The sequence below is a fragment of the Giraffa tippelskirchi genome, chromosome 12 (assembly GCF_054371585.1).
Source record: "Giraffa tippelskirchi isolate mGirTip1 chromosome 12, T2T-mGirTip1v1.2.pri, whole genome shotgun sequence".
In the NCBI taxonomy this organism is placed as follows: Eukaryota; Metazoa; Chordata; class Mammalia; order Artiodactyla; family Giraffidae; genus Giraffa; species Giraffa tippelskirchi.
The window spans coordinates 1,072,999-1,126,731 of NC_137286.1; the positions used below are offsets into that span (position 1 = coordinate 1,072,999).

General features: G+C 59.6%; 1 protein-coding gene across 3 annotated transcripts; it reads right to left on the reverse strand.

The window, feature by feature from the left end:
- Positions 1–463: 463 nt before the first annotated feature.
- Positions 464–26,637, reverse strand: CEP170B (centrosomal protein 170B). 3 transcript variants are annotated; one of them, XM_081551214.1, is made up of 19 exons: positions 26,230–26,637; positions 22,409–22,540; positions 15,614–15,703; positions 14,421–14,499; positions 13,769–13,827; positions 12,364–12,502; positions 11,689–11,793; positions 11,094–11,570; positions 10,053–10,771; positions 9,803–9,973; positions 9,194–9,284; positions 7,341–9,065; positions 5,927–6,065; positions 3,675–3,834; positions 3,307–3,450; positions 3,125–3,213; positions 2,620–2,713; positions 2,413–2,464; positions 464–2,253 (listed from the first exon to the last, which is right to left on the reverse strand). In XM_081551214.1, the coding sequence occupies exons 2-19, from the start codon at positions 22,523–22,525 to the stop codon at positions 2,018–2,020; spliced, it is 4,686 nt and encodes a 1,561-aa protein (XP_081407340.1). In that variant the 5' UTR covers positions 22,526–22,540; positions 26,230–26,637; the 3' UTR covers positions 464–2,017. The 3 variants fall into 3 exon arrangements, with proteins under 3 accessions (XP_081407340.1, XP_081407339.1, XP_081407341.1); XM_081551213.1 differs by lacking the exon at positions 26,230–26,637 and adding an exon at positions 25,109–25,246 and having other exon boundaries at positions 5,927–6,170; XM_081551215.1 differs by lacking the exons at positions 15,614–15,703; positions 22,409–22,540; positions 26,230–26,637 and adding an exon at positions 14,588–15,492 and having other exon boundaries at positions 5,927–6,170.
- Positions 26,638–53,733: the final 27,096 nt, after the last annotated feature.

The window sequence follows — 53,733 nt, forward strand, 5'->3', positions numbered from 1 at the left end:
TCCCTCTTCCCTCTGGGTCCTCCCCGTAGCAGGAGGTGGGCAAGTATCGCTCCTGGGCGAGAGGTTCAGCAAGTAGGGTCAGAGACCCCTCTGAGCCATAAGGAGGGGGACGGACTGGGAGCAGCAGACGCCCAGCACCCAGGGCCTGCGTCCCTCCTGGGCTCTGTCTGCAGGCAGGGCCCACTGTGAAGGGTGCTCTTGGATGCTGCATCACTGAATGGCTTGAACAAAATAACCTTTTTTCCAGAGCAAACCTCAGACATTTCCCAGCTTTGCTTTCTCACCTAGCTCGCCCTCTGGTGGCAGCGTGTCTGCACTGCAGTGCGCCTGACTTGCGGGTTGAAGTGGCTTTTCCAGACCAGGGAGGGAGACCCCTGGCATGAACCTCCCAGGTTGCAGGGGGCCCCCTCGCTCCCCAAACACCACCGCTGGAGAAATGAGTCCATGGCGACAGACACCGGCATGTTGCCACATGATAGAAGAATGATTTATTAGAACATATTCCATGACAAATCATATAAAATAACCATTTTTTGAAAGACATCCATAAGACCACCTGAGGACAAACGCGCAGAGGTGCCTCCGAGAAGCCAGATAAGTTACCGACCCCAGGGTGAGGCTGGGGGGAGCGGAGCGTGGATTCGTGAACAGAAACACTGCAGCGATCAGCACGGGGGTGCGGGGGGGACGGACGGCCACGGCTTGCTTCCAGGGCACAGCCGTGCGGGCATGCGGGGAGGGAGGGGGCGCCAGGTCTAGCACCTCCTCCGTGCGGACGCAGCAGGCTCGCGGTGGGGCCGGGCGGGGCCCCACTGCATTCACACACGTAAACATCAGGGCGGGCACAGGGCCTGGGCACCGGGCACCACATCAGCGAGACGGAAACAGACGGGCATCGCCCCCGTGGCCCAGACCTGCACCCGCTGGCCTCAGGGACCCCACCCCCAGCAGTCGGCCCTTTCTCGCCATCGACGGCAGTGCAGACCCCAGGATGGTCCAGGCGGGCGGCCCCACGCCCACCCACCACAGCCAGTGGACTCTTTGGCTTAGAGGCTCCAGAAACACGAGCCCCCCAGGAAGGAGGGGCCCTGCTCGGCTGCCTGGCTCGTTCCCAGCTGAGAGGATCCTGAGAAATGAACTGTTCCTGGGGGGGCTGCCCCATCCCCCCACCCCTCACCCCCAGCGCACGGAGGCCTGAGAGGCACCCAGTTAATGCCCACAGTGTCCAGAGGACGGGGAGGGTGCACAGTCCAGGGAGCTTCTGGAAGCCCGGGGTTTTGGCCACTTTGGTCAACTGCCCACCTCACCTCGTGGTTCACCTGAACCCTGGAAGCCCGGGACAGGGACTGCCACCCTCCCTGGACGAGCCTGGGCCTGCCGTGAGTGCAGGCGTGCTCCTGGCGTGCGCGTGACTGTGTGCGTGGCCGCCCGGCCCACACAGAGTCTGGCAGTTGTGTTGGCACCAAAGGCTCAAAGCAGTGGGGTTCCTGCCCCAAATGTCCCCACAGGCTGCACCCCTGCCCGGGTCACTGGCCTCTGCCCAGCCCAGCCCCTACTCTGCCTGCCCCGAGACCCGGGGCATCACGGGGCAGCCCCACCCCCGGCCCTGTGTTTGGCACTGAAAGCCCGCACAGCCCAGCCCCTCCTCCCCGACCTGGTCCTGGCCAGCACAGAGGGACCGGCAGGAAGCACGTGTCCCCCAGCCCACGATGGGGACGGGGCCCTTCCAGGCCGGGGGGGGGCGCAGCTACAATGACACAATGACTCTTTCCTCGAAGCTAAAGACATGACAACAGGAATGGAGGGGCGCTGACACACGGCGGATGCTGGCCCTTGGCGGCGGCCGCAGCGGGGGCTGGACCAGGAGGCCAGCAGGGCGGGGGAGTGGGGGTCCGGGAGCTGAGAAGGGGGCCTGGGCACCCACAGGGTTATGGCACGTATAGGGGTCTTTGCAGTGACCTGTCTGAGCCGGAGGAGGCCACAGCGGCGGGTGGAGTGGGGGGGAAGGCCCTGCTGCCTAGATCAGGAACCTCTCGGCGTCCGGGAGGAAGTCGGGGCGGAAGGGGGGGTCGGGGAGGCCGGGGGTCCCGCAGCTCGTCCGCTGTGGGAAGCTCCGGGGCGGCAGGGCGGAGGAGGGCGAGCACGGGCCCTGGGCGGCCAGCCGGCCTCTCCCGAGCTGGGCCGAGCCCACAGGGCAGCGGTTTCCGGTCAGCAGGTCCAGGTTCCCGCTGGGGTCCACGATGGCATTGATAACTGGGGGGTGGGGAGGGTCAGGCCGCTTGGAGGCTCTGCCCTGCCACCCAGGCCCACCCTCGGGGGTCCTTCCAGCCAGACAGCTGTGGCTGTGGGTCAGGCCTCGCCAAGGCCCCTGTCAGCCCTCCCACCGCCCCCCCAGGTCAGGGCCTCACCCACCTTCCAGCTGTTTCTGCACTCGCCTCAGCTCCTTGAGGATGGAGCTGATCTCCTAGAGGCGGGACAGCAAGGAGGAGGTGGAGCAGGACTGCCCAGCTTCACCTTCCCCAGGGACCAGGGGACGGGGGAGGAGTTGGGGTCCCTGGCTTGGACGACCTCCCCCGGTCTCCCCAGAGCCAAGCGGGCTGGGGGGGGAGGGGCCCTCACCTTGTTGGACGTCTTCAGGATGGGCACCTCGTTCTCAGCGTTGATCCTGGCCTCCAAGTCCTCCCACGCTCGCCCTGAGTTCTGGAAGAGGATCCTGTCCCCGGAGGGGTGGGGGCAGGAGCAGGCAGAGGATGGTGACCGCGGAGCCTGCACGGGCCTTCCCAGGCCACCCTGCCAGCCACGGGGAGGCCCATGCCATCCCCCACTGCACACGAGGGGAAACGGAGGCCCGGAGCAGGACCCGGGCTGGTGGCACCAGTGTGGCATCTCTGCGCCTGACATGGGGAGGGCTGGGGGGAGGGCGGGGCAGGCCGCCCTGGGGGCCCTGCACCCCAGACCAAGGGTCTGCTTGCCAAACCACATGCCTGTGTCTGCAGATGCCCGGCACGGTCCTAGCTCACAGGCGCACGTCTGTACCCATGTCCGGGCCCCAGGCTGGGTGTCCAGCAAGCAGGGATGGCGCCCTGGCGCCTCCCCCAGGGGGTGGGGCCGCGGGACGACTCACTTCATCTTCTCAGCGAGGTGCTCCGTGTTCTCGCGGATGGCCTGGGACAGCTGGGACACCGGGTTCAGCAGGAGGTTATCAAAGATCACCTGCAGAGACCCGGCGTCAGCACGGCGCCCGCACGCCCAGGGAGCCCTGCCCCCCACGCCCCGAGGGTGCTCCCCTGGGTGGGGGGTGCCTGCCTCCTCGCGGTTCCGGGGCCGAGCCTTGTTGGCCAGGGCGTCATCGCAGCGGTCGTTCATGTTCTGGTCCAGGTCCCGAGGGCCCAGGGAGCCGGGCGGCACCTTCTGGAAGTTGAGGCTGGCCTCGGGGATGCGCTGCACCAGCTGCAGAGGAGGGGAGCAGGGGTGTGGCCCACGCCCGCCGCGACGCGGGCAGAACAAACCGCAGCGCCAGCTGCTTGGGGTCCCCGGCCTCCCTTCTCCCATGAAGGCCTGTCCTGGGCCTGGCGATCTCAGGGCACCGAGGGCCCCCACTGAGGGCTCCCAGCCAGGACCCCCGCCCCCTGCCTGCAAGGGGCGTGGAAGGGGCCGCCAAGGGCCAGGCTCACCTCCTCACGGGCAGAGATGGTGGAGGCAGGGGTGCTGGGCACGTTGTTGAGGGAGGGGTGGCGGGCGGGCCCCGGGGAGCTTGGAGAGTCACCGTCCCCAGCCACGTCGTGGATCTCACGGGCCAGGGTGGCCACGTCCTTCACCAGCGTCTGGCTCAGCCTGCCGACGGCGGGAGAGAAGGCGGGTCCCTGCGGGCTCCTCCCAGGCCCGGCCCCATGGTGGGGGATGTTGGGGACAGGTGCCAGGGGGGACGCGGTCCCCCAGGCAGGGGCGGGAGGCCCCACCAGGAGGCGGCCGCTGGGTGAGGGGTGGGGGGCACACAGCCTCCAGCACTAGCAGCCCCAGAGGGACAGGGCCCCGCTGGGCACCTCAGGGAAAGGTGGGCAGAGATACCCCCAGGCCCCGGCCACGTGCCTCCCTCTCCTGTGGCCACCGGGACCACACGGGCCCTGCTCCACAGGACACAGACGCAGGGTCACTGACAAGGGTCAGGGTCAGGCCAACCCACAGAGGCCAGGGACCTCCCCACAGGACAGCGGGGCCAAGCCACAGCCCCTGGCGCCAGCCGAGACCACTCGCCCCCCTCCCCCAAGGAGGGAAAGGCTGGGGGCCTGCTGGGGACCAGCTCCCTGCCCCCGACTGCCCGCGAAGCCCCCAGGCTGGAGCTGCACCTCTGCCCCCCACCCCGGGCACTGCACCAGGCACTGCTCAAGCCCCCGGCCACTCCCCACCATCCCCTCGCCCAGTGGAGGGACTCTGGCCTCTGGTCCCCACAGCCCCCCAACATCTAGGTCACCCCAGAGGCAGGGCCCCAGCACCCACTGAGGACTGGCTCTGCTCAGGACGCCCCCAGCAGACCTCCAGACCCGTCCACTCTCAGCGGCAACTTCAGCCCCTCCTGACAGATGCCAGGCGTGGCTAGACCAAGTGTCCCTGACCAGCCTCTGCCTACACCCCGAGGCACCCCTAAGATAGCGGTCCCCAACTTGACCCTACCCTTCCTATGGCAAAGACACAGAAGTGCCCCCTGCACCCCTATGACCTGCGCCCCTGCCCCTCCGCCTCCTGCGCCCTGCACGCTGGTGCGTTTGGGCTGGCACACGCAGGGAGCCCCCACGGGGCCCCCACGTCCTGTCCTCCCTCCACTCCCTTCCTTGATCCGGGCCGGCTCCCCTCCAGGATGCCACGCCCTGTCCTCTGGGCCGGCCCCTCAGCCGCTGCCCGCATCACTCCCGCATCACTCCGCAGGCAGCTCGCCTCCAACTGCCCTGGAGGCGTCCTGAGCACGCTGTCCCCAGCCCTCTCTTCTTCAGGTCCTCACGCCGCCCACAGCCCGGGTCACCGTCTTCGTGCTGACGACACCAGGCCTCCACCCCCCACACGGGCCACTGTCCTCGGAGCCGCCTGTGCCGGTGCCTCCCCGGCCAAGCTGAGCATCCTGGGCACCGAACGTGCCACTCATCAGCCCAGCTGTTCACCCCTGCCCCTCCTCACGGCCAAAGTCCACTCTCTCCCTCTACCACCTCTGCAGCATCCTCTCAGCACCTGACCGGGAGGCACCTTCCACTGAACGACTGCACGAAGGGACTCACCTTCAATAAGTTTGTGAAGACCTTCCTTGTGCCTGAGGTTCCTCCCCACACCCTTATGGGCAGATCAGCATCCATCCATCCAACCACCCACCACCCACCCATCCATCCAACCACCCACCACCCATCCATCCATCCCTCCATCAATTCAACCGTCCATCTATCATCCATTCATCCAAGCATCCATCCACCCACCCCCTACCCATCCATCCACCCAGTTGTCAACCCTCCATCAATTCACCTGTCTACCCAACCATCATCCATCCATCTAAACATCCACCATTCACCTATCCATCCCTCCATCCATCCACCCAACTGTCAACCCTCCATCAATTCATCCGTCCACCCAACCACCATCCATCCATCTAAACATCCATCTAAACATCTATCTAAACATCCATCATCCACCTCTCCATCCATCCATCCGCCCAACTGTCAACCCTCCATCAATTCACTTATCCACCCATCCATCATCCATTCATCCATCTAACCATAAGTCATCCAACAATTTATGATCTATCCATCCATGCTTCCAAACATCCAGCATCCTCCCATCCATCATCCACCCACCTGACTCCCAGCTACCCACTCACTCGACTGGCATTTCTGAACCCTTTTAGGAACTGAACCCCTAGCCAGTCCCAAGGAGAGGCGCCCCTCACCTGGCAATCTCCGCGATCTCGGCCGTCTGTACAATGAAACCGTATGGATCGGGCTCTTCCTCCTCGTCATCCGTGTCCCGGAGGCCAGGGGCCCGGGGTCGGGCTCGGCCGGAGCCGCCAGCCCGTGGGGTCTGCGTGGCTGTTGAGGCATGGGAGCGTGTGTGTTTGGGGGAGCCGTGGTGGGAGCCGTACTCCTCCTCGGAAGTAGACGTGCAGTCGGAGCCCTGCTGCCGGCGACGCGCGTCTCGGGTGAGTGAGTTGGTTCCAGAAGCAAGAGCAGAACAGAGCAGCCTTCAGCGCCCGCAGCCGCACCCAGGCCTCCGGGCGAAGGCCCGGGGCGGCAGCATGAGCCGAGCTGCAGCGGGCGCCCCTGCACCCAGAAGCCCTTCAGCTGAAGCGTCAGCAGCTGCTGGGCTCCGGGGACCGCCAGACCCCCGCCGGCTCAGAGGTACGTGCCTGGACAGGCAGCCTGGGGCATCCAAGGGCCCTCGTGGAGCAGCCCAGGGTTGCGGCTGGTCAGCAGCGGGCACAGGCCGTATTCTGTCTGGGGGCGGGTCTGTGCCCACCAGATGGGAACCAGTGCCCTTGGCAGCAGAGAAGTGGTGCCCACAGACATCCTAGGTGAGGGTAAACCTCTCCAGGTAGATCAGCCGTGGCCCTGGGCTGGACCGCGCAGGTGGCCTAGCACACCCCTGGTCGGATCCCAAGCTCAGCTGCCGCAGCCCCCCCTTACACCTACCAGGTCATAGGCCCCCCTCCTTGGCCACCCTGGCACTGAGCCCCCGAGGCAGCCACGAACACGCACAGTAACAAGGAGGGCAGGGGTGGCAGGCTCCCGCCAAGCAGGTGTGGCTCCCAGCCCGCAGCCATCCTGGCCCCAACCAGAACCTCAGCACCCTCACCCGGGCCCTCACCCCTCACCCTTGACCAGCCACCGCTGCCTCGGCCCCCAGCAGACCCGCAGGCAGGGAGGGGCTCTAAGTCCGCAGGCGGGTACCAGCGGGGCCAGGGCCGGGCAGTGAGGAAACAGCAAAGCCGATGTCTCCAAGCGGTTCACTCAGGACGGTCGGCCCCTGCGGGGGGGGGGTTCCACCCCGGCAGGAGGCCGCTCCGGGACCACGGTGGCCAGCCCTCCCTGCTGCCCCCGTGGGGTCCGGACCCCAGAAGGGAGTAGGTGGACCTGGCCCTCCGCCTGCGGGCCCCTTCACCCAGGAGACGGGCAGGGTTTCCTGCACACGCAGGATGGCCGGGGCTGAGGGGCGGCAGGAGGCCCACACATCTGCTGATGGGAAGGAGGCTCCTCCAGGGCTAGCACTGGGCCCAACGCCCGCGGCCAGGCTGCCGCACAGGAAGCTGCAGACACACTGCCCACGCTGACCGAGCCCGGGACCCCCCACCTGCTCCCGACACTCACTGGGTGACGAGTACCGGGCACTTCCTGGGCGGGCCCTGCTGAAGGGCTGGCGGGGGACCGCAGCAGCGTTGGCGGCCTTCCTGGCAGTGGGCCGAGCCTCGGCCATCATGGTGGGCTTGCGTCCGGGGCAGTATAGCTCGACGCTGCGGCCGGAGAAGCTGGTGCGGGCGGGGGCTGCCTCCGAGTCGCTGGGCCCCGTGAAGGAGCCGGCCCGCTTCCGGGGCATGGCCAGGATGTCCAGGCGGGACAGCTTCTTGGCCTGCTCAGCTGCCGGCCTCCCCGCTGGCTCTGGGTTGGCCGGGGGCCCCCGTTCGCCATCTGCGGCCTCTGTGTCCGAGGCGTCCCCCAGCCGGGCTCGCCTCAGCCGGGAGGCCCGTGTGGCCCGCGGGGTGGACAGGCTGTTGGAGCGGGTCAGCGCCTGCTGTGCCTTCTGGATGCCGGCTGAGCCTCGGCCTTGCTCCTCCCGGGCAGCGGTGGTTGGCGGTGGTGGGGCCATGGGTTTCCGGCGCGTCCCTGGCCGAGCTGCCCCCGTGGCCGCAGGAGTCTCATGGTCAGAAGTGACCGTGTCTGCGCTGGGCGGGTGCGCAAGGCTGGAGCCGCGTTCCTCGTCGGGCCAGTCCAGGGACCCCCGGGGGCCGTGGCCACGCCGTGCGGCCAGGCGCCTTGCCGGCTCTCCACGGCCCACGTCCACTGGGCCCGGTGGGCGACGCTGCTTCTCTGAGAGCCGCTCGCGGGCGCTACTCAGGCCAACGCCCCCTGGGTCCTGAGCCGCTGGCGGGGATGGCGGCTTCTCCTTCTGTAGCCCCGCAGGCTGGGAGCCGCTTGGGCTGGGCCCGTTCTTGCCACTGAGCAAGCTAACAGTGCTGGCCGTGTCCACGTCAGAGTCCCCGGACAGGGAGTCCTCCGGCGGCCCAGGGGCACTGCCCACCTCCCCCTCGGGCTCCTCCAGGGACTTGGAGAGCAGTTGGGCCTCCAAGGCGGCCAGCGCCGTCTCAGTCTCTTTCAAGATCAGGTGGGTGTCCTGAGAGTGAAGGTCCATGCGTGCAGCCCGAGCCGCGGCCAGGTCCTGCAGGAGGGGGTGGCTGGGGATCTGGGGCAGCTGGCCGGGCGCTGCGGGGCCGCTGGCCGGCTCCTTGGTGAAGCTCTCCTGCCGGATGAACGCCAAGGCCTCCTTGGGGGGGGCCGGGGCAGGGCCCTCGAGCTCCGGGGGCTTCCCCGTCTGCAGCTGGATGACCATCCTCCCGCTGGTGCTGACATACATGCCGTCACGGGCGGGGGCGCTGGGCTGGGCCCGCCCCGGGCCCTCCACCTGTCCTGGAGCCGTGGGGGCCTTCCTGGGGAGGGTCGCCTCGGCAGTCGGGTCACCGATGAAGAAAGAGGTGGGGGCTGGCTCCCCAGGGCCCCTCGGCGAGCGCCGGCCCCTCGTCCACGCCAGGCCCTCCTGGGGGCTCCTGCGTCTTTCCTCCTGGGGGCCCCCGCCAGGCTCAGGGCCCCGCCCACCGTCCGAGCCGCTGGCGTCACTGAGGCTGTCGGGCTCCAGGTCCTCCTGGCCCAAGAGGAGGCCAGCCTGTTCGCCGCCCACCTCCGGCGGCCCGGGACCACTCCTGGCCGCCTCGGGGCCAGCAGGGCTGTCCGCCCTGTCGCTGGGCAGCTGCGGGAGCAGCCGCCGCGGCCGCACAGGCAGGATTCCCTCCAGCTCCACGGCTCTACGCCCGGGGGCGTCCTCTGTGGAGACAAGGGGGGCCAGCTGGAGTGGACGCTGCCCGCAGGCCCCCCGGGCACACAGGGAGCTGGCTCGCTTTCGGCACCAACGCACGCATACCCATCGCCACTGCAACGCTGGAGCCACTTACCTGACAGGCCTGGGTCTGAGTAGCTGTCGGCCAGGCTGGCCCAGCGGGACACCCACTTCTGACCACCGGGGGAGTCTGGTACTGGGAGGCCCTGGGAAGGGACGGCAGAGGGCGTGAGGCGGGGAGAGCCTGCAGCACCGCGGGGACGTCCGGGGGTGACGGGGGCTGAGGCAGCCCAGCCCGACACCAGCTCCCACACCTTCCCCGTGCCTGCCCCCTGTCCCACAGAGAAGCAGCGGGGAGGCCCCGTGTGGCCCCGCCTGGCTCGCAAGACCCTGACCGGACCACTCACATCTCAACCTGGTCCGGTGGCCCGGAGGTCAGCAGGCAGGCTCTGCCGTGTCCCTTAGACTCGGCCAAGCCCTTCCCCGGGGCACACACACCCAGGCACTCAACCTGACTCGACCCCAGGCCTGCCCTGGACCTCGCAGCCCTGCCCCGGGCCTCGCAGCCCTGCCCCGGACCTCGCAGCCCTGGTGGGCCCTGGAATCTGGAGCCTGCAGCTTGGGCAGGACCAGGACCAGTGACCCAGCGACGGGGACCCCAGCCAGGTGCTGCCCTCTCCCTGCCCAGTTCCCCCCCGGGCAGCGGCTGGGCTCAGCCCCACACCTGCAGCTCCACCTGGGGGGTTACCCCCGCGGGCCGGGAGGCAAACTCCTGTAGCAGGGCCATTCGCTGGGCCACCCCGTCTCCGAGCTCGTCTCTGTCCCCCCGGATGACCGGGCGAAAGGTGGCCGAGGATGCTCTGGAGAGTTCAGGAGACTCGAGGACCCCAAAGACCTGCCAGGAGGGACAGGCAGGCCGTGGGTCAGAGCCTATGCCAGGCTGGGCACCCCCCGCCCCCCTCCCAGCACGGCACCTGGTCAATCATCTTGCGGGCCTCCTCCACCTCCTGGTCCTGCGCCTCCGTCTCGATGGTGTAGGTCCCCGCGTCACTGAGGCTGTCGTCCTCCTCCTGCTTGCGGGCCTTCGTCACCTGGGGGTCGGCGGGCGGGGGTGGTGGAGGTGAGGGGGCCGCAGGGCTGGCCCCACGGGGTGTCAGGGGGGCAGGCAGCGTGGGGGGTGCTTTCTCGGGGCCCGGCCGGGCTGCCGGGGAACCGTCCCGCAGACACTGGGCCGCGAAGTCCTGGGCCAAGCGGGAGCGACGCCCCACGCTGCCGAAGGGGCGGGCAGGGGCCCGGGCGGCCGGCGAGGGGCTGCCCAGCCGCTCCTCCGTCTTCTCCCGCTTGAGCGAGCCAGCCCGCTGCGGCCCCAAACTGCTGCCAGTCCCCCGGGCCTGCGCGGGGGCAGCCGGGCGGTCCCTGTCTGCCGGCCCGGGGCCCCGGCGGCGGTCGAGCCTGGGGTCCCCGGGGGGCGTGTGCGTGAAGGACTGGGAGCGCTTCTTTCGGGGCGTGTCCTCGTCGAAGAACTCGATGACGAAAGCCTGCTGGTTGTGCAGCAGCTCCTGCGGGTCCCGCTTGATCTGCCTCTGCAGCCGCGCCTGCTCCCCGCCGGCCTCCGCGGGGACCCCGGGGGCCCCGGCCACCTTGGCCAGCGGGTCCTCCGAGTCGCTCTGGGTGCCATCTTCGTGCTTGTGGCCTGCAGGGGGGACCCAATGGGTGAGACAGAGGGAAAGGCACATAGGATCCCGGCGGTCCCGGAGGCGAACACGGCGCCCCTCACCCACCCGGGAACCCTGTACACGCGGTCCAGAGGGACAGCAAGAACACGTGGGACGGCCCCGCATGGGCAGGCAGCCCCGGGACATGCAGACGCCCCAGGGGGACGAGGCTCCGCATGGGCAGGCAGCCCCAGGACATGCAGACGCCCCAGGGGGACGAGGCTCCACATGGGCAGGCAGCCCCGGGACATGCAGACGCACCGGGGGACGAGGCCCCACGGCCAGGCAGGCGGCGCTCACCCTTCAGGGTACGTGTGTGCACCGGCAGGTCACTCTTGGTGCTGTGCCGGTCGTCGCCGGGGCCGGCCCGGGGCAGCAGGCTCGGGTCATTCTGCACCAGCCAGTCGGCCACCTTGGTCTCCGCGGAGACCACTTCCACGGGCGTGGCCTCCTTGCCTGGGGGCCGCCGCTGGCGCAGGAATTTGGTGACGTGGTCCTTGATCTTCAGCTTGCCAGGGCTGCAGTCGTCAAACTCGATGGTGAAGCAGGCGTGGCTCTGCACGGGGGCCGCCCCGCCCCCGCCGGGCTCCGCGTCCCTGGTGGGCGCCTCGTGCACTGGCGCCTCTGGGGGCCGCGGGGGGGGCACCTCCTTGGTGGGGATCTCGAAGTAGCTGGGCTCCCGCCGGAACGAATAGACCTGAGGCTCCGAGGGGGCCCGGAAGCCGGCCGGTGTCCCTGTGAGATCACCGTCCTGCTGAGCCAGGTCCTTCGGCCGCTCTAGAGCGGGAGAGACATGGGCTCAGGACCACAGGTGGCACCATCAGCTCCGCAGCCCCCTGGCCATCCCCCACGGTCGAGAAGGCACCCCGGATCCAGGCCGCCCTCCAGAACTCACCCGGGCAGGGCTCGTCCTGGCGCCGGTCCTCGGGTGGGGTGCCCCCGTCATCCTCCCCCCACCAGGAGGGCTGCCCATACAAGGGGGTACGGTAGGTGGCTGCCTCTGCAGAGAGAGAGAGTTTGATCCTGGGTCACGCGGCCCCATCGCCAACAGGAGGGGAGACCAGCAGCTGGGGAAGATGCTGGAGTCTGCAGGGGTCCCTGGCAAAGCCTCCCAGCTCCGACCTGCAGCTGCCTGGACCCTCGCCAGCTGCCAACCATCCCAAGACCCATTTCTGCACTCCCAGTGGCGGTGAGAGCCAGTCTGCGGAGCAGCTGTTTCAGGGGAGGCTTGTCCCCGGGGCAGCGCTGTCCTCAGCACCTGGTCCCGGCCCTCTGCCCCTGATGGACCATCCATCAGGCCTGCCCAGGGATGGCCTCTCTCCCAGGCCCTGCTCTGGTTCTGGCCACAGATGAGTGAGTTGGGAGCTGAGGGCCCCTGCAGTCTCATTGGACCACACGGGGGCACAGCAAGTGTTGACAGGGGTGAGTGGACAGGCGTGCCTACAGGGGTGCTGGAAGGCAGGCACACACAGGCGGGGTCGTCGAGGGTGGGGGTCAAAGGCCAGCTCCTGGTGAAGGGTCAGTGCCTGGGTGCTGCACCCTGCCCGGCCCCACAGCACCGCCGTCCTACCTGGCCCTGGTCTCCGGTCCCCACGCTCTGGCCTGGGGGTCGAGGCCTCACAGTAGGGCGCCTGTTCGGGCACAGCCTCAGCCCTCTTGGGTGCGGGGGTCTTGACGCTCACCTGCAACTGGCTGGTGTATTTCTCGTGCTGTGGGCAGCAGCTGGGGTGAGGGGCGGCCCGCCCCGCCCCGCCCCGCCCCGCCCCGCCCCGCCCCGCCCCTCCCTTCCCAGGGCAGCCCCGCCCCCAGGACAGCCCCGCCCCCAGGACAGCCCGCCCCCAGGACAGCCCCGCCCCCAGGACAGCCCTGCCCCCGAGGACAGCCCCGCCCTGCCTGGTCTAGCCCCACAGAGAAGGTCTCCCACACCACCCCCGCAGACGGGCAGACACCTAAGACCTGCCCGGGCCACACAGCTCGACGCTGGGGGTCCACAAGCTTCCAGGAGGGAGTGGGCAGCAGCCGTCAGAGGGAGACCACCACCCACAGGCCCCTCGAGAGAGACGGGTGGGGTCAGCTCCCAGGAGCCGTGGGAGGTGGAGAGCAGTGCCTGCCGGTGCCCGTGGGTGTACACACGTGCCTGCGTCGTGCCTGCGTGTCAGGGTCCCCCCACCTCCAGCTGAGCTCCGTGGTGGTCGGAGCCGAGCTCACTGGGGCCCCTGCCTCTCACTGGCCGTGTGTGTGTGTGTGTGTGTGTGTGTGTGTCTGTGTGTGTGTGTGTGTGTGTGTGTATACACATGCCTGGGTCGTGCCTGGGTCGTGCCTGCGTGCCCGGTCCCCCCCTCCCCAAGCTGAGCTCCGGGCTCACTGGGACCCCTGCCCCTCACTGGCCGTGGGCCTCTGGGCAGGCCACCCACTCTCCCTGCACTGCCCACGGTTCCTTTGGAAACTGGGAGTGAGCCTCCCCCCACTCCTGTCTTGGGGCTCCTGGGTGGGGCTCTGCACAGGGTCCCCTGAGTCCGCTCCTTGACGCCCGCACAGCTGAGCAAGCGGAAAGTGGGGGCTCCACCTGCTGAGACACCCCCCAGCCCCGGCTGACGGAAGTGTGCCCGAGGGCTCCCCCACCCAGGACCTTCCCCAAGGCTGCCCCCTGCCGGCCTCTGGCTTCCCCTCCCTGCCTAACCCCCCCCCCAGGAGAAGGGTCCTCCTGGCGCCCAGGAGGGTGGATCCTCTTCCCGACCCCGCCTCCTGCTGGACCCAGAAACTTCCTCTCAGGCTCCAGCCACGCCCTCCGTCTGTGGCTGCGTCACCAGGGAGGTGGCTATCTCCCGGCTGGCCAGACCAGGCCAGCCGGCAGAGCAGGCCAGACCGGACTGACTCACAGCACCGTAGCCAGCCGGGCTGGGCAGCCAAGAGGCCTGAGGGACGAGCAGCGGGAAGGGGGGGCCAGGGGTGGGGCCGGGCCGCGCAGCACTGACCCTGAGCGCCTCCTCGGGCACGCGGTGCTGCACACGCTCCAGCACATACATGTTGGGATGTGACAGCGCGTTAAGGAGCACGGGCGGCAGCGAGGCGGGCCGGGTCTGCGGACGGCATCCTCCACTCCCAGAAAGGTGGAGGAGGAGGGCAGGCGGGCATGAGGGTGGACACCAGCAGGCTCGCCCCCGCACACCCATCCTGTCCCGGGCTCATGTCCACACTGCAGGGGCCGCCTGCGGGCCGTGCTGGCCCCGGTCATCGCACCCACGTGCTCGAGGGCTGCGGGAACCCCCCACCTCCACCCCCCACACAGCCCAGCAGCCCAGGGGGCCCCGGGGGGCACGCCACACGCGTCCAGCTCCGGCTCCCATCCCAGACCACCCTCAGCCCCGGCCTCCCAAAGCTCCACCGGGGGAGGGCTCAGTGCAGGCACCGAGGGTGGGGGGGCAAGGGACGGGCTGTGCTCCTGCGAACGGGTCCCCGGCTGCCCAAGGAGAGGCACGGCCCCAACCCCCACGTTCTGGGCTCAGAACGTCACTCCTGGGGTCCTGGCTGGGACCAAGGGGCCCCCACCTGCTTGCAGGATAACAGGGCGACGGTAGCCGTGGGGATGGAGGGGGCGGGGAGGAGGATGAGCACCCAGAAGGATATCGTAGCCGAACCGGATGACGTCATTGAGCTTCAGCGTGACGTATCTCTGGTCTGGGATGCGCACGTCATTCACGAAAGTCTGCGGGGAAGCAATGGGGTGCTGAGCCAGGGCACGTGGGGCCGTGAACCACCCGGCCCTCCTGTGCTGCTCGGGGCCGGGCACTGACCTCCAGCACGAGCACAACAGCGTCATGCCCCAGAGGGACCCAGGACAGATGGTTGGAAGGGAGGCCCAGGCGTGGGGTCCACCCAGCGCCCCGGGGCCCTGACAGAGCCCTCCAGCACAGGGCCCGGGACACCCTTGTGAAACGGACACACAGGGCCTCCTGCCAGCCCCAGCGCCCGAGGCCCTTGGGTGGCAGCCCCCAGACTTGGAGGGTGGCCCCGTGCAAGGCTGGTCAGCTTGTGCAGCCCCCTTCAGGCAGGGATGGTTCATCTGACTGGGGGGCCGAGGGAAAAGGGGTCTCAGGGGACAGACTCCAGCAGAGACCAAGACCCCTGGCTGGCGGCACTCAGAGGGGGACTGGGTGGGTGGTACTCAGCAACTGGTGGAGGCCAGGTGGGCCTGAGGGTGCTGTGGGACCCCTAGCTCAGGGTTGGGGGGACAGACTTCATGGCTGGGGGGCGGGGGCAGGGTCCTCCTTGGCTGGAGGGAGGCTGGTGGTTTGCTTTCTTAGTGAAACAGCCTCCAGGGCAGAGAACCAAACACAGAAGGAACAAGACGCCCAGACAGACACTGAAGCCTGCGGAGGGGCCCTCCTGTGCTCCCTGCCAGTCTCTGCCCACCCCCTCACTTGCTCCAGCAGCCAGGAACGTCTTCCTCTTGGTCACCTCTCTGTACCTGCCACTCCCAACTCACAAAAGAGCTGCATACGCCCTTCGGACAGGACACCCAGCATCCATCCATCTTAGGAGCTCATTTTCCAGCCTGCAGGAGGTCCCCAAACCACCCCTGCCCTCCTGAGGGCCTGACTCCCCTCCTCCTAGGGGCCCTGCCCAGAGGGACCCTTCCTAAGGAGGCCATCAGAGCAAGAGGGGATGCTCCTCCTGAAGGATGGCAGGGGGGCAGGACGCGGGGCCAAGGTGAGGGGCGGGGCCAGGGTGCGGGTGGGGCCGGTGGGAAGGGGCGGGGCCACGGTGGAGGGGCGGGGCCGGTGGGAGGGGCGTGGTCAGCACAGAAGCCCCGCACTCACCCCGTTGAGGCTGCCCAGGTCCTTCACCCAGTGCTCGTCCCTGTCCTGGTCGTAGTTGATGACAGCATGCTGCTTGTCCACGCTGCGGGACTGGAGAGGCACGGAGGCCCTCAAGTGGCCCCCCGGGAAGGGGACCCGGGGGAAGTGACCCCACAGGCGGCCTCGCCTCCACCCGCCCCGACCAGATCACACCCCCAACCAAGCCCGGGGCCTCGCAGCATAAAGGTCTCCACACCTCAGTGTGCGCCCCCCAGAAAGCCCATGCGGGCCGGACCCAGCCCGCCCGCCCAGCACCAAGGAGCCTCGGGTTCCTCCCGCCCCAGCCTGCCGCTCTGGGCCCTCCCTCTGTGACCAGTGGGCACCAGCCGGCCAGAGCCCACTGCCCTCCCCGCCACTGCTCCCGGGGGGAGCGTGGGAGGGGCTGGACACCCTCGGATGCTCTGGAACAGGCTGTTCACTCCCAAGGCTGAGGGGGCAGGGGAGGACCGGAGCCCAGAGAGGATCAAAGGGAGGGTGGGGGGGCTCAGGGGAGCCCCCCCCAGCCAGTCCCACAGCGCACACCTCTCAGAGCGGTGGACACACACACACACGCACGCACACTTCTGCTGGCGTGCACCGGGCTCGCACACCCTGAGTGCACATCCTGCTGCCCAGGTGCCACGTGAGCGTGCGTACACGGTGCCCCCGCCCTGGCCACCAGCTCACCAGGACCCTGCCCAGCTCCGTCACATGGTCAAGCTGCAGTCCCTCCACTCGGGCGACAGAGGCAGGGACAAGGTCACAGGGTCACGTTCTGCTTGGTCAGGAAGAGCCAGCACAGGCCGCCCTGCCCGGCCAAGGGGCTGGCGGTCTCAGCACAGAGCATCACCGCCCACCTCGCGGCCACACCTCACTGCCAGAAGCCCCTCAGGTCCAGGGGCAGCTGTATCCTTCCGAGGTCCAGCCCCAGGAGAGACCAGCAGGACAGGCCACCAAGGGATGCTGCCGCTCAGCCCTCCAGGAGTGCCCACGAGACACCCCACGTCCAGAGCACACTCGTGGGGCCCACAGAGCCCACGTGCTCCCTGCTGCCCGGGACAGGACCGCCTGGCCCTGGGGAGGGTGGCCCAGCACCTGAGCCCCTGCATCACCATCCTCCGGGCTTCTCAGGTCTCACGGGTGAGGGCCCAGAGCCCTCCCCCGCCAGCGACCACCACCGCGGAGCCACTTCCTCTCTGAGGCTCTGCCCACCCAGCCCCTCCAGCATCATCCAGAAATGACCAGCTTCCAGGGGAGGCGCCAGCACCCGCCCCCGGGATGGGAGTTCCCAGGGCTGGGCCTCCTCCCTCACCCGGAGAGCACAAGAGGGTGAGGCGGACGTGGGCTCTGGCCCAGCCCTGCCTGCACCCAAGGTCACGCAGCTTGGCCGAGGCACCAAGGCAGGACCTGGAAAGGAAACTGCAGCAGGCGGGCTCGCAGGGGCCACAGCCCTGGGCCTGTCCTGGATGCCGAGGCTGGCGCTGGCTGGTCGGGGCACGACAACACTGCTATGGTGGGGGCCCCGGAGTGGGTTGCTGGGCCCCCACCTCAACCTGCCACGGACCCTCCGTCCCCTGGAAGGACTGGGGGTGCAGGGGTTTCAAGGGTGGCGCAGAGTCCTCGAGGCCGGCTGGGGCCTCCCTGACACAGGGGCCAGCCCAGAGCCGCCTGCCGCAGCGCCCCAGCCCCCACCTGGGGGCTTCCCAGGGAGGACCACCGAGCTTCCCCGGGCTCAGACAGGCGGCGCTGGGGCAGGAGGCTCTGGCTCCCCAAGTAACGAGTCTCAGGTGAGCTGAGTCTGACCTTGAGACCTACTGCCCCACACCCTGGGCCTCGTCTCTGCCCCAGCCCTAACTTTCTCAGCCAAAGTTGGCACCCGTAGCTGGACGGCTCCTGGCTACTCTGGCCGTGGCCTGTGCCCGGACACCGGCACCAGCTCCTCCACTGGACTCCCCGCTGGGCCCCAAGGCAGCCCCTGCCATGACCTGGCCTGGGTGGGGACACCGCCCTCTCCTCCAGACGGCCTAGACAAGGACCAGCAGCAGTGTGCTCAGGCTCGCCCGCCCTCCCCCAGGCAGGTCACTGCCCCCGTGGGAGGCCCCAAGGGTCGGGCACTCCTTAGAGTCTAGAGGGCAGCCGGGAGGACTGGGGCTCACCTCCTCCCACGCCCTCTCCACGTCCAGCCAGCTGCCCAACACCTGGTTGCCACTGAGGGCTGGACTGTGCCCTCCACCTGGCCTGGCATCAGATGCCTCCCAGCACTGTGGGCCTGGGGAGAGGCTGCTGGAGGCTGCACAGTGGGACGTGATGGGACCGGGGGCCTCTGCCCGGCCCGAGGCCCGAGGGGTGGGTGGCACGAGGGCACTCTGCCCCTCAGGCTCGGCCGCCACCTTTGCCGAAGTGTGGCCCCTACAGGGGCTTAGAGACCCACTTTTCTGACCTGAACACCTCTCTTCCCTGTCCAAGCCTCAGAACCCCAACTCCAGGACACTCCCCAGGACACAAGTGCAGCCTGGCCAAACCCAATTTCTCCTCCTCGCCCACATGGCCCTGCAGCCTCCCCCGGGATGGCCGCCAACCAAGACTCCCCAGCTGCTCTGGCCACGCCCCCAGGCCCCCGCCTTCCTGATCAGCACCCCCCAGTCAGCCCACCCACGTCCGAGTCCCAAACCCACAGCCCCTACCTGGCCCTGACCCTGACTCTTCCGTTGACCTTCCCTGGGCTCCCAAAAGCCGAAAGCCTCAGGCCTCCCTAACGTTCCCCTCCTCACCTGCCGGCCAGAACACTGGGCGGGCTCTGGAGGTGCCCTGCCCGCTCTGGGCCTGGGTCCTCTGCCCAGGACCACCCCCTCCCTCGGTCCACCTTCCCCCTCCTGGCAAGATGCCCTGGCCTGCCCATCTCCTGGCTCCTGGGACTTGGCACAGCCCCCCTCATCTGCACCCAGAGCCTGGGCTGCCCCTTCCAGTTCCCAGGCCCCCTCCACTCCAGGCACAGCCCCTGCCACAGCCCCTCTCCAGACAGCACCAGGACCCCCTGGGCCCAGGCAGGGAGGGGCCCCACATCCAGAAGCCCTTCCCCTCCAGGCTGAAGCCCCAGGCCAGGGGCAGCCCCACCCCCACCAAGGCCAGGTGAGAGGCTGGAGGCCCACCCGCAAGGTGGGCAGGGGGCCTGGGACAAAAGACTTAAGAGGACCCAAAGCAGGGGGCGTGGCAAGTGGAGCGGGTGGGTCGCAGACATGCGAAATAGACCAGACACACGGGCCTTTGTGAGAGGACCTAATTGTACTCCCTCTAAAGCGGAATAAAGACGGACTTCCAAAATTCGGGTCTGACGCCCTCCATGGGTGGAAGCTCCACCCGGAATCCAGCAGTGGCCAAAACCCTGGGCTCTGGGCACACCCTGCTGCCAGCTCACACCCAGCGCCACCCAGCTGGGCCACAGCGCCCACAGCCTGCCTGTGTGGGGTGTGTGTGCAGGGGCTCCGGGCGGGGTCTCTGGGTAAGGGTGGGAGCAGATGGAGCCCAGCTGAGACCCTCCCAAAGGAGCAAACGGGCGGAAGCGGAGAGGGCCTCTCGCCACAAGCACACACAGGCTCTCTCTCACACACAGACACGTCCAACATCCATGCATGCGTGCACACATGCACACGTGCACCTACACACCTGTGCGTGCGTACACGTGTGTGCACACGCAGCGACACGCCCTGCACCAGAGCCTGGGCCACAAGCGCAGGACGCACAGCAGGAGGCCTGGGCCCACTCTCATCCCTGCTCAGGCCCAGAGGGGGGCCAGGCTCAGCCCGGGAGCCATGCCCTGAGGAGCGCGGGCGGCCGGCTGGAGAGTCTGGGGGCACGGAGGCCAGGAGGGCAGCACCGCCCCCGGGACACAGCGCCCCCGCCCTGGCCCCCCCTCCGAGGCCTCTGCCTGGATGGCAGCACAGCCTCGGGGCAGCCCCCTGCTCCCCAGCCTTCCCCTCATCGCACGGCCTCCTCCGTCCCCCAAGAGGACCCCCATCTCCAGCAGCACCCCCAGGCTCCTCCTCCTCAGCTCTCAGCATGTCACACCCCCGTCCCAGCCCCGGTGCCACCTTCGGGTCTGTCTCCTGGGGGGTCATCTGGCTCCTCCCATGTGTTTGTGGCCGGCCCAGCCCTGCCATGGGGACCCCGGGCTCCGGCGTGTGGCCAGTGACCCTCAAGTGACAAACGGAGGAATGGACGCAGAGGGCAGGCCTGGGCGTTCCAGGAACACGCAGCTGGAAGAGGGCGAGTGTGGGACGGGCGAGGGCAGCTGAGTGGAGGGGCTGGGACAGGCACGGGGATCCCAGAGAGCCCGGGCCGGCGGGGACAGCTGGGGCCCCACAGAGGCCTGGAGGCCAGGGGGTCGGGGGTGGGAGCGGCACTCAGGGACGCCTGAGGTGAGAGAGGGGGAGAGGGAAGGTCGGGGTCTGCTCTGGACACCCAGCGGGTCAGAGAATAGGGGGTCTGTTCAGCAGCAGCAGGCTGGGGCTGCCTCTGAGACCCCCAGGAGCTGGGGACAGGGCAGCGAGAGTCACCGTGTGCATGAGCGGAGATGGGGACCGAGGCTGCGGGTGTGGACAGGCCTCCGGGGAGAGGCCTCGTGCGCCCAGAGCCCAGGCCGACGGGGAGCCGCGGGGGCCACCAGGCAGGAGCCAGGAGGCTGGGAAACCTGGAGCTGTGCCCGGGGAGAAGCCAAAGGGAATCCCATCCGGGTGGGGGGACTCAGGTCGGGCGCTAGGCAGGGAATCGGGCTGGGCGGTGGGGGGGCTCAGTCCAGGCAGTGGGGGGTGAGGGACTGAGGTCGGGCGGGGGTGTGCCGGTGAGGAACTCCCTAGCAGGGGCTCTGCAGAGGGTCGCGGGTGAAGGGGGCCGGCAGGACCGCACAGCCCAGCAGACAAGGGCGTGGGGCGTCCTGCGCGAAGGGCCGATGGGTGGGCGGGCGGCATTCCCACTTCACTCTCCAGCTACACGACCACCTTGAGCCTCAGTTTCCTTGTGCGATGGAGACACGGCCACAGGACAGCCAAGGGCAGAAACGAGGGTGCACCCAGGCCAGGAGCTGGCCCAGCATGAAGCTGGCCTGCCCCTTCACCCTGCTCAGGGCTCCACCACCAACTGGCCCAGAAACTAGGAGTGGGACCCCAGACTCACTCGGAGTACCCTGCCTGGAGTACCAGGAGCCTCTCCTCCAACCCTGGGGAAAAGAAGCAGGCAGAGTGAGGGCCTGGTGTGGGGATAGAGCCAGGGCAGGGGGAGGGAGGAGCAAGCGTGCTGGCCCCCAGAACCCCAGGTCCCTGCAGGCTCCCATCAGGTGCCACCTCCTACGAGAGGCCCTCCTGGCCACCCCGGGTGGGCCACACACTCGGTCACAGCAGGGAACACACAACCCCCTGCCAGGGGTCAGGGCAAAGGCAGTGACCCCTCCAGATCTCCCACCAACTGAGAGACAACAGGGGTCATGTCACATGCCACCATCAGGGAGCCGCCAGCCACATCCAGGCTTCGTGTCAGCCATCCCCGGAGGCACAGTCTATGGCCTCAGCTTGTTTTATGTGGGCCTGAGAAACAGTCTTTCCATTTTACACAGTCAAAAAAAGAAAAACGAAAAGACTCTTTCAGGACAGGTGAAAATAATATGAAGTTGACATTTCAGCATCCACAGACGAAGTCCGACTGGCGCCCGCTGGACTGTCCACGGCGCTTCGTGACAACAGCAAAGGCGAGGGGCTGTGATGGAGGCATGTGACTCGCAAGGCCTCAACCATGTACCTAGTCCTTTACGGAAAACACCTACCCAGGCCTGCACAGAGCCTTCCAAAGGCGACTTCCAAAGGCAAGATGCAAAGAGAAAAAGGGAGAGGCTACCCTAGATGAGAGATACTGACAAGACCGAACAAGCAAAGGCAGCAAGTCAGGGTCCTGCTGGGTCTGCAGGCAGGCAAATCATTAGAGAAGCCAAGGTGTCTGGACATGGACAGGCTCTGCACTTGCTGCCCAAGTGGACACACGCTTGGCTGGGATCCTCGGCAGCCCAAAGCCCCACGAATCCCAGGGAGTGAGGGGCAGCACACGGCACAGGGTCTCACCCGGCCCCGAGTGGGCCCCTGGTCGGACCAGGCAGTGCGGCCCACCGAGGACACCTCCTGAGAGCCCCACAGTGGGGCCTGTGGAGCCTGGAGGCCGTGGGGACAGGGGCCCAGGCGCCACGCTGGGGAGGGCTCGGGGCTGCAGGGAGCCCGACTCAGTGACAACCATTAGGGTGAGGAAATCCCGTGGACCCTACAGGATCAGGTCTCCGGCCCCCCGCCCTCCCCTCCCTGATCCTAGGAGCCAGACTCGGGAGCCAAGGTCTGCTCAACGCAAGCTAGGGCCGGACAGAAATTCCTGATTGCCCAGTGCCTGGCATCCTGGCACTTCGTGCCCTGCCAGCCTCTCCACCCCCCACCGGGGGCACTGGCCTTCCCCTGGTCAGACCTGGCCCTGCTGCCCCTGATTCCCAGCCCAGCTGGGGCCCCTGGGCGAGGATGTGCACAGATCTGCTCTCAGGCGCCTTCCAAAGGCAGGCTTGACGCCTTCAGAGCCTGACGGCAGCAGCACCTCCCATGAGAAAAGGCCCAGGCCCCTTGCCCTTGAGCACACACCCCCCCCCCCCCCGAGACCCATGGGCCCGCTGTGGGCCCTCCTCCCCGGGGGGCCTGCAGCAAGCAGGGCGGGCTCTTCCTGCCCCCCGCCCCGGCTGGCGCGGGTGCCCACACTCACCTGCAGCATGAGCTCACACTCGTCTCGCCCCACGAAGATGAGCTCTCGGGGGAGCCGGTGGCGGGTGCCACTGCTGCTCACCAGGAACCACGAGGTGACGCTCATCTTGGCGCTCATGAGGCCCGTCCGGCCCTGGGGGTGGGGGGCATCATCAGAGAGGGGCTCCCCTGCCTGGGCCCACACAGAGCCTGCCCTACTGGGCCTCAAGCCCCTTCACAGTGCCACCACCGTGGCCGCTTTCAGGAATGCCGGGCTCCGGGCCAGCCCCTCCCGGACGGTGCCCGTCCTCCACGGACCCCCCCGGGCTAAGGCTCCCCTGTGCTCTCGGCCCACGTGTGTCCTCTTCTCTGTCTGTGCCAGGGGTCAGGCTTGCGGGGCCTCGGCCACACTGCCCATGTGTGGACCCTCATGTGTTCCCGTGACCTGCTCTCAGGGGGGACTCCGCAAGCAGCCTCAGGGCCCCAAGAGGCCAGGTCCGCAGCCCTGGACACAGACTCTGAACAAGAGGCCCTGCCTCCCTCAGCTGGACACTCCAGGCTGGAGACGAGCACCCTGAGCCATCAGTACACTTGCCATGAGAGGGCACCAATGTCTCTGGCAGACACCCCCCCAGGCCAGGCCAGTGCCCAGGAGGGACGTGGTGCTGCGGTGCCTGAGGTCCTGGGGGCAGATGTGGTCGGGGCGGGGTGGGGGCAGCCTGAGGCCCAGGCCGCCTGTGTCCCACCCGTGCCCGTTGCCCAGAGACGTGTCACCAGCTGCACAAGGGCACAGGCACCAAGTGTGAAGATACACCCATGCCACACACGTGTGCACACAGCTTCCAAACACACTCGGAGCACTGCCCACAAGTGCCTGAGCCACGCTCCTGGAGCAGGCATGCGCACGCATGCAGGCGGCATCCTGGGCTCTGCAAGCCGCACACCGTCCCTGCGTCGCGGGGCTTCCTTCCAGCTGGTCGGCGGGCGCCAAGGAGGGCAGCAGCTTGTGCAAAGGTGCCAGTGACACAGAGAAACAGGGGCGGGTGGCAGCGCTGGGGGGAGAGGTCCATCCGAGGCAGGGGTGGGGAAGCAGGCCTGCGAGCCCCTGGGGCTGGGCTCCAGGCAGAGGGAAGGGTCGGGGCCCAGATGCTGGGTCATGCGTGCCTGGGAGTCCAGTGGCTGGTCCAAGAGAGGAGCAGAGGCCCCAGAGGGCCCAGGACTCCCTGTCACCCTGGGTGCTAAGTGTGGGATGAAATGCAGCAGGCCTGTTCCAAAGTCACAGAGGAGCTCAGGACTGGAAGAGCAGATGGCTACACCCAGCTCAGGGTCTGAGCGCGTGTCACACACCTGTGAGGCCAGCCCTGGAGGTCCCAGGTCCCTGACCTGGCTCACCGCATGCAGCGGGAACTAGGTGAGAGGCGAGACACTAACCAGGAAGAGAGAGAAAGGCGCTGGCACCCTGGGGAGCACCCCCAGGCCTCCTCCCTGCAACGCCCACTCCCGGAGCTCTGCCTGAGGCTCCTAAGAACCGGGTCTCAACATCAGGCCCCACCCATCGGTGAAGGCCCAAGTGACCGTGTAATCCATGGCACACCCTGTGCCACCTCGGGCAAGCAGGTGAGAAGACGCATAAAATCCACCCAGAAAACGGCCCCAGCCAGCCAGAGCCCCCTCATCCTGGGATCCCTGCCCTTCCTGAGGGTCCAGCCAGAGGGGCGGGCGCTGGAGGCCGAGGGGGTGGGGACCTCCAAGCCCCTGCAGCCCTGGGAGGGCTCTCTCCAGGGGCCTGCCCGCCCCATCACCACGCTTCCCAGCCCCCACCCCGCCCAGCTCCCGCCCTCTGCCGTCACCTGCTACCAGGTCCCCACCAGCAGCTGGGAACGGAGACCCCACCCAGAGGAGGCCACAGCCTCTGATGGCAAAGGGAGGCCAAACCCCCAGAGCCCGGTGATGCGGCGGTGGCCGAGCAAGGCCGCCCCTGCCACTGCCAGCCCATCCCAAAAAGGCCCAGGCCTGGAGCGGAGGACGCTCCCCAGCAGCCTGCGGCCGGTTCGGAGCTGGGCTGGCCATCGTTGCTAGGAGGGAGAATAATAAACACCCCAAACTTGTCCCCTCGGCCGCCCCAGCCAGAAGGGCCACCCGCCCAGGGGTGCGGGGAGGAGGAGTCGCCCGGGGAAGGGGCTGGGAAGGGCTGGGAGCGGCGGCGGGCGGGCGGCTGGAAGGGGCAGACGGAACCGAGGCCAGGGCCGGGCCGGGAGAGGAGGCAGGGACGGCGGAGAGGCGGCGGCGGCGGGGAAGGGAAATGAGGAGACGGGGAGGAGGAGGAGGAAGGCGGAGGGAGGGACTGCGGAGAGGAGGCCAGGCCGGGAGGCGGCCGGCGGGAGCGCCGGGCCCGGAGGGGGAGGGGGCGGCGCCGTCTCTGAATCAGCGCCCGCCGCGGACGGCCGGGGCCCAGCCGGTGCCTGGGCGGGGACCCCTCTCTCCAGGCCGCGCAGACGCGCGCCCGGCGACCCCTCCCGGCCCGGCGCAGACCGGGGCCGCCTCCGTGGCGGCGGGGACCAGCCCGGCAAGGTGCGTCGGCATCCCCCCCACCTCGCGCTTTTGTCCGGCCCACTGGACCCCGCACCTCGGCCCCCTGCCCGCCGCCCACGCGGCTCCGGAGGCGCGCAGGTGCGCGCGCGGGGAGGCCCGGCCGCCGCGGGCGCAGATCGGCGCTTCTTACCTGCGGTTCAGCCCCGGCTCCCTCCCGGCTCGGCCCCGGCCCTCCCGCCCGGCCGGCCGAGCGCTGGGCGGGGCCGCCGCCTAGGACATGCCCGGCGCGGCCCGCACGCTCGCGGCAGCCCGGCGAGCCCACGAGCGGAGCGGAGCCGGGCCTCGGCGGCGGGTCCCTGACGTCCGCGGGCGCCCCGCCCCGGCCCGCCCCCGGCCCCGCCTCCGCCCCCCGGAAATCCAGGTCGGGGCGGCCCGGGGCGCCAGGTGCGCGCGGACCCCGCGCCCGCGCCCGACCCGCCTCCGGCTCCCGGGCCCGGCCGCCTCGCCCCCCGGCCCCCATGGGCTCCCAGACCCCTCCCCTCCGGCTCTGCGCCCCGCCTCGTCTTGGGAACCCGCCCCTGCGTGCCGGGCGCAACCCGGTGCCCGCAGCCGCCCCGCGTCCTGGCTCCGAGCCCGCGCGCGGTTAACGCTTAACCCAGCTCCATGAGCCCGAAGCTCGAGCCGCACCCCCGGCCCCTCACCTTCGGCCCCGCCCGCCCCAGTGAGGGCTGGAGGGCCAAGGAGGCGGGGACGGGGGGGAGCCCCAGGGGCGCGCCCCGCCCTCGCGAGCCCCCCGCGCCCGACCCCGGGCGTTCTCTTGGAGGGCCGGGGGCCGGCGGGTCGCAGGCGCCTCCTCCGTCCCACCCGGGGCGGGGCGCAGGTTCGGGGAGAGAGTCCCCCCCGGGCCGCTCGCCCGGCGCTGGGCGCTAACACAGAGGTGTCTGGTGTCCCAGGAGCTCCAGGCGGAGAGGGATTAACGCCGGGGGCGCGGGCACGGCGGGGGCAGACGCCGCGCTGGGGTTCGGCCCGCAGGCGTTCTCGCCTTCACGGTCAGGGCAGGTCTGGGCCGAGGGAGCAGGCGCTTGGCCAGAGCGAGGGAAGCCCTGGGAGCTGGGCTTCAGGGCCTGGGCGGCCGCAGCCGCGGAGGGTTCACGGCGCGACCCGGCGCCCCCTGCTCGGCACCCGGAGCTCCTGGGCCCGCCCCGCCCCGCCCCATGGTCTCCGGCCCCGGACAGAGCCAGGCCCTGACCCGGGGGGTCCGCACCCTACGGTTCAGAGGGGAGCGCCACGGCAGCTCTGGGGGAAACGCACCTGCAGAGGGAAGGGCGAGGAGGGTCCCAGCAGAGCGCCCGGCGGTGGGCGGCGCCACCTGTGCCCGGCTCAGCGGAAGAAGGGAGCTCGAACTGCGAGGGTACCTGAGGGGTCAAAGGGGGCAGGGGAGGGACCTGTGGCCGGGTGATCGGGGAGCTTGGGCTTCATCCCAAGGACAGAGCGGCGCCCAGAGAGTGCTGGCTGAGACCTGCTCAGATGAGGGCTTCCCAGAGCTGCGGCTCCCGAAGGGCGAAGGGCGTGGATGAGAGAACAAGACTAGGGGGCGGAGAGGGGGAAAGCGGTCAAGCGTCCAGTCCTAGCCCTGGAAGAGAAGAGGTGCGGCACAGGAGTGGGCTGGGTGTTCCGAGTTTGCCCCCAGACCCTCCTTCCTGCCCCCCTCCCCGCCCTGTGCTCTGGGACAGCATCGGTGACCCCATCCCCCACTCTCCCCTGGCTTCCGGTGAGTTTGGACTCCAGCCCAGAAGTTGGAGAATTTCCCTCATTTCCTCCTGGCTGGGCACACACCTGTCTTTTCTCTGAGGCCCCAGGCCCTGCCCTGAGGCCCTTTCTACCCACTTAGGGCTCTGGGAAAGGTCAGTTTTCATTCCAATCCCGAAGAAAGGCAATGCCGAAGAATGTTCAAACTACCACACAACTGCACTCTTCTCACACTCTAGCAAAGTAATGCTCAAAATTTTCCAAGCCAGGCTTCAACAGTACATGAAGTGTGAACTTCCAGAAGTTCAAGCTGGGTTTAGAAAAGGCAGAAGAACCAGAGATCAAGTTGCCAACATCTGTTGGAACACTGAAAAAGCAAGAGAGTTCCAGAAAAACATCTGCTTCTGCTTTATTGACTATGCCAAAGCCTTTGATTCTGTGGATCACAACAAACTGTGGACAATTCTTCAAGACATGGGACTACCAGACCACCTGACCTGCCTCCTGAGAAATCTGTAAGCAGGTCAAGAAGCAACAGTTAGAACTGGACATGGAACAATGGACTGGTTCCAAATAGGGAAAGGAGTAGGTCAAGGCTGTATATTGTCACCCTGCTTATTTAACAATTGCAGAGTACATCATGTGAAATGCCAGGCTGGATGAAGCACAAGCTGGAATCAAGATTGTTTGGAGAAATATCCATAACCTCAGATATGCAGATGATACCACCCTTATGGCAGAAAAAGAAGAGAAACTAAAGAGCCTCTTGAATGAAAGTGAAAAAGGAGAGCGAAAAAGTGGCTGGAAAATGTTAAAACTCAACATTCAGAAAACTAAGATCATGGCATCCGGTCCCATCACTTCATGGCAAATAGATGGGGAAACAACGGAGACAGTGAGAGACTTTATGGTCTCCAAAATCACTGCAGATGGTGACTGCAGCCATGAAATTAAAAGATTCTGCTCCTTAGAAGAAAAGCTATGACCAACCTAGACTGCATATTAAAAAGCAGAGACGTTGCTTTACTGACAAAGGTCCACATAGTCAAAGCTATGGTTTTTCCAGTAGTCACATATGGATGTGAGAGTTGGACCATAAAGAAGGCTATCACTGAAGAACTGATGCTTTTGAACTGTGCTGTTGGGGAAGACTTGAGAGTCCCTTGGACAACAAGGAGATCCAACCAGTCAATCCTAAAGGAAATCCACCCTGAATATTCATTGGAAGGACTGATGCTGAAGCTCCAATACTTTGGCCACTTGATGCGAAGGGCTGACTCATTGGAAAAGACCCTGATGCTGGAAAAGATTGAAGGCAGGAAGAGAAGGGGACGACAGAGGATGAGATGGTTGGATGGCATCACCAACTCATGGACATGAGTGTGAGCAAGCTCCGGGAGTTGGTGATGGACAAGGAGGCCTGGCGGGCTGCAGTCCATGGGGTCGCAAAGAGTCGGACATGACTGAGCAACTGAACTGAGCTGAGGGCTCTGGGACCAGCCCCTACCTGAGTCTTCACCACCCTGTTGGTTTCACCTCCCCCTTACCCACACCTTGGTAAATGGACCTTTATAAAAGTCCTTTTCTCTCTTTGCATCTTTCTCCTGCCAGAACCCTGATTTCCTCTAAGGTGAGGAAGAGAGGAGGCGAAGAGGACGCCCAGTGGGCACCTGGAGCCCCTGCTGCCACTGGAGCCAGGTGAATGGGCCAGGAGTCAGTGTGTGCAGGGGTCAGCTGCTGAGTTTGACATGGAATGGTGGAGAGACCTAAGGACACTCAGGGGAGCTGTCCAGGAGCATTTGGGATTCAGGACAGAACTGGGGCATCTGGAGGCATCCTAAAGTGTGGGCAGTACCTGGAGCCATAGAGAGAGGGTGGGAAAATCCAAGAGACTAGCCAGGAAGCTGCGGCGAGGGCTGGAAAGGAACCCTGAGGAGGGCGGGGCCGTAGTCTCCCCAAGGTGACCTGTACATTGAATGCGGCCTTAGGAGCTACAGGACTTTTTTTTTCTAATAATTATGTGAACCAATCTTGAAGTCCATGAGACAAATAAATATGCAAGAATAATTAGCCCGAAAGGGCTTGAATAGACATGTCTCCAAAGAAGATACCTAAATGGCTGAACATAGAAAGATGCTCAATACCATTTGTCATTAGGGAGATGCAAATGCACACCAGAAGGAGATACCACTTCACACCTTCTAGGATGACTACTGTTAGAAAACAATAATAATCAGTGTTGGGGAGGACGTCTCTGGAGAATTAGAACCCTATGCCTTGTTGATGGGAATGCAAGATGGCGTTGCTTCTATATAGATAGAACTCCCATACAATCCAGCTATTCCACTTCTGAATATATGCCTGGAAGAGTTGAGAGCAGAGACTCAAATAGGTATTTGTACACCTGTGTTCATAGCAACTTTATTTACAATAGCCCGAAAATGGCTGCATCCCAAATGTCCACCCATGGATGAATGGATAAGCAAAATGTTGTCCATCCATACAATGGAATATTATTCAGCCTTAAAAAGGCACATGGATGAGCTTTGAGGACATTGCACTAAGTGAATAAAGCCAGTCACAAAAAGCAAACTGTTTATGATTCCACTTCTACGAGGTCCCTAGAGTAATCAGATTCTTAGAGACAGAAAGTAGAGTGGTGATTTCTGGGGGTATCGAATGAGGAGTGAATGTTTAATGGAGACAGTTTCAGATGCAGGAAGGAAGGTGAAAAAGTTCAGGAAGTGGATGGTGATGATGGCTGCATGACGACACGAATGTACTTAATGCCCCTGAACTGTACCCTTAAAAATGGTTGCAGTAGTAAAAATAAATAAATAAATTTTTATAGTAAATTTCATGTTTTTTAATGTGTTTTACCACAATTTGTAAAAGTAAAAAAGAAAAAGACTTCCCAAAACAGTAGCCTATATAATTCTAAAAAAAAAGACTCCAGTCCTGCCAGAGGGTAGGACATGTCACAGAACTGACCAGAACCTTCTGTTACAGATGGTTGACTAGACACACAGGTCAGAGGTCTACTTTAGCATTCCATCGTGTGCCTAGTCACTCAGCTGTGTCCGAGTTTTTGATGCCTATTGGACTGTGGCCCGCTAGGCTCCTCTGTCCATGGGATTTCTCCAGGCAAGACTCCTGGAGTGGATGCCATTTCCTTTTCTAGGGGATCTTCCCAGTCCAGGGATCGAACCTGAGTCTCCTGTGTCTCCTGCATTGCAGGTGGGTTCTTTACCTGCTGAACCATCCGGGAACCCCCAGCATATGATTATTTGGCATTTAAAGTCTGCGAGGAAAAGGGTATTCTTTAATAAAGAGTGTTGGAACAACTGAGTGGCCATCAGAAAGAAACAAGACATTGGACTCCTATTTTACTCCAAGATAAATTCCATACGGATCAGAAAGATAAATACCAAAAACAAACCCACAAAACAGTTGAAGAAGCCAAAGGAGACATTTAATAGTCTCACGATGAGGAAGACTGCCCAGCATGACAAAACAGAATTCTTAAATTTTTTTTTTTGATAAATTTAAATCACAAATTGCAAAGTTTTACATAGATATAATGTTTTAAGCCAAAGGGTATGCCACGTGCTGGGAAAAGGTTGTTGCTAACTCATATCCCGACCAGGGGCGGGCTCCCCAGCACAGGGTCCTGCAAGTGAGCGTCTTGCTGGTAAGGTGGGCAAGCAGCCCCGATGCACGCCAAAGGATAGCCGTGTGGCCGCTGGCTGGAAGATGCTTAACTTTGCCCAGAATCAGAGAATTGTAAACCTATATGAACTTCAAACATTGGAGGCTTTGAAGTGGGACAGGACAGGAGTGGTGGGGAGACTCCCCCCTGCTAGTCTGAGGTTGGAGGCGGGGAGACAGTGCCCCTCACCTAACAACAGCCCACAAGCAGCCAGCCCATCTGCTTCCCAGAACCTGTCCTGCAGGAATATTCAAGCATGTGCACACAGCCATCGCTGCTTTGCATCCGAAGGAGAGCTAGAAACAGCTCGGCCTCGGTCCATCAAAGGGCAGCAATGAGGGGCATCGGGCAGCCGTGGACACCATGCAGCGGCACCTGGGCAAGCACTGAACCAGCTCCTCACTGTCCTCAGTGAACCCACAGCCCGCTTGTTCGTCTACATTGTTGGGTCACTGGGCAGCCTCTGCACTCAGGGAGGCCTTGTTTCTACCATTTACCCTTGGTTCTACTTGAATTTTTTAAAGCAGGAAGCGGTATTAACAATGACAAGATGTGCTGCTTTCCTTAGGGGATAGTCAGTGGCTCAGCGGAAAAGAATCTGCCTACAAGGCAGATGGCGCAGGAGACCGGGGTTTGATCCCTGCGGCGGGAAGACCCCCTGGAGGAGGACATGGCAACCCGCTCAGTATTCTTGCCTGGAGAATTCCATGGACAGAGGAGCCTGGTGTGTGGGCTACAGTCTGCAGGGTCACAGAGTCGGACTCAGAGTCAGGAGGGGGAGGGTCCCTGCAGAATGTGGCAGGGGAGCAGTGAGCATGCCCTGTGGACCCCTGGCTCCAGGGCCAAGTAGGGTCTGAGGTGGTCCCTGGGGCCTGAGGTGGAGCCTGCAGACACCCTTGGGGGTGGGACTGGGTCCAGGGGATGCAGAGGAGAGAGAAACGCAGAGACAGAGGCCTCCCCGCCCTTCCCAGCCTCAGGGCCTGCTGCCCTTTGAAGCCTGGACTTGGCAGCTGGGGCAGGGCTGGGCCTAGAAACACCCTCCGGTCAGGGCCCCTCCTGAGCCCCATACCCTGCTCCCTGGGATTTAGGCTGGGGTTCTCTGGCAGAACTCAAGTAACCTGGGCGTCTGCCAGCCCAGCTGCCCTGTCCAAAGTTGGGGTTGGAGACGGGGAGACAGTGCCCCTCACCTAACAACAGCCCACGAGCAGCCAGCCCATCTGCTTCCCAGAACCTGTCCTGCAAGTGGCCGTCCCTTGCATTTGGATGTTCGCACACGGCCGCTCTCGTTTCACAGGCATTTGCCGTGAAATGAGAACGAAGCCTCAGGGCTGCGGTAACTCCTGACCCAGAAGTGACAGCCCCAGCCCCAGGCCCCTTCTGGGAGTCTGTCCGGCCTTGCTGCCTCTGACTGGAGCCAAAGGTCAGCTGCAGCCAGGAGCCGGGCCTTCCTGAGGGGCCGGCGTCCCCCGCCGTGTTCCCTGCCTGTCTGCCCAGACCTGTGTGGACCTGCCCGGCCCGGGGCCAACAAGGACGGCCCGCAGGCCTGGACGCCCAGCTGAGAGTGCGGCAGGGCAGCTGGGTCAGAGGCGGGGAGGCCCCTGGCCTTTCTCCCAGGTCTGCTGGCCCCTGTCCAAGCAGCAGTAATTATCCTAATCACCCCCAGGCGGCAGGAGGGCTGGTCCTAAGGCCTGGCCACAGGGTGTCCCCGGTTTATCATTCAGCCCAGCTGAGACCCCAGCTGAAGGGGCTCCCCTCCACTGCGGTCCTGCTGGGTCTGGCCTGGGAGCAGCAGATGCTGGGTGTGGCAGGCCGGGCATTAGCCCCTGCACCCCTAAACCTGAGGACAGGCGGGAGGGGCTGCTGCTGGCTGGGTCCCCGTGACCCCTGAGCCTCCCTGCTGAAGGGGTGTCTGCCTACACTCCCTGCAGAAGTCACTCCTACAAAAGGAACCCAAGGGTGGGCAGGGCAGTGGCCACGCCCCACCAGATGCCTGCTCCCTCCCCCACCCATCCCCCTCCCCATTCACGCCCTGGCCAAGGGCCATGAGGGCTGCCCTCTTGTGCTCTGGAACAGGGCAGGAGCCAGAAGGCCCGGCTCAGGGAGCCCTGGGTGTCCGCTCGCACCCTCTGGCTGGTGGGCAGAGCCCACCTCTGCTTGGGTCCAGGCTCTCATGCGCCGCCCCCACCCAGCACCCATAATCCTATAGCTCCATCTCGGGGTCCAGGCTCTCATGCGCTCCCACACTCACCCCATAACCTTGCAGATCCATTACCGGCAAGTAGGGTGAGGAAGGGCTGCAGGACTACCTCCTCCTGCCTAGGGTCACCCCAGGAACCCCAGGGGTCGGGAAGGGCTTTGATGTGATCTGCAGTGCTGCCTCAGCCCTCCCGCCTCATTGACTCTTCCTGGAAACCTCCCACCTGGTTCCTGCCAGGAGACCCAGGTGCTTTCAGCCCCCCGTGCAGAGCTCTTGATCTTCCGGAGGATGGGCCAGTGCTGAGAGTGGGCACATGCCCAGTATTTGACAAGTGATGGGACTTCTGCTGTCGGTCAGAGGGTGGGGAAGGGTGCTCCTGGGAATGCTGTACCTCCCATGGAAGAGATGAGGTGAGGTAAGACACTGCCGTCTGCACACTGCCTTTGCTGGCTGAGGATGTGATGCTTGGAGCTGCAGCAGCCATAATGTGACCAAGAGGAGAAGACCAGGAGCTGAGCAGCAAGGCCAGTCCAGATCCCGGTCACTGCTGCTGAACTGGACCCAGAATAAACGTGTTATTCTTTTCTTTTTGCCTGCTCGGCTTGTGGGATTTTAGTTCCCTGACCAGGGATGGAACCCAGGCCCCCTGCGTTGGGAGCACAGAGTCTTAACCATTCAACCCACGTGTTGCAAATAAGAGTTTGCATGCTGCAACTGAAGATCCCCCGTGCAGCAACTAAGACCTAGAACAGCCAAATAAATTGAAAAAAAATTTTTAATCCTTGCCCTAACCAAAGACTTAAATTTTTTTTTTTAACTCTGGACACTTACTTCATTTGTATATTTTAATTCATGCACATGTGCCCTTTGAATAGTTATAAAAGTTTAATTAAAAGTCAACATTTTTGAACTGCATCACATCAGCATCTGTAGACATTGTTACACACCACAGCCTACCTTGGAGTCCTGCATGCACACTGACCATCGCCTGGTGTCTGCTCTGTCTCTGGCAGCACCCACAGCCCCGCCTGCTTGCTACTCCAAGCCCAGATCCTGCGCTTCAGTGTCTGTTGGACCCCAAACACATACACTCTGCAGACTTCTTTCTTCTCATTTGATAGCTCAAACAAGAAAGTATTAAAATGTTCCAAGGCCTTATGGTGTCAAACTGGACCTGAGTCACATAAGCAGAAACCAGAATTCTTTCAAGTAGAGAACAGTGGTTGCAGCCTCCCTGGGGCGTGAAGGACCAGATGAACCAACTCCCAGGTATTCGAGCAAGACACTGCATGCGGCTAGCATGCTGTTTCCTCTCGTGGCAGATGAATGGGCTTCCCAACGATTCTAGAACGGGATTCTGGCTGAGTTGTTGTTTAGTCACTAAGTCATGTACAACTCTTTGCGACCACATGAACTGCAGCACTCCAGGCTTCCCTGTTCCTCACTATCTCCCTGAGTTTGCTCAAACTCATGTCCATTGAGCCGGTGATGCCATCCAACCATCTCATCCTCTGTTGCCCCTTCTCCTCCTGTCCACAGTCTTTCCCAGCATCAGGGTCTTTTCCAATGAGTCAGTTCTTCGCATCAGGTGGCCGATGTATTGGAGCTTCAGCTTCAGCACCAGTCCTTCCAAAGAATATTCAGGGTAGATTTCCTTCAGGATTGACTAGTTGGATCTCCTTGCAGTCCAAGGGACTCTCAAGAGTCTTCTCCAACACCACAGCTCAAAAGCGCCAATTCTTTGGTGCTCAGCCTTCTTTACGGTCCAACTCTCACATCTGCACATGACTACTGGAAAAACCATAGCTTTGACTATACAGACCTTTGTCAGCAAAGTGATGTCTCTGCATTTTAATACACTGTCTAGGTTCATCATAGCTTCCCTTCCAAGGAGCAGTTTTGTGACTGTAGTCATCGTCCACAGTGATTTCGGAAGAAAATAAAATCTGACACTGTTTCTACATTTTCCCCATCTATTTGCCATGAAGTGATGGGACCCAGATGCCATAATCTTAGTTTTTCTAATGTTGAGTTTTAAGTCAGCTTTTTCACTCTCCTCTTTGACCTTCATCAAGAGGCTCTTTAGTTCCTCTGAAGAGGAACTGGCTAAGTTAGGTGTACGATTCCCAGATTCCCACGCAGAGACCACTCACTGGGCGAGTCACACAGGTTTTTTAAGTTTCCTGTGCTTTCCAGCATCAGATTTCATGAGCAGGAAAAAAAAAGAAAAATAAATACTCTATCTTGATGTTTTCTTAATGCGGTTCTTAGTAAAAGAAATGCAACCTGATTTCTCTTATTTTTGTTATAAAATTTAAAACACACACACATAATTTTGACAATTTCTTTTAAAATTTTATTTATTTTATTTATCTGTGGCTGTACTGGATCCTTGCTGCTACTCAGGCTTTTCTCGCTGCGGTGCGAGGGCTTCTCATTTCCGTGGCTGCTTCCGTAGCCGGGCACAGGCTCCAGGGCACTCGGGCCCCAGCAGCTGTGGCATGTGCGCTCAGGCTTTCATAACTCCCTTACTGGGCATTTCTGCTCCCAGGCTCTAGAGCACAGGCTCAGCGGCTGTGGTGCATGGGCTTAACGGTTCCATGGCATGTGGGATCTCACCAGACCAGGAATTGAACCCACGTCTCCTTCATTGGCAGACAGATTCTTTACCACTGAGCCACCTGGGAAGCCCCGATAATTTCTGAATCAATTAAATCATCCAGTAGATTATTCTGACCATATACCAAGCAAATCCATAGCACTCATTATAGTTTATAAGGCCATTTAATTTTTAATCATGCTTCCAACTATGATGAATAGCAAACATCAGACAAAACTTTGCATCAAAAGCAACTTTAAAAGCCACATTTAAAAATACATAGCTGGGGACTCCCGTGGCAGCCTACTGGTTAAGATGGCACACTGCCAATGCAGGGGGCACAGCTTTGATCCCTGGTCAGCGAACTAAGATTGCCACATGATGCATGGTATGGCCAAAAGATGTTTAAAATTACACAGCTGTCTGAAGGCATTGGTGAGCAATCGAGGCAGCCAAGACTTGAAGGGCTGAGGCCCTTTCCAGAGGGGATCACCTTGAGATGAGCCACGTTCTCGGCCACTCTCCCCCTTGGGGAGCCTGTTGATCTGTGGAAGATGCTGTGCCTGGAGGCCAAGGAGAACACAGCACCTCAGTTCTCCACATTCTCACAGGCCTAGGGAGAGAAACGCCGGCATGGGAGCTACCGCCCCACCTACGAGCCTCTTGCCGCCTTGAGGTATTTGCCCATTTCTACACTGTTTGGTAGCTTCCCTGGTGACTCAGAGGGTAAAGCGACTGCCTGCAATGCGGGAGACCTGGGTTTGATCCCTGGGTTTGATCCCTGGGTCTGGAAGATCCCCTGGCAACCCACGCCAGTATTCTTGCCTGGATCCCAGGGACAGAGAAGCCTGGTGGGTTACAGTCCTTGGGGTTGCAAAGAGTCGGACACGACTGAGCAACTTCACTTCAGTTTGTGCTGTTTGGGGTGAAGGACTAAGAAGCCATGTGGAAAATGGCAGTTAAAAGCCTAGAAGGCTAAGCAGAACGTTTAGCAGTCTGGTGGTGCTGGAGAGAGACCAGAGCCCCGGCATGGAGGAGAGGGAGCCGTGGGAAACACCCAGGCCTTCAGCTGAGGCCTCTGCAGTGACTCTCCAGTTAATGAGAGAGGACGTCACCCCCACCCTGGACAGGTCCGACATTCCTCCCCAAACTACAGGGCATGCCAGGGGACAGGGACAAAAGAGAAGGAAGGCAGATGGAATGAAAGAATCTAGAGAAAAAAGAAACAGGGATCTCCCTGGTGGTCCGTGGCTAAGACCCCGTGCTCCAATGCGGAGGGCCTGGGTTCCACCCCTGGCCAGGGAACAAGATGCCACATGCCACAAATTAGAGTTCGCATGCAGCAATGAAGGCCTGGCACAGCTTTTAGAAAAGAAAAGAAACAGACTCACAGGTGATCCAGATATTGGGGCTATCAAGTTGGCTTTTTAAATAATTATTATTAGAACATTCATAACATTATTAGAACATTAGAAACAAATGACAAGATGGAGAATTTTACCAGAGGCCTGGAGTCCATGAAAAAAAATCAGATGGAAATTCTAGAATTAAAAATAACTGAAAGGGCTTCCCTGGTTGTCCAGTGGTTAAGAATCTGCTTTGCAATGCAGGGACACTGGTTCGATCCCTGGTTCAGGAAGATCCTACATGCTGTGGTGCAACTAAGTCCATGGGCCGCAACTACCGAAGCCTTAGCGCCTAGAGCGACCAGGTCCAAAGAGAAGCCAAGAGAAGCCACCACAATCAGAAGCCCACACACTGCAACAAAGACCCAACACAGCCAAAAATAAAATAAATAAAGTGAAAGTCACTGAGTCGTGCCCGACTCTTCGCGACCCCATGGACATATACAGTCCATGGAGTTCTCCAGGCTAGAATACTGGAAGGGGTAGCCTTATCCCTTCTCCAGGGGATCTTCCCAACCCAGGGATCAAACCCAGGTCTCCCAAATTGCAGGTGGATTCTTTACCAGCTGAGCCATAAGGGAAGCCCAAGAATAGGGGATCTTTCTGACCCAGGAATCGACCCGGGGTCTCCTGCATTGCAGGCGTATTCTTTACCAACTGAGCTATTAGGGGAGCTGATAAACAAACAAATAAATAAATCTTTAAAAAAAATAACTGGAAAAGAAAAAAAATAACTGAAATTAAGACAATGACAGATGAGTCTACTAGCTGCGTAGCTTCAGGAGACACATCAGGGAGCTTCTTGCCCCCGGGCTGGAGGGGCCAGCGATTTCCCCAGCACCCCCGCTCCCTCCGCAGACTCCTGTGGGTCTGGGCTCCCACCCGCAGCCCCTCACCACCCCGTTTCTCAGTGTGCCCTCTGGTCCTCATGGGGTCTGCTTCAGGGACACCCCACAGCCCTGGAGTGTCCCCAGCATCACGGCGTAGGGTGGACGGGGCAGGGTGAGAACCCCAGGGTCTGAAGGGCCTGACCAGCAGCAGGGGGCAGTCCCGGGGAGAGGGAGTGCGTGGAGGAGGAGCCCCGGCTCCTGTTTTCTCCAGGACCCCCACTGCCTCCCCTTCTCTGAGGTCCAAGCCCTCTGCCTCCCTTGAAGCCATTCCAAGGACAGCAGCTCACCTCCGGCTCCCAGATCCTGGGGCCTTGGGTAAGCAGATGGCAGGGGCCTGGCCCCCTTCTCCCCTTCTCCTTGACCTGCGCTCTGGCCGCCGTCTCTGCCCCACAGAGGGTGGCGCCCCCAGCACAGACAGGCTCTGCGGGCCCTCAGGTCAAGCAGCCGCCTGAGCCCCTTGGGAGAGCTGCCGGACCAGCCCCCTGCCTCCTTTAAGCTGCGTCTGAGGGGCGGACGCTTTCCCTCTGAGCTTTCTCACGGGCTGTTCCCTCCCCTTCGAGGGCCGTGTCCCCGAGTTTGCCCCCAACTTACCAGCCAGTTCCCCCAGGCCTTGCTGACCAGACCCTCGGGGCACCCCTGCCCTTCCCTCCACTAGCCCACCAGGCGCGCCCCGCGGTCAACCAGCGGGTTCAACCCGGGCGGTGGGCGTGGCCGGGTGAGGAGCGGGTGGGCCCGGGGGCGGGGGGGGGCGGGCCCCGAGAAAAGGCCGGGACCCTGGGGGGGCGGACCCCGAGGAAAGACCGCGCCGGCGGCAGAGGAGGAGAGCCCCGGGGTGGCAGGGCCGGGATCCACGGAGCAGGGAGGGGACCTGGGAGACCCAGACGGGGACGAGGCGCGGAAGCCGACCAGGAAGCGGGCAGACGAGGTTTCCAGCGTGTGCTCTCTCCCCCCGGGAGAAGGTGGGGAACCGGACTACGAGGCTTCCGGCCCACCCAGCCCCTCGTTCGGCGGAGGGACCCCGGGGAGACGGCCCCTCTCCGGATTCTGAGGGGCCAGGCCCGGCAGAGACCCCCGTCTCAGAGCCCACGCGCTTCTCCTTTCCAGCGGCCGCTTCCGCAGGGAAGGGGCTTCTGAAATCGAGCCACGCGGCTCTGCGCTTCAGGGGCCGGGCCTGGGCGGGCCCGCGGTGGACAGTCCGTGTCCGCCGCCCCGAGAGGCCCTGGGGTCACCGCGGGTACGGGGCACCGGAGGCGGCTCGGGAAGCTCCGTGCGGGGCCGCTGGCCGCCGCGTCCCCACCGGACTCGGAGCCCGAGGACCCGATCCCGGGACCTGCGCTCGGTCTGTGCTCCGGGAGGACCCCGGTGTCAAGTACATGAGCGTCCCCTCGCGTCCTGACCCCCAGCCCGACTGAGGAGGAGCCCCGCACGTGGGGAGGGGAGGACGGAGGAGGCCGAGGTGGGGGCCCGCCTGGGTCGACTTCCTTTCCTTTAGGGGAGGGAGGAGCGGTCAAGGGCATCCATGGACAGGGGGCAGGTGCCCAAAATGGGAGCCCCGGCTCCGCAGGAAGGTGGCAGGGAGGCAGGAGGCCTGGGGTCGGGGTGGGGACAGGCGGAGGAGGGAGCCCTCCAGGACTGGGCGCCTGTGTGCTGAGCGCCGGCCCCTGGAGGCCTGCCTCGCCTCGCCCCCACCACGCCCCAGCCCCCCCGCACGCCCCCGAGAACGGCACAGGCTGTCTCTCTTCCAGGTGCGCCCTGCTGGGAAGTCTCTGGTGCCCAGCAGCGGGCCGGCCTGGCCCCCCTGCCCGCCTTGGTGGGCCGGCACCGGGCTTCTCCTTCTCCGCCCCCAGACCTACAAGCTGGGGGCCCGAGCAGTTACTCTCCAGGCTGAGAGGTGCGGTCAGCCAAAGACCCCCTGGCTCCTCAAACCTCCCCCATGAGCAGAAGGGCAGCGGTAGCTGGTGGGGAGCAGCTGGTTTGTCCTGCAGGATGCCCGGCCAGGGGTGAGCAAAGGCGGCTGCGGGCGGGGCTGGGGCGGGGCGGGGGGGGGGGGCTGCAGGGCGGGGCGGGGAGGTGGGGGGGGCAGCAGGGCGTCGGGGGACAGGGGGGTGGAGTCCGGGCTGCAGGAGGAGCAGACCTCTGCCGGTCTCTAGAGACCCGTCTGAGTGGGCTCTATTCCATCCCGCAGGAAAAGGCAGGACCCCCCCACCAGCTGATAACAGATGGTACGGAAAGATAGCCATCCCACTTATGAATATAGATGAGACTGAGAGGATCAGCATAAACAGTGGAAAAGAAGAATGAAAAACTAGTAAAAACCACTGGTGTGAATAAAATAATCTGGTGAATAGGCAGGAAGAGAGAATATGGAATAATCCATCATTTTTTTTTCTATTCCACTAATGAGCTTCTAGAAATGGAGAATCTATTCCATTCCCCACAGTGATGGAAAACAAAACAAAACATTCAAGTACACAAAGAAAGGCACACGACCTATATGAAGAAAGCTGTCAACTCCTATAGAGCCAGATAGAGCATGATCTGAACAAAAGAAATGAGGACCAGGCAGTGCCCCAGAGGTCTTTTCAATGGCTAAAATAATCTTAAAACTTGTATGTAAGAATCAGTTCAGTTCAGTCGCTCAGTCGTGTCCGACTCTTTGCGACCTCATGGACTGCAGCACACCAGGCCTCCCTGTCCATCACCAACTCTTGGAGCTAGCTCACACTCATGTCCATCGAGTCAGTGATGCCATCCAACCATCTCATCCTCTGTCGTCCCCTTCTCCTCCCGCGTTCAATCTTTCCCAGCATCAGGGTCTTTTTCAATGAGTCAGTTCTTCACATCAGGTTGACAAAGTGTTGAACTTTCAGCTTCATCAGTCCTTCCAGTGAACACCCAGGACTTATCTCCTTTAGGATGGATTGATTGGATCTCCTTGCAGTCCAAGGGACTCTCCAGAGTCTTCTCCAACACCACAGTTCAAAAGCATCAATTCTTCAGTGCTCAGCTTTCTTTATAGTCCAACTCTCACATCCATACATGACTACTGGAAAAAGTAGTAGTCTAGCTTTGACTAGATGGACCTTTGTTGGCAAAGTAATATCTCTGCTTTTTAATATGCTGTCATAACTTTTCTTCCAAGGAGCAAGCATCTTTTAACTTCATGGCTGCAGTCACCATCTGCAGTGATTTTGGAGTCCAAACAAATAAAGTCTGTCATTGTTTCCATTGTTTCCCCATCTATTTGCCATGAAGTGATGGGACCAGATGCCATGATCTTAGTTTTCTGAATGTTGAGCTTTAAGCCAACTTTTTCACTCCCCTCTTTCACTTTCATCAAGAGGCTCTTTAGTTCTTCTTCACTTTCTGCCATAAGGGTGGTGTTGTCTGCATATCTGAGGTTATTGATATTTCTCCCAGCAACCTTGATTCCAGCCTGTGCTTCATTCAGCCCAGTGTTTCTCATGATGTACTCTGCATATAAGTTAAATAAGCAGGATGATAATATACAGCCTTGACATACTCCTTTCCTGATTTGGAACCAGTCTGTTGTTCCATGTCCAGTTCTAACTGTTGCTTCTTGACCTACATACAGATTTCTCAAGAGGCAGGTCAGGTGGTCTGGTATTCCCATCTCTTTCAGAATTTTCCACAGTTTATTGTGATCCACACAGTCAAAGTCTTTGGCATAGTCAGTAAAGCAGAAGTAGATGCTTTTCTGGAACTCTCTTGCTTTTTTGATGATCCAATGGATGTTGGCAATTAGATCTCTAGTTCCTTTGCCTTTTCTTAATCCAGCTTGAACATCTGTAAGTTCATGGTTCACGTACTGTTGAAGCCTGGCTTGGAGAATTTTGAGCATTACCTTACTAGCGTGTGAGATGAGTGCAACTGTGTGGTAGTTTGAGCATTCTTTGGCATTGCTTTTCTTTGGGATTGGAATGAAAACTGACCTTTTCCATTCCTGTGGCCACTGCTGAGTTTTCCAAATTTGCTGGCATATTGAGTGCAGCACTTTCACAGCATCATCTTTTAGGATTTGAAATAGCTCAACTGGAATTCCAGTTTACTCCCGGTAAACTCCAGGAGTTGGTGATGGACAGGGAGGCCTGGTATACTGTAGTCCATGGGGTCGCAAAGAGTCTGACATGACTGAGTGACTGAACTGAAGTGAACTGAACTGGAACCCCATCACCTCCGCTAGCTTTGTTCATAGTGATGCTTCCTAAGGCCCACTTGACTTTGCATTCCAGGATGACTGGTTCTAGGTGAGTGATCACACCATCGTGATTATCTGGGTTGTGAAGATCTTTTTTGTATAGTTCTTCTGTGTATTCTTGCCACCTCTTCTTAATATCTTCTGCTTCAGTTAGGTCCATACCATTTCTGTCCTTTATTGAGCCTATATTTGCATGAAATGTTCCCTTGGTATCTCTAATTTTCTGGAAGAGATCTCTAGTCTTTCCCATTCTATTGTTTTCCTCTATTTCTTTGCATTGATCGCTGAGGAAGGCTTTCTTATCTCTCCTTGCTATTCTTTGGAACTCTGCATTCAGATGGGAGTATCTTTCCTTTTCTCCTTTGCCTTTTGTTTCTCTTCTTTTCTCAGCTATTTGTAAGGCCTCCTCAGACAACCATTTTGCCTTTCTTTTTCTTGGGGATGGTCTTGATCCCTGCCTCCTGTACACTGTCATGAACCTCCGTCCATAGTTCTTCAGGCACTCTATCAGATCTAATCATTGAATCTATTTCTCACATCCACTGTATAATCGTAAGGGGTTCGATCTAGGTCACACCTGAATGGTCTAGTGGTTTTCCCTGCTTTCTTCCATTTAAGTCTGAATTTGGCAATAAGGAGTCCATGATCTGATATGTAAGAAGAAATACCCAATAACAGGCAAGAAAAAAGTGAAAAGGAGCAAGGGAGGGTCTGCCATCCCAGATGTGAGGCCGGGTCTCCAAGGGCCGATCTGATAGACACACTGTCGAGTTAGGAATAAGCAAACAGACCCTGCACCGGAGTAGAAACGCTGGCGGCGGTGGCCGTTTGGGGGAGAATCTCATTCATGACGGAAGAGGCAGGTACATTCGGTAGAAAGGGTGGGTTAGGTACCAAGTGGTGCTGGTACAATGGATAACCATCTGTGAGAAAAAAGTACATAGTGTGTTAGTGTTAGAGCCAGACTGATTAACTAAATGCAGAAACCAAAGAACTGAAAAAAAACACATATGTAATCAGCACATACGTAATATAGAGTCAAGAACGTCTTGCCTCAAGCCTAATACCCTGAAGCTCTATGAGAAGGGTAGATCTATTTGACTTTGTAGGACTATTAAATTTTCTGTGGAAAAAGGAGCCATAAACAAATAATATGAAAATAATAAATTTGGAAAAATAAATATTTGTAAAGTAGATGACAGACAAATGATGAATACCTATAATAGACCAAAGGCTCCTGGAAACTGACAAAAAACAGATTTTTAAGAGCCAGTAGGAGGGTGGGGGGTCCAGGAAGGGGAACACATGTAAACCCATGGCTGATTCATGTCAATGTATGGCAAAAACTATTACAATATTGTAAAGTAATTAGCCCCCAACTAAAATAAATAAATTTATTAAAAAAAAAAAAGAACCAGTAGGAAAGTGGATAAAGGAAATAAGCAATTCATAGAAGAGCAATTCATCAACAAACACGTGAAGATGTTTAAGTTCACAAGCCACGGGGGAAATGCTGATTCCGGCACCCCTGACACAGGCCTCCATCCCCAGGCTGCTGACACTGAAAACGAGCCTGGCGGTCCTGGGAGTATGGGGGGTGTTTTGTACGCTGATGGCAGAAAGGAGGATCATCCCATCACCTTGGAAAGCACTCTGAAAACTGCAGATATGGTTAAAAAGACAAGTGGATGTCAATTCCCTGATGAAGAATGTTTGCCATAAAAATAAAACCTTCATTGCAGGAAATTCATGTTCACAGCTCTTGCGCAGTATTCTTTGTTGTGGCACAAGAAAAAAGCTATGGAAAATGAAGCGAATGCTGATATAGGTAAAGGGTTCTGTCTGTCACGACTATGCTCTCAAGAGTTACGTGCTGAACTATGCGCCTGACACTGTTAAGATGCCATGACAATAAAATCCAAGCTGGATTAAACTTATGGAAGTTTAATTCTCGTAGAGGAGACAGAAGATACGCAAATACATAATGTTAAAATGTCAGGTGGTGGGAAGGACTAAGATCACAAATAATTCAGGCGATAAAAGGAAATTAAGGGCTGCCCTGGTAAAGAATGACTCTGTGGTAAAGAATCTACCTGCCAATGCAAGAAACACGGGTTTGATCCCTGACTGGGGAAGATCCCACATCAGTTCAGTTCAGTCGCTCAGTTGTGTCCGACTCTTTGTGACCCCATGGACTGCAGCACACCAGGCCTCCCTGTCCATCACCAACTCCTGGAGTTTGCTCAAACTCACGTCCATTGAGTCGATGATGCCATCCAACCATCTCATCCTCTGTCGTCCCCTTCTCCTCCCGCCTTCAATCTTTCCCAGCATCAGGGTCTTTTCCAATGAGTCAGTTCTTTGCATCAGGTGGTCAAAGTGTTGGAGTTTCAGCTTCAGCATCAGTCCTTCCAGTGAATATTCAGGACTGATCTCCTTTAGGATGGACTGGTTGGATCTCCTTGCAGTCCAAGGAACTCTCGAGAGTCTTCTCCAACACCACAGGTCAGAAAGATCCCACGTGCCAAGAAGCAGCTAAGCCCGCGCTCCACAGCTATTGAGCCTGTGCTGTAGAGCCCAGGAGCTGGGACCACTAACCCCAGGAGCCACCGCCACTGACTCCGGAGCGCCTTGGAGCCTGTGCTCTGCAGCAAGAGAAGCCACTGCGGTGCGAAGCCCCCGCAGCACAACCGGAGGGCGCCCCCCACTGGCTACAACTGGAGAGACGCCCACAGTTAGCAGCCAAGACCCAGCACGGTCAAAAATAATAAATAAATAAATACATTGCACAACGGAAATTAAGAAACCAATTCCATCTAAAACAACGCCTAAAAGAATTAGATACTTAGGAATAAATTAACCTACTTGATGAAAGCCTTGTATGCTAGAAACTACAAAACACTACTGAAGAGAATTAAAAAGAAACTAAATAAATGGGAAGACGTCCCGTATTCACAGACAGGAAGACTCAATATTGTAAAGATGTCAGCAGTGCCCAAAGCAATCTACAAATTCAGCACAATCTCTGAAAAGTCCAACAGCCTTTTCCCACAGTAGAAAAGCCAGTCATCAAATTCATATGGAATTGCAAAGGGCTCCAAATAGCCAAAACACTCTTGAAGAAGAATAAGTTGGAGGATCCACATTTCCTGACTTCAGAACATACCACAGCGGGCTTCCCCTGTAGTCCAGTGGTCAGGACTGGACCTTCCAATGCAGGGGGTGAGGGTTCAACCCCTGGTTGGGAAGCCAAGATCCCACACACCTCACAGCCAAAAAACCAAGGAGAAAACAGAAACAATATTGTAACAAATTCAATAAAGGCATTATTAAAAAAACCAAACTTACCACAAAGCTACAGTAATTGAAACAGTTTGTTACTGGCCCAGGAACAGATGAATACAGCATGGAGAGCCCAGAAACAAACCCTCACGTATATGGTCAAGTGATTTTTGACAAAACTGCCCAGACCTTTTAAGTGGGGAAAGGACAGACTTTTCAACAAATGGTGCTAGGAAGATCGGCTATCTACATGCAAATGAATGACGTTGGACCGTTGCCTTACACCGTATACAAAAATTAACTCAAAATGCATCAAAGACCTCAATGTAACAGCTAGGGCTCGAAGAAAGCATAGAGGTACATACCCATGGCCTGAGGTTAGCCAGAGTTTCCTTAAATAGGACACCAAAAGCACGAGCCACAAAGGAAAAAATCAATTTGACTTCTGAAAAATTTAGGACGTTTGTCCTTCAGAGGACACTATCAAGAAAATTAAAAGGCAACCCACAATACAAGAGAAAAGTATTCACAAGTCTTGTATCTGATACGTCTAACAACCAGAATACATAGAGAACTCTTACAACCCGGCCATAATAATGAGAAGCCTAATGAAAACAGGAGCAAAGGGTCTGAATAGGCGTTTCCCCAGTGAAGACACACGAATGGCCAATGAGCTGAGCTTCATAGGTGCAGAGGTGGTGGAACGTTCCGGAATTAGGTCTTACTGATGGGTGATGCTCACACAACTCTGAATATACTGAAAACCACAGAATTATATGGTTTAAATGGGAGGATTTTGCGGTATGTGAATTATGTCTCAGTTTAACGTTCTTAAAAAGAAAGAGAATGAAAAGAGGCCCCAGAGGCATTGTGTTATAACCAATATTCCACAGGCGTTTTGCAGCAGAAATCTGTGCCTCTCATTCTTTGTAAATTATACAGAATTATACCTCAATAAAAAATAAAGGAAAAAACATAATAACAACAAAAGGTGTATGGAATAGCCACTAATGAAGTGCAAGAAGATTGCATCTAATAGTAACATTTGTTGCTGTTCAGTCGGTCAGTCGTGTCCGACTCTTTGTGACCAGGTGGACTGCAGCACACCAGGCCTCCCTGTCCATCACCAACTCCCAGAGCTTGTTCAAACTCATGTCCATTGAGTCGGTGATGCCATCCAACCATCTCATCCTCTGTGGTCCCCTTCTCCTCCTGCCCTCAATCTTTCCCAGCATCAGGGTCTTTTCCAGTGAGTCAGCTCTTCCCATCAGGTGGCCAACGTACTGGAGCTTCAGCTTCAGCATCAGTCCTTCCAATGAATAATAGTAACTTAGGAAAGGAAAAAAAATTTTAAATCAAACCTGTGATCAATCAACACTGGAAATTAGAACTTCCACCAAATAAAGATGGGGTAAAAAAAATGGAGTTTGGGTAGAGTTATCTTTTAGGGCTTCCCTGGTGGCTCAGACGGTAAAGAATCCACCTGCAATGCAGGAGACCCGGGTTTGATTCCTGGGTTGGGAAGATCCCCTGGAGTAGGAAGTGGCAGCCACTCCAGGATTCTTGCCTGGAGAGTCCCATGGACAGAGGAGCCTGGTGGCTACAGTCCGTGGGGTTGAAAAGAGACGGACACAACTGAGCGACTAACACATAACATAGTACACAGAGTTATCTGTTAAACACAGAAGCTCAGAAATCACTTTAGCATCTTATTAGAATCTGTATCCAGATTAAGACCAGCTCTCAATGGGAAAACAGATGAAGACTAAGCAGAAAAGTGAAAGGTTAACTTTTGAGGAAAGATACTACTCCACGAATGGGGAGCTCTTAACACTGGGCTAGAGGGGTACACAGACGTGGTGGGGGAGCTGGAGGCTGGGGGGTCCCCCAGTGTGGGGGTCTCACGAGCGTTAAGAATAAGCAGAAGATGGCTGTCGTGGGAAAGAAGTGCTGGGGCTTCCCTGGTGGTTCAAGACAACCAAATAAATAAATATCAATATTAAAAAAGAGAGAAGAAATGTTACAGAAATATCTACTGTAAATGGCCTTTCCATGAACACCTAATATCTGGGACAATTGTACAAATTTAACTGTACAAAGCACAAAAAACTCTCCATCTGACCAACAAATCAGCTGTAAGTGAAAGGCCGGCAAATTTTTTTCCAAAACACGTGAAGAAGCTCGATACAGAAATCATGGGACTCGTGGTGGAGAGATAAAATTTGCTTTCAGATATGAGGAGCTCACGGAGATGACTCAGGTGACCGGGAGCACAGCGTCTCATGTCCAGAGGCACTGCGCTGCACACCCAGCTGCTGGAGGGTCTCCTGTGTGCGGTCTACTTCCCAAGCCTTAGGGAGACCAGATCTCCTTTTTAACTGGGGTAAGGTTGCATTTCCAGCTCCTGGGAAGTCAGGACAGCTGCTTGCCTCTCGTCTGTTCTGCCCGCTAGGCTGTGGGCTTCTGGAGGCCCGGGGTTTTGTGCAAGCAGGGACACAGAGAACGTGGGTGTTTACAGGGATGCCTGCGTGATCCTGGAGTAGGTTGTTGCCATTTCCTCCTCCAGGGGACCTTCCCGACCAAAGGTCGAATCTGTATCTCCTTCATTGCAGACAGATTCTTCACTACCACACAAGTAAAAATTACGGTAACCATCCAGTTAAGGTGTGGGCGGGTACTTAGGGTGCATGATATCAACCTCAGCAAAAACAGGTAACGTGAAGAAACAGCATTTTTTTTACTGCTACTCCTGTAAGTTTGAAACACACACAGCGGAAGCAAGCTTAAACACTTTTTTAACCACCACACACCCTTTATCCTGGGGGCCGCCGAGGCTGGAGGGTTAGGGCTCAGTTAAACAGTGGGAGGCGCGGTGCTGGGACCCCGGAGGTGCCCTGGGGGAGATCAGCAGCAGGCCCGGCCCCAGCACCCACCCAGCCCTGGTCCCCGAGCTCTCCTCCGCCAGCTCGGCCCTCAGCCCTGAGGACCCGACCCCCAGAGAAGCAGTGGGCAGAGGGGACCCCCGAGGGATTCTGACAGCACCTGGGTCCACCTGACACAGGGCCTGGGCACCCGGAGGCGCCAGCGGGTCCAGAGACCCCGGGGGAGCAGCGCCCCCAGGACCTGCCTCACCGCCCCTTCCCTCCCTCCACCCGCCGGCGAGGCCCTCACCACCTGGGCGGGGTCCAGACCGCCTCTTCATGGGGATCTGGGCAGCAGCCCCCGCCCCAGCTCTCAGCACCCCCAACACACTGGGCAGCCCTCCCGCTTCTGCTTAAATGCCCATGCTCCTCCGTTTCACCTGGGACCCTCCAGTTAAGCCCCCGTCCACCCCACTCCTCTCTTGCCTCCTGCCACCCCAGGGCTGCTGCTGCCCATGGGTCAGGAGGGACTGAGCCTCCAGGGTGCCAGGCCTCAGTGGGTGTGGCCAGGGCCCTGGCCGCCCTGACCCTTCCCGGAGAGCTGAGCTCTGCCCTTCCGTGTCCCTCTGAGCACTCCCTGCCCCCGTGGCCCAGGCACCCCAGGTCTCCATCTCCTAATCCGGCAAGGACCCCTTCCCCACCGGCAGGTGGAGATTCTGGTCCCACCGGCGTTGAGTATGTTCGGAGGGCTGCGTTTGCCCACAGATCTGGACTCTGGAGGCCATGAGGGTTTCTGTGGAGAAGCCCACTGTTGTTCAGTCGCTAAGTTGTGTCTAACTCTTTGCAACCCCATGGACTGTAGCCAGGCTCCTCTGTCCTTCACTATCGTCTCGACTTTGCTCAGACTCGTGTCCACTAAGTAGGTGATGCCATTTAACCATCTCATCCTCTGGGACCTCTTCTCCTTTGGCCTCGGTGTTTCCCAGCATTTGGAGAAGGAAATGGCAACCCACTCCAGTATCCTTCCTGGAAAATTCAAGGACTGAGGAGCCTGGCAGGCTACCATCCATGGGGTCGCAAAGAGTTGGACACTACTGAGTGACTTAACTTTAACTAACTTCCCACCATTAGGTTCTTTTCCAAAGAGTCAGCTCTTCGCATCAGGTGGCCAAAATATTGGAGCTTCAGCATCAGTTTTTCCAGTGACTATTCAGGGATGATTTCCTTTAGGATTGACTCCTTTGATCTCCTTGCAGTCCAAGGGACTCTCAAGAGTCTTCATCAGCACCGCAATTCAAAAGCATCAATTCTTCAGTGCTCAGATTTCTTTACAGTCCAAATCTCACACCCATACATGACTACTGGAAAAACCATAGCTTTGACCAGATGGATCTTTGTCAAAAAAGTGATGTCTCTGCTTTTTAATACATGTCTAGGTTTGTCATAACTTTTCTTCCGAGGAGCAAGCATCTTTTAATTTTGTGGCTGTAGCCACCATCCACAGTGATTTGGGAGCTCAAGAACATAAAATCAGTCACTGTTTCCATTTTTCCGTCATCTATTTGCCATGAAGTGTTGGGACTGGATGCCATGATGTTAGTTTTTGAGTGTTGAACTGTAAGCCAGCTTTTCACTCTCCTCTCTCACCATCATCAGGAGGCTCTTTGGCTCCCTCTTCACTTTGTGCCAGGAGGGTGATGCCATCTGCGTATCTGAGGTTATTGATATTTCTCCCAGCAATCCTGATTCCAGCTTGTGATTCATTCAGCCTGGCATTTCTCATGATGTACTCTGCATGTAAGTTAAATAAGCAGGGAGACAATATCCAGCCTTGTCATACTCCTTTCTCAATTTTGAAACAATCAGTTGTTTCATGTCCAGTTCTAACTGTTGCTTCTTGACCTGCATACAGGTTTTTTAGGAGGCAGGTAAGATGGTCTGGTATTCCAATTTCTTTAAGCATTTTCCACAGTTTGTTGGGATCCCCACAGTCAAAGGCTTTAGTGCAGTCAGTGAAGTATAAGTGGCATTCTCTTGTTTTCTCCACGATCCAAAGAATGTTACAATTTGACGTCTGATTCTCTGCCTCTTTGAAACTCAGATTGTACATCTGGAAGTTCCCAGATCACGTACTACTGAAGCCTAGCTTGAAGGATTTTGAGCATTACCTTATTCGCATGTGAAATGAGTGCAATTGTACGGTAGTTGAAACATTCTTTGGCACTACCTTTCTTTGGGATTGGAATGGAAACTGACCTTTTCCAGTTCTGTGGCCACTGCTCAGTTCTCCAAATTTGCGGACATATTGAGTGTATCACTGTAACAGCATCATCTTTTAGGGTTTGAAATAGCTCAGCTGGAATTCCATTATCTCCACTAGCTTTGTTCATAGTAATGCTTCCTGAGGCCCATTTGACTTCACACTCCAGGATGTCTGGCTCTAGGTGAGTGACCACACCATCGTGGTTATGTGGATCATGAAGATCTTTTTTGTACAGTTCTTCTGTGTATTCTCGCCACCTTTTCTTAATCTATTCTGCTTCTGTTAGGTCCTTACCATTTCTATTCATTGCTGTGTTCACCCTTGCATGAAACATTCTCTAGATATCTCCAATTTTCTTCAAGAGATCTCTAGTCTTTCCCTTTCTATTGTTTTCCTCTACTTTTTTGTACTGTTGATTGAAGAAGGCCTTCTTATCTCTCCTTGCTATTCTCTGGAAGTATGCATTCAGTTGCTGTTTATCTTTCCATTTCTCCCTTGCCTTTCACTTCTCTTCTTTCCTCAGCTACTTGTAAAGGCTCCTCAGACACCACTTTGCCTTCTTGCATGTTTTTTTTCTTTGATATGGTTTTGGTCACCACCTCCTGTACAATGTTCTGAACCTCCATCCATAGCTCTCCAGGCAGTCTGTCTGCCAGATCTAATCCCTTGAATCTATTTGTCACTTCCACTGTATAATCATAAGGGATTTGATTTAGGTCATACTTGAATGAGCTAGTGATTTTCCCTACTTTCTTCAATTTGAGCCTGAATTTTGCAATCAGGACCTCATGATCTAAGCCACAGTTAGCTCCAGGTCTTGTTTCTACACAGTTTCTGACTGTATAGAGCTTCTTCTTCTTCAGCTGCAAAGAATATAATCAATCTGATTTCGGTATTGACCATCTGATAATGTCCATGTGTAGAATCGTCTCTTGTGTTATTGGAAGAGGCTGTTTGCTATGACCAGCATCTTCTGTTGGCAAAGTTCTGTTAGCCTTTGCCCTGCTTCATTTTGTACTCCAAGGCCAAACCTGCCTGTTACTCCAGGTATCTCTTGACTTCTGACTTTTGTGCTCCAGTCCCCTATGATGAAAGGGACATCTTTTCTTAGTGTTAGTTCTAGAAGGTAGGTCATCATAGAACCATTCAACTTCAGCTTTTTTGGCATCAGTGGCTGGGGCATAGACTCGGATTACTGTGATGTTGAATGGTTTGCCTTGGAAACGAACAGAGATCATTCTGTTGTTTTTGAGATTGCATCCAAGTACTGCAACAAAAGTACTCGTTTGTTGACTATGAGGGCTACTCCATTTCTTCTAAAGGATTCTTGCCCACAGTAGATATAATGGCCATCTGAATTAAATTCACCCATTCCAGTCCATTTTTGTTCACCGATTCCTAAAATGATGGTGTTCACTCACCATCTCCTGCTTGACCACTTTCAACTTACCTCGATTCATGGACCTAACATTCCAGGTTCCTGTGCAATACTGCTCTTTACAGCGACGGACTTGACTTCCATCACCAGTCACATCCATAACTGATGGACCTCTGCTCTTCCCAGCCTCTTCATTCTTTCTGAACTTTAGCAGTTGCCCCCTGCTCTTGCCCAGGAGCACACTGGACACCTTCCGACCTGGGGGGCTCCTCTTCCAGGGTCATCTTTTTGACTTTTCATACTGTCCATGGGGTTCTCCAGGCAAGAACTCTGGAGTAGGTTGCCATTTCCTCTTCCAGTGGACCACGTTTTGTCAGAACTCTTCACTACAACCCGTGCATCTTGGTTTTTTCCGGACGCCGCGGCTCGCAGCTTCAGTGAGTGCGCGAGCCCCTTGCTCGGGGCAGGGCTGTGACTGTGCAGCGGGAGCAGCCGGTTCTCCGCGGGGAAAGCGGGGAGGCCGCACGCGGCGCCGTTGCGGCTCGTTGCCGCCAGGGGGCGCGCTGGTCGCGGGCTGGGCTGCGCCCCGAAGCGCGCGGGGCGCGGGGAGCGCGCGGGCGCGGAGCGAAGGGCGCTCTCCACGCGGACACCCGGCCCCAGGCCGGCGCTCCCGGGCAGGGAGCGCGAGGAGTAGGTGGGACGCGCCGCCCAACCGCCCCAGGGCCCGCAGCCTCCCAGATCCGGAGCCCTCCTGCGGAGACACCCAGGCGCTCGGTTTACCCCGCAGAACTAGGAGGAGCGAGCTGCGGCCCACCCTAGGGCGGCGCCCACCCGGGCCCGAGCGTCCTCAGCGCCGTCCTTGGGCCCCTCCAGCGCCGGTGCCAGCCTTCCCCCGGGCAGCCCCTGCTCTGCTCCGCACTGCTGCAGTGCCCTCTTGGCTGACCCCTGGTCCCCCCGCCCTGCGCTGTGAGCGATCCACGCAGCAGCCACGGAGGGGCCAGAACCCAGGTCCCACCCTGTCACTCAGGGGATGGAATCCACTCAGACTCGAAATCCCTGCCATGGCCGCCAGGCCTGTGTGCCCCCCACCCGCGCCCCGTCCCTCCTCCTCTCCTCCCTCATCTCCAGGCACTCTGGCCGCCTTGCTGCGCCCCCGACACACCAGCAACGTCTGCCTGGATCTTTCCCTGCTCACACACCCCGGTCAGCCAGAAGCCCCGTCCCGCCCACTGATATGCCGATCTGGCATCCACAGCATTTACTTTATTTGCTGATCGGGGCACGGAGTTTTGCCTCCTGCCCTCATGAACCGCATCCAGAAGCGCCCTGGGGCCTTCCATAATCATCTGGAGGGCCCAGGTGAGCTACCCCGGCAGAGCCCAGACCAAACCCCAGCACCTACCTGCCCCGCTTTCTGATCTGTGCCTCCCCTTGATCCCAACCTGGCTGGAAGAAAGCTGCCCCACCCCTGCCTTCTCAAGCCACACAGCAGGTCACTGAGTCAGGGTTTCACTAACATAGGCAGAGGGTAGAGGGGAGCAGATGGAGCAGCAAAGTAGTCCACTGGAGGACGTGGTCCAGGTTTCTGAGCCTCTTAGAGCTCTCAGGAAGCACCTCTGCTGATCCTCCATCCATCCAACCATCTTGCTGTCCATTCATCCACCCCACATAGTCATTCATCTTTCTATCCATACATCCTCCTATCCATCCTTCCTTCTATCTATCCATCCTTCCTTCTATCTATCCATCCAACCGTCTTGCTGTCCATTCATCCACCCCACACATCCATCCATCCATCCATCCTTCTATCCATCCAATTATCTTCCTGTCCATTTGTCCACCTGCACATTCATTCACCCTTCTGTCCACTCGTCTTCCTGTCCATCCATCTATCCTCATCCATCCAATCGTCTTCCTGTCCATCCATCTATCCTCATCCATCCGATCGTCTTCCTGTCCATCCATCTATCCTCATCCATCCAATCATCTTCCTGTCCATCCATCTATCCTCATCCATCCGATCGTCTTCCTGTCCATGCATCAATGCCAAACACCCATTCATCCATCCACCCACCCACCCATCCAATTCTGATCCATTCAACCATCCAAACATCTGTCCATCCCACTCATCCATCCTCCATCCGACCATCCACCTGTACTAGTTTTTGTTTGTTTTGATGCATCTCAGTCCATCAGGGTGTAGTGAGCTGTCTCTGTCAGTCCCTGTGCTCTGTCCAGCCCCCCTTTCTCTCCCATGATTAT

Bases quoted from the DNA above. Each gene is read 5' to 3' on its own strand.
- CEP170B (XM_081551213.1), bottom strand. From the start codon at position 22,525: ATGAGCGCCAAGATGAGCGTCACCTCGTGGTTCCTGGTGAGCAGCAGT. The intron at 12,503-13,768 runs GTCAGTGCTGCG...TGCTGCCCACAG, and splicing joins TGCCCGAGGAGGCGCTCAGG to CACGAGAAATACACCAGCCA. The intron at 3,451-3,674 runs GTGAGCCTGGCC...CCTCCTCTGCAG, and splicing joins CCATCTCTGCCCGTGAGGAG to CTGGTGCAGCGCATCCCCGA.